The sequence below is a fragment of the Rhea pennata genome, chromosome 11 (assembly GCF_028389875.1).
Source record: "Rhea pennata isolate bPtePen1 chromosome 11, bPtePen1.pri, whole genome shotgun sequence".
Taxonomy (NCBI): domain Eukaryota; kingdom Metazoa; phylum Chordata; class Aves; order Rheiformes; family Rheidae; genus Rhea; species Rhea pennata.
Genome location: NC_084673.1, coordinates 22836380 through 22905781, shown reverse-complemented (window position 1 = coordinate 22905781; position 69402 = coordinate 22836380). Strand labels below are relative to the sequence as shown.

At 46.1% G+C, this 69402-nt stretch overlaps 4 protein-coding genes across 8 annotated transcripts; 1 reads left to right on the top strand and 3 right to left on the bottom strand.

Annotated features, from left to right (window-relative positions):
• Window positions 1–855: 855 nt before the first annotated feature.
• Window positions 856–2969, bottom strand: LOC134145380 (uncharacterized). 2 transcript variants are annotated; one of them, XM_062584814.1, is made up of 3 exons: window positions 1733–2969; window positions 1522–1629; window positions 856–1342 (listed from the first exon to the last, which is right to left on the bottom strand). In XM_062584814.1, exons 1-3 carry the CDS (start codon window positions 2360–2362, stop codon window positions 1043–1045), a joined length of 1038 nt encoding a protein of 345 aa, XP_062440798.1. In that variant the 5' UTR covers window positions 2363–2969; the 3' UTR covers window positions 856–1042. The 2 variants fall into 2 exon arrangements, with proteins under 2 accessions (XP_062440798.1, XP_062440799.1); XM_062584815.1 differs by lacking the exon at window positions 1522–1629.
• On the bottom strand, window positions 2744–4126 carry LOC134145508 (uncharacterized). The gene is made up of 3 exons (XM_062585059.1): window positions 3987–4126; window positions 3713–3881; window positions 2744–3340 (listed from the first exon to the last, which is right to left on the bottom strand). Exons 1-3 carry the CDS (start codon window positions 4124–4126, stop codon window positions 2744–2746), a joined length of 906 nt encoding a protein of 301 aa, XP_062441043.1.
• Window positions 4127–21182: 17056 nt separating this feature from the next.
• On the top strand, window positions 21183–32200 carry LOC134145279 (natural killer cell receptor 2B4-like). The gene is made up of 12 exons (XM_062584641.1): window positions 21183–21233; window positions 23458–23529; window positions 24065–24409; window positions 24939–25211; window positions 25540–25656; window positions 26406–26507; window positions 27194–27313; window positions 27631–27726; window positions 28183–28275; window positions 29779–29849; window positions 31329–31405; window positions 31518–32200. The coding sequence occupies exons 2-11, from the start codon at window positions 23511–23513 to the stop codon at window positions 31362–31364; spliced, it is 1272 nt and encodes a 423-aa protein (XP_062440625.1). The 5' UTR covers window positions 21183–21233; window positions 23458–23510; the 3' UTR covers window positions 31365–31405; window positions 31518–32200.
• Window positions 32201–42173: 9973 nt separating this feature from the next.
• Window positions 42174–61737, bottom strand: TMLHE (trimethyllysine hydroxylase, epsilon). Of its 4 annotated transcripts, XM_062584760.1 has the most exons (9): window positions 61663–61737; window positions 60704–60757; window positions 54046–54231; window positions 52312–52488; window positions 51219–51498; window positions 49971–50090; window positions 47791–48027; window positions 46178–46316; window positions 42174–45038 (listed from the first exon to the last, which is right to left on the bottom strand). In XM_062584760.1, the coding sequence occupies exons 3-9, from the start codon at window positions 54224–54226 to the stop codon at window positions 44907–44909; spliced, it is 1266 nt and encodes a 421-aa protein (XP_062440744.1). In that variant the 5' UTR covers window positions 54227–54231; window positions 60704–60757; window positions 61663–61737; the 3' UTR covers window positions 42174–44906. The 4 variants fall into 4 exon arrangements, with proteins under 4 accessions (XP_062440744.1, XP_062440743.1, XP_062440746.1 ...); XM_062584759.1 differs by lacking the exon at window positions 60704–60757 and having other exon boundaries at window positions 61663–61730; XM_062584762.1 differs by lacking the exon at window positions 60704–60757 and having other exon boundaries at window positions 54046–54227; window positions 61663–61713.
• Window positions 61738–69402: the final 7665 nt, after the last annotated feature.

Below are 69402 nucleotides of genomic sequence, written 5' to 3'. Positions count from 1 at the left end.
AGCGGGGTTGCTGGCTGCTCTGGGAGCTGCAGCTGCCTGGCAGGCTGGGACAGAGCGATTTCTTCTCTCCCTTAGCCTCCCTGTGCCCTGGCGATGGCCAGGGTGGGCTGGGGAGGGTGGCTGGTGCTCACCAGAGATTTGTCTTCAGTGGTCTGCATATGCACATGAAGTCTCCCCATGCTGAGAGCTGGGTAGTCTGGGGAGCTGCCCTGGGCTCCACCATGTCTGTCTTTGCTATTGCCAGTGACTCGTAGAGGAGCTGGTTGTTGCTGCCTGGGCTGGGCTGGCGCAGAGAGATGGCTCCATAGCTATTAGCTCCTGCGAGGCCGACTCAGGAGCAGCTGTGTAAGCAGGATGGAGTTGCAGCAGCTGATGCCTTAGTTCCTCCAGCCCCTTGTTAGCTCGGGGGGGGGGGGGGGGGGGGGAATGTGCCCATCGCTGAGTCTCCCTTAGTGCCCGCTGTGCATTGGTTTCCCCCAAGTTCTTGTCCTCGCTTGCTGATGAGGGGCTTTACTTTAGGCCAGGCAATGCTGTGTCACTACAATGAGGCCTTGTCATGCTGTTGTGTTGCTACCTGTGTGTGCAGGCAAGAAGGGCAGTAAAGCAGTGCAAGACAGGAGCAGGGGCCTGGAGTCACGGGGGAATCCATCCTTACGGGCAGTCGCACCTCAATGGTGCCAGGCCCAGGGAAAGCTGACCTGGCAGCAGGAGCATGGAGCAGAAATGTTCAGAAGCCCCCTCCCGCCTCAGCTGCTCAGTGCTTCTATCACTCAGCAGGGGTACCTCTCCCAGTGTGCCTGGCTTCAGGGGCATTGGCTGCGCCAGTCTGTGTCTTGAGAGGTTGCTGACACCAAGTAACAGGGGAAACAGCTCCCCCAGCTTTTATTGCAAGCACAAATTGGCCATAGCCTAAAGAGTGTTTGCGCGCACGTCCCGGTGTGTGGCATGTTTGTCCTTGAAGGCCCCTGTGTCTGGCAGCATTGTTGGGTCTCTCAAATGGCTGGAGGCAGTATTTGTGTCACCCCCGGGACAGAGCATGGCTCTAGCTGCACGACTTGGCTGGCAGGTCCTCCTCCTTCCTGCGTGCAGGAAGTAGCATGTGCTGTGGTGCGAGCCGAATGCCTCCGGTGTGGTGGCGTGCATCCACGTTGTTCTCCCTCCTTGTACTCTGCGTCCACAGGACCAGCCGCAATGTCAGCGGAGCCGCCAGCACTCGCCTCCCGGCCCCATCGCTCTCGCTGCCCCGTGAGACAGCTGCAGGTGAAGGCTCTGCGCAGAGCCCGAAGTGGCGTCTCGAGGAGCGAGGGCCTGGGAGCCAGTGGGTGTGGGAGGGCGGCGGTGGCTGTGGGGGGAAGGAGAGCTGTGGGTGAGGGGCTGCGCGAGCACAGGGCGAGCACCTGCTGCCCCCCCCACCAAGGGCTTTCCCGAGAGGTCATGGCTTAGTGCTGCCGACCTCAGTGCCCCTTGCTGGGCCGGGCTGGGTCTTCTGCCCCCAGAACAGCTCTCGACTCACGTACGTACCTGGGTCACCCTCTGGGGAGTCTCTGGAGGAGGAGGAATTTGCCTCGTCTTTGTGCTCAGAGGGAACATGCAGGGGGAGAGCAAAATCCCACAGGTGAGTGCCATCCCCTAATGAGGTGTCAACAGGGGAAAATAGTACACAGTGTGGGGATGCTGCAAATGGCCCTGAGTCCCTTTGATGGTCAGTGCCAGCCACCTGCTCCTTGCTCACCTGGTGTGGACAGCCTCCATGCGAGGGCGAAGCTGCTGGTCCTCCTTCTGAGGAGCCTGACGTGTGGAGGAGCATGCTGGTCCCCTCTTGCTGAGAGCCTCCGGCCAAGGGTGGATCTTCTGCCTCGGCTCCTGCGGCCACTGCCTGGGGGAGAGGCGCGCTCTGCGGGTTGCCATCTGCTTCTCCGTCAGCGTCTGTGGCCTCGCTGTCGCGCAGGTGTCTCCACGGCACGAGCCTCTGGCAGCTTGGCCGGACCCAGATCGTGTGGACAGAGGCAGATTCCTCCAGCTGCTGCTGTTCTGGCAGGTCTCTGTCCACCTCCTGCTGCCCTGCTTCCTCCTGTGCTTCCCCCGGTGCTGCTGTGGCTCTGGTTCCTGCTGCTTCCTCCCACTCATTTAAAAACTGTTGCTGTGGGGACCGTCCTAGCCCTGGCCTTCTGTGCCTGCCCAGGAAAGCTGGCACGCTCGCCGCCATGAGCAGGGGGAGCAGGTCCTTGCTGAGGTGCCACGGCTGCACCTTTGGCACGTGGCGCCGTTTGCTGCTGGTCTCTGCTTGGCAGGGGCGTTGAACTGAGCACGTGTGGCAACGGCCCCTGCGGCGCAGCCACGCTGAGCTCCTCTGCAGCACCATCCGCCTGGGGCAGTGTCAGAGGGCTCTCCTGCTCATATCCCCGGCCGGCTGCAAGGCTGCCGAGACAAGCAAGTCGACCGCATGCTCCAGGGAGGCGGCGGATGGTGAGGGGCTGTGTCATGCAAGGCCTGGGCTGTCAGCCCTCTCTGCGATGTCCATGTCGTGAAGGAGAGGCTGGGCTGGGGCTCTCGCTGCTGGTGAGTCCAGCTGCCCCTGCTACATCTCTGCCGCTGGTCTCCAAGCACAGGCGATCATCCGTGGTAGGAGACGCTCCTTCCACCTGCGATGTCCCAACAAGCGGCCCTTGCAGTCCAGGAGGCTGCAGGTCTGTGCTCTCGGATGCTGAGGACTCACTGATGACCGAGTTGCATCTGTGCACCCTCACGTCTGGAGCCTGTGGCAGACTTGGCAGCACAGGGTAGCTTGGCCAGGGCTTGTTGCACTCCGTGGAGGCTGGGCCACCTGGGCTTGCTCCTTCAGCAGCGCTCTGGGCTTCCAGGAGAAAGAGGTGTCCTGAAGGCTGCTGGCTGAGCGGGGGAAGAGTGATCCTACTGCCGTGGCCTTGTGATGGCCTTGGTGTTGCCAGTGCTGCTCTGGAAGAGCTAGGCCTGGCCTCAGGTACGGCGGGGAAACCCTCTTGCCTTGACGCAGTGACAGCAGAAGCATCCTGCCTGGGTAACTGCAAGGAAGTGCCGCTTCCAGGAGGGAGGTTTTGCTGGTGTTGTCATCAGCAAAGTCCTCTGCAGACCGCTGGAGCTCCTGGAGCCTGCCTCTGGCAGAGCATCCTGATGATGCTGGCAGAGGGGGCAGCTTGACTTGGCTTGTAGACGCTGCCGTTTGACCTCTGTCCATGCGCAGGGACGCGTCTGCCTGGGTTGCCGCCTTGGCGGGGAGAGGCGGCAAGGATGGCAGAGGCAGCAGCTCTGCTCCTGAGGAACTGCTGCGGGGCAGAGCCTCCCCGTGCTCCACACTGCCCGTCTGCAACAGAAGCCCAGGAGAAAGGCCCAGTTACCATGGGTGGGGAGTCCTCCCGCACCCTCCCTGCTTCCCGGCTGGCAAACCTCCCTGCTGGGAGCCCCAGTGGCAGCGCTCAGCCCCGCGGGCGGGCGGCCGCCGCCCTGCTCCCAGCCGGCACCTGGGGAGGGGGCTGGTCGCTGCTGGGCAAGGGAGAGGCGAAGGCAGTGCCCCCGGAGAGCCCAGTGCCGAGCCCTGGCAGCGCCGCGCCGAGGCGGCGGTCGGCCTGCCGGGGGACAGGGACCCGCTGTCGCCTCCCGGCACCTGCCGCCGGCTTCTCGGCAGCTCCGGGCAGTCGGGAAGCGGCTCTGCCCGCGGGTCTGGGCAGCTCCGTACCTTTGCGCTGCCGTCCTCGGGGTGCCGTGAGCTCTCTGGGCAGGGGAGCGGAGGCAGGCTGTCCCTCCGGGGGGACAAAGCCGAGCTCTGGCTCCGCTGTGTCACTGCGGTCCACCTGCGGGGAGAAGGAGGTGTGTGATGGAAGCGGTTGGGGTGCCACAAGCGGCCCCTGAAGCGCAGGAGACACCAGCCCCGCTTCGAAGGGCCCCGAGGAAAGGCCCCGTTGCCGCAGGAGCTCCGGGCTGGCCGTCTCGCAGCACCTCCCCTTCCCCACCGTCCTCGCGCTCGGCTCGCGCGCCCCACGCCTGCTGCCTCCCTGCGTCCAGCTCCACGGTTCACCTCGCCGCATTCCCGCGTGCTGGGGCGCCCGTCTGCGGCCTGGGAACAGGGGTTCACCTTCTGCTCCACTGGCATCTCCGAATTCGCTGCCGGACACCACTCACGCCGGCACCGTGAGGAGCTGCTCCCTCCTGACGGAGTCGCTCTTCTCAGACTGGGAGACCCCCATCACAAAGCCCTGCCAGTCGCTGTGGGGACCGGATGGCCTTGTGTGCGCGGTCATCCATGGGGACACCCCATCCCTGTGTCCTTGTCTCCAGCCCTCTGGGCCCACTTCCTGAGTCTAGAGAAAAACAGCCTTCTGGGCTTGGCCAGGCCAGTCTGTGCCTGCTGCCCGCGAATTGCTCTGGACTTACATGTCTACCTAGGTCAACCTGTGCTGTGTCTCTGAATTGAAAAAGAAACATTATGTGTTTAAAGCACTGGAAACTGCCCTCACAGGAAGAGGAGGGCCTTGCAGAGTAATGCAGCACAGGCAGGACAGATCTAATAAGTGAATAATTAGAAATCTAAAGATTCCTCCTTTCACCTTAGAACTTGAGAAGGCATGCTGTAAAAATGATCAGTAAGGCACCAAAAATGACTTAAAAGAAACTAAAACAGGGATTAAAAATGCACAAATGCCATAATATGACCACAAACCCCACTGCATTTAGCAATGAGACCCATCCTAGCCAGGGATCTATCTCTTCTTCCAAGGTGACCTACCGTGTCCTCTGTTGCCATACTAGGAGTATTTATGTTACCTGCTGCATTCTGCTAGAGCTGACTTGTATATGTACCCTCTCCAAATACATGCTTCTTCACCTGGTTTCAGCCTTGTCAACACTCCTTTTTCCTCTTCCAGTCATTATAGAATATTTATATACAGGAACCAGTTTTTCATCTGCTTCTCAGATCCACATTAACTACCAATAATACAAGTCTCCTGCAGACTAGTAAGATGTGACACATTGTCTCTGATAGTCAAATTCTTACCTGTCAGCAGGAAGCTCTTGCACCAGTGCTTCAATCTCACAGAAGGCAGAATAATTAATAGCTGCCTGTGTGACCCACTCCAGACTGCTTGACTTCCATCACCTACAGGTGAGCGAGAGTTATCTGAGTCCTGACTACCTCCCTCCTGCCTGAATGTGTGGCTGGGGTCATCAGGGTATCATTCCTGATCACAGCATCACCCCCACTACACTGCTTGCATCAACAGGGGAGAAACAGCATCTGTACGTGATGAGGCTTCGTGCCCGCTGTGGATCTGCTACGTGAAAACAGCACTGCACACCCTACTGTTGCTGAGTGCAGGTTCTGGGGCAGCAGGGATATGTTCTCAGGGAAAAGCACAACGCAGCCAAATTCAGTAAGTTAGTTCTCTAATTTAGGGAAACCACTCACTTCTCCAATAGCTAGTGTGCCTTCTAAGTCCTTTCTTTCAAGAAAAGGCAGTAGAAGAGGATTCTTCCTACCACAGCCTCATTGCAGATGTCAACTTTCATGATCCCCAGTGTTTCTCAGGAATGGAACGCTGGAAGTGGAACAGGTTGCCCAGAGAGGTTGTGGAGTCTCCTTCTGTGGAGATATTCAAAGCCTGCCTGGATGCAACCCTGTCTAACATGCTCTAGGTGACCCTGCTTGAGCAAGGAGGTTGGACTAGATGATCTCCAGAGGTACTTTCCAAGCTTACCGATTCTATGAATAAACCCCTAGTCACAGTTACAATGGAGTAACAGTGCTGCAGTGGGTCACATCTGGATTGAACCATGCTGAGATCACCATCCACATCCACCTTCTATTGGTCCTAGTCAGGCACCATTTGGTCCTGGTTGGTACAATCCTCCACCTCAGGCCCTCCCAGACTTACTGTGGAAGAACAGGATGAAGCTGAGCATCCAGCAGTGTGGGAAAGAGCCTGTATCTCCTTACCTTGGAAGATGGTCACATCAGTGATAATTAAGAGGGAAGCTGCTGATTATAGATGTCCATAGGACATAGAAAGGAGCTGAAAGCCTATGCAGGGTATTTTCCTCTCTCAAGAGGAAGACTCACAGCTCAGAGGACAGCAATGATGAGACGGAACAACACTTTGACATCTCCATTGACCTACTGGACTTTTTCTGGATGGGTGGGGGGAAACTGAAGTTCTCCAAAACAGCACTGCAGCTCATTGAGTTATTATTATAAACCTGAGGGCCCCCCCCCCAATACCTGGAGAGAAACAGTCCATAAACATGCAGGAATCGGTATCTTCTCCCTTTCTTTAGGGATCAGAATTTGAGCAGATAAGCATATGAAATACAATTTCCTCATTTTACAGTTGCAGATATGTAATACATTCAGTTTATCTTCCTCAGTACACGAGAGGATGCATGGGAGTTGTTTCCTGTCTCAGAAATGTCCTGAAATTGCTCTTATTGAGGATATTTAAAAAAAAGATTGATTAAAAAAAAAACAAAACACATTGATAAGGCTTTATGGAGCCCAGATGTCATCACCAGCCCATTTCTGCAGGACATGGCACATGTCTCAGTCAAGAGAGATGGGGAAAAAACAATAGCAGTATTTTCAGTTCAGACAGTGTGTAGTATAGTCTCTTTTCATAGTGAAAGTACTGTGCATTTGGTATCCTGTATTCTAGTTAGTTTTTCTCACTGAGAAATCCTATAGATATGTCTTTCCCAAATTATTTGTGATTGCCATAAGACTCCCTTCTCTGGTCAGGAAGAGTTCCCAGAACTGCATGCACACTGGCCAGCATCTGCAGACTCTCAGATGTTTTAGGGGAAAAAGGGAACTTTGTATTTATGGTAGCACAAGTTATTCATTCCAGCTTATTCCAGTTTCCACTCTCCCTGCCCATGACATGGGCAGAGTCACCAGGCCAGAGTGGGACACATGCAGCGTCTGCAGGAGCGGAGCCAGCATCAGAGGTGAAGGTGTGCTGTTCACCTCAATGAGTTGTCTGGTTGATGTTATAGTGTCTCAGGTAGGTCATAGGGCCTAATGCTAGACACTCCCTCAGTCTCTGTCCGAGATGATCATAGCCCAGACAGTCCATTGTGTTAGTCAGTGTTTCTGCCAACTGACATTTACAGACAGGCGTTCAACTTCTGGCATTACTACGGGCTGTGTCTGGTCACTGCCAATCACCGCATAAACTGTGGATATATCTCTTCTCAGCTTGTTCTCCATGTGGGATTCATCGTGACTAGGGGACTAGATAAATACAGATAAATGGAAAAAAAAGATGAAAGTTTTCTCCAGAAGGGTCAGTACAGATTAGAAAAGGATAGGGAGAATTTGTCCCTTGCTGGAAATGACAGCAGTGGAAAAAGTACAGATGTGCATCATCCCGTGCCTTGGACACAGCAGGGCCCCAACAACTGTTTTCTAACACCACCATGGAATAAGTGTTAAATAAATAGTAAAAACAAGAGCATGAATTTAGAATTCACCTACAGTTCTGAGCAACTCAGGACTCCTGCTTGCTTTTCTGGTTCTGGTTCCTTGCTCCAGCAGGCATTGAAATTTGCCATATAAGACCTGTATCTCAGCAGCAAGGCTGACTTGAGCTTTCAAGCTCTTTTTCTCCCTGAGCATCCCTTGGGATGGGAGGCCTGCAGCCGTTGCTCTGAGACCAAAGCCAGAAAAAGTCAGTTTCAGCAAAGCATTTCAAATGCTAGCCAAAAATCCAATCTTTCCCCATTTTCCTGTCAGGTTCCTCTGCTCACGTATTTTGATGCCGAAAACTGTTCATAGCCATGGATGCATTCTCCTGAATAGACCACTTTGCATAGATGACACTTGCCCCTGTGCATTCACATACATAAGCTGTGGCAAGAGCTGCCTAGATCATTCTCTGACCTGACTTAGTCTCTTACTGCCTGGTCCTATCCCACTGCTTTACTCATGTTAATGGTTTCCACCAGCAAAACTTTTATGGAAAAACTTCTAAGGTTAGCCCTCAAAAAGGGCAAAGCTGGACTTGCCTTCCCTCAACAGACAGCTGCTCCCAGGCAGCACGTGAGGCTCTGTACCTGGATTTGTGTTGCAACAGTTTCCTCCTGGAGGCAATAAAAAGAATCTAACCCCAAATTTTTGAAGAGAAATAATATAAAGAAATATAAGCCTAATATAAGTATAGCTGATAAATCATGATTCTAATAAATCATCAGCCTAAAATAAAGAATATTCCTGATGGCTGGCAGTTTTCCGGTAGCACAATGTCACTTTATACTTCAATATTCAGAAATCAATTTACAATTATTGATTCTAATAGCAACAGTCATCTACGTAACCCATATCATTTTCTTATTTCTTACTATACCTCTTGCTGCCTTATAACTCTAGATGTCTTCGGAAGAATTGCACCTGTAAGAGATTTATCAGTATTTGTTAACCATGTAAGATAGTTTGCATGACAAATGCAATTTCCTGTTTCTGCTTAACAATGCTTACATGATCTCTTTAAGACATCAGTGGGAGTGTTAGGTAACTTCAATGTGCAATGTTGTTTCAAACAACTTCAATGTTGTTTAAATTCAACATTTCTGTAAGGCTTCTTTAGAGTACAAACAGAAAATATTGTTTCAAAATCATTGCATCAGTATGATTGATCTGTCCCAGGAAGCCTTTAAGCAATAAAGCTTCCGGGAAACATGCATCTCCCTACATTCCCCCCCCCCCCAACCGCCTTGCTAAGCCTTTTTGTTTGGGAAGAGATAGACTGTCTTAATGCTAAGAAAAGAAAAGTCACACTCTGCATCTTATTAAGCTAGATTAAAAAAAAAAATCCCTTAAACACTCTGTGAGTTCGCCTCTATCTGAGATCTTGCCCAGTGGCTCGGAGAACCATATTTTAGAAGAGGCTGTCATGGGAAGAATCATTCTGAAAATAAGCAAAATATGAGCTGTGGTTATATTCCTTCTAAGGCTACAGTCACAGAACACAAAACAGATCCACTCACCAAAACGCCACTTGCAGTAGAGACTGAAAAACAGAAGGAACAAGATGAGACAGCCTCCAACAGTGTAGGTCGTTATTGCTTTTAGGTCTTGTACCACTGTGAAGAGACTCTATATGAGTGTGGTATAAAGCAGTAACTGTCATGGCTGAAATACCAAGAAGCCCCTTTAGTGAGGAAGGTGACAGTATGTCCTTGCCATCAGGGACAAGTTTAGCAGGTGACTGTTCAGTCAAGAGCACACAGTGTTTATGGGAAGCTTTCGACATGAAAAGCTGGATAGTCAGCACAAGTAGCAGACTGTTTCCATTTGCAGATCGGCCACGGAGTCTCGGCTTCCTGTTGCCTGCACCCTGAGGACATGCACCCTTTGGGGTCAACCCAAACCTTGCCAAGAGCTACGGGCACTCAGTACAGCAGAGCAGTGCCCAGGTCTCTTTAAGATGCACTGTGAAGCCCTGCTTGAGCTCCAGGGCACAGCACAGGCCAGGCAAGAGTCCAGACTTTTGCACCCCTACATGTACAGGCATGGTCACAGCCCACGCAGTCAGGAGGGCTTGGCATCCCACTGAGGCTCTCTTTGCAAAGAACTCTGTCAAATCAAACCTTATTCTCACTTGCATTGCACTAAACAAATACCTCCACTCCTGAGAACACACGTCCTAAGGATTTTCTTGCCAGGTTTGGAAAGTTTTCCTTCTCAAAAGTCAGCTTTAAGATATTTTGATTCCAGGGGGATGTTTGTCCTGTATGCAATATTTGCTTTCATCAAAAATGCTAATCTACCTTTTCATAGGAAAAAAAGTTTTGGGTGCCAGTGGGAGCTAAAGATTGATGCAGTTAATAGCAATTAACAACTGAAATCAGGGTGGGAAAGATGTACGTTAGCCCTGCTCACAACTCATTGAAAAGGAAAATGTCTATTGTCTACATTTGTGTGGTTGCATTAGGCCCACATTAGGCCCACACACAGTCAGAGAAGAGAAGCAATACACAGCAATAGTTATGTAAAGAATAATGCCAAACTAAGGGCAATATAGATAAATATTATGGGAACACAAGGCTGATCAGGACAACAAAATGGCTTTCGTGGCATAGACAGCTTCCATATCCAGGGTTTAATCTACAGTAGAGGGTTAGGATTCACCTGCTACAAAGAAGTCTTGTAGGAGGGTCACCTCTGAATCATCTGACTGTACAGAATAAATAAATATTCACTCTTCCCATTCTTGTTCCCACTTATATTTGGCCATGGTGCAGCTCAACCAGTGCTAACCAAGAATTGACAATATCTTCAGCTTACCACTTACAGGTATTGTCATCTTTAGAGGTAAAATGATGCCCGTAGACAGTTAAGGTGATCTGCCTGGTTTGGATCTGCTGTTTGAAGGTGATACTGTACACCCCGCTGTCACTGAGCTGCAGGTCCTGGAGCAGCAGGGATGCATTCTCAGGGAAAAGCGCAACGCGACCTCGGTATGCAGCATGTGAGAACTTCTTTGCAGAGCAGTGCTTGGGAGCTCCCTCAGCACTCAGGGAACAGTTCTGAACTGTGCAGGTGATGAGCGAGTCTGAGCAGTTACTGAACGTCCAGTGAAACGATAGTGGGAAGCAAGAGGAGTTCATAAATTTGTAGGAGACGGGCAGGAGTACCGACCTGCCAACAGTGCCATTGACTGAATCCTGAAGAATTTCAATGAGGATACCCAAGTTTCCTCCTGCAATGAATGGGAAGGGGCAAATCAGCAGTGTACCCTTCTGCAGATGCCTACCAACATTTCATGACTGTTCTCATCTGTCCCACAAAGGAAACAGTCTGTATAGTGTTATATTGAACAGCGCTCACTTCTCTAAAATAAGCATTTTTGCTCTGAGTATGAGATACTGGTGCTCCCCAAAACACATCTCAGACTAACAGTCCTCTCACTTTTTTAGTTTATACCAGTAACCATCCCAAAGGACATTCTGTCCCAGGACTCACTAAGATGGGAAACATTCAATGCCTTAGTGTACTGAGAATAGTAGCAGTCCCGATGAAGGCTGAGAAAGAAGACGGTTATTCAGAGATATGTTCTTGGAGTTATTAAAAAAAAACCCAGCAACAACAAACCCAGCACTCTTAAGATGAGTTATTCCCTTCCTAATCCATTCATTCACATTGTCTCCTGGGCACTGCTGGCTGACTACAGCATTTTGCAAATATCTTTTGCATTGTTGAATTTAACATCTCCTATAGTCTGTTTCCCTGGGAATGTGAGGAAGAGACATGCTTTTTAACCGCTGTGTATATACACTTGTGGATTCACTCAAGTCTTCAAGATGGTGAGGTCCTGACACTAAGTAAGGAGAAAGGAACAGCCAAAAATGTCGTCTTAGGTAGCAGAGCTCATTCTGCTGCCCCTTCTACCCCCAAAATCTTATGACGGGTGGAGAACATAGTCCTTATTAGATGGTGCCGAGAGACAGCCTGGAAAAGACACTGCCCCAGATCAGTTCTCTTTCTTCCTCCTTTGCCAAAGATGTCAGAACAAGGCAGCCAAGGCTGAACCCTGGGCATCCCATGGGTCCAAGCCAGCTGCTGCAACCTCAGCCCAAACTGATCTGCTGTCTCCAAACCTAGTCTCCCAGCATATCCTTTCAGAGAAGAAAGTTCATCTAAGATTAAGAGCAGCAGTGATACAGAGAAGAGATCTTTTTCCTCTGCACCACCCACAGTGAAGATGTTTCCCCAGAGAAAATTAAAATAACATTGACAGCAAAATCACTGTTTTACAGGCTGCAGTTACAGCCCAAAAAGCCCTATCTGCGCACCATCCCTATTCTTTTTCCTCTTGTGAAGGGAAAAAAGAGGACTTGAAACAACACAGTTGAGTGAAGAGATGTTTGGTGGCAGCTGGTTATACTCCCAAGGAGATTTCAGTTTTGTTCCCCTCACCCAAACTCACCAAGCAGCAGCAGGATGGAGCAGAAGGTCCAGCAGCTCCCAGCAGAGCCCATGTCTCCTCAGGGCCCGGGATGCAGCCACAGCAGAGATGGCTCAGTAGAAAAGCCTGTACAGTTTCTGAGCTCATCATCCAATTAAATAGCTCTGAAATGACGCCCCCAGCCCAGGAAGGAAGTAGCTGATGCTTTCAAGGGCTCAAGGTCTTCAAAGGTCTTTACTTACAAACTGAAAGAACTCAGGGTTTGTTTTTCGTCTGAAGTGGCTCCTTTAGCTGCTGAGCCCCTGAGTACACACTGGGGCATCCGCTCCTCAGTCAAGCATTTCAGCAGGAAGGCTGGGCATCTCTGTCAGGCAGCTGTGACACGTATTTTGAGTTACCTAAAGAGCTCAGTTTCGGGGTGGGATAAGCTGGAAGGAATAAGCTTCCTTCTCTTTCTTTTAGCTTGGAAACAGCAAACATGTTAAAGATATGATGGCATGTTTTCCCTTGCGAGGATCATCTAGTTATGGAGAAAGCAGTCTCCCTCTGGCCAGCATTCCTTGAAGCACTCTGGGTCACTAGGTTACTTGCCATGCAATATTTCACTTTTAAATTCCTTAAAGACGTACAAGCAAATAAAATCTTATGTGATTAATTAGGATGTTATCATCTTCTCTTTCCCTACTGACATTTCAAACTTAGAACAGTCTTTCAGCTCTGAGGTCAAGCAGTTTGTTTTGGAAGTAACATCATGAACTAATATCATTAAGAACTCAGTTCAAGCAGTCCTTCCCATCCTCAGGCCAAAACCTCATGAAATCCTGTAGAAACAGCACTGTGAAAGCCTCGTAGCCTAATCCTTGTGTGGTGAAAAGCAATGCGAAGAATGTGTGCAGGCTTTCCCTTTTGTCTTTGTCTTCCCTGGTGGCTTTTCTCAGGGTGATTGCCCTCATCAGATGGCTGCCTTCTGATGCAATTTGAAGTGTTATTAGCCCAACTTGTTATGGCTTTATATGTAATTTAAAAAAATTCATATTGTTTTTTCTTTACTTGATTGCATGCATCATCTACTTACCAAAGACATTCTTTTGCTTCCAGTAGCCGTCTTTATTCTATTGAACATGCCACATAGTTTGTAAGAAGAGCAGATGTTTGATGGTTGCTGGTATATGTTTTTATCTTAGTCTTTAAATTGTCTCAGTGTTAATATATGCATATTTAATCCTTTCAGCTATTCTTTCAAAGTAAGTTTATCTTTCAGGAATATATATAAAAATATGTATTTTAAAGAATTAATTATTAGAGATGATTTCTGTTACAGGTTCCCCCTACCTGTACATAGCACATCTATATTCAGGATAACCTCAGTGTATAGTTGGGTTTTGGATTAAGAACTTTGAGGTTTTCCTCTTGAGGATACACCTCAGGAAACTGTCCAAGTTAATACTTAGACTGACATCAGCAACATAAACATACTTGGGCAGATTCTTTTATTTTTTTCTGTGAAGAATTGGAGAGTGAAAATTTAGATACATATACTCCTTATTAGAAACCAGTACATATGTTTTTCTTTTTTAAATGAGAAATCTCACTACATTGCAGCTGTTCTGAAATCAAGCATCAGTTAGTTAAAGGATGCCTCTGTCACATCACTGAAAACGTACCAGTCCTTGCAAGTGGTATCACTCTGTCTTTGCTTCTGCGCTGCTCCCAGGAATAGTAGTGGACATCGGCAATCAAATATTTTTCACTGCACGGCTAAAATCAGATAGATGTTGCTCTCTTCACAAGTCCTTATGCTTTGTCAGATCACTGCCAAAGCCACCTTACTTGCTGTTGCGTGGTCAAACGGATGCTCAAGCACAGTGTGCTCTCTAATAATAGATTTCACCAGGGTTCACAAGAATCATGTCTCCTCTGACCTTTACTATTTCCTTCTGCAATTTTGTTGACACAAGGAGTCTTTTAGACCTCAAAAAATACAGCCTAAAAAAGGCTGAAGCTTTTCTTTTTTAGAAAGACTAAATGAAAATCAAAGAGATCAAATGACTTTTGGTCACGGACTGTGTGTAGAAGGCTTTTATTTTTCCAAAACCATTTCTTTCAAAGCAAGAAATAGGAACTAAGAATAGAAGATAAACTTGCAGCATCAAGTGTTGGCATCCTCCATGAACACTACGCAGCAGTAGGACAAAAATAGTGAAGCCATGTTTCTTAGTGCTACTCTATTGGCAGAGGAGTTTATTGTTGGCTACCACAGAGCCAAGTCATACATCATGTCCTTGTATAGCACTGAGTCAAGTTCTGCTACTGACTTATTTTGGTTCAGATGCTGCAGCCATTAAACACTAAAAGAGCTACACCTCCTGTCTAGCTGTGCTTATTTCTTAACTCAATGCAAACACAGTATCCTTACACCTCTCAGGTGTGAGCACTCCTTGAGTATCAGGATAAGCTCATGTCTCACACCCACCGCCAAACTGCATCCAAACCAGTATTTAACGGTTTTAATTGAAGAGGACAGCCTTTTGTTAAAGCTTCACTGCCATGATCTTTTGGGGTTACATTCGTAGAGTACACTGGAGAAGTTCATTTCATTCAGCACTAGTGCAACAAAGCATTTACTGTTTTAGCTACAGGAGAGTGAGAGCTCTAGGTCTGCAGAAGATTAGGCTATTCTCCTCTTCGCTTCCTATTAATTAGCTGTCACCACTGCCCCAAGGAATGCAGTTATAGGGTTTAAAAAAAAAAAAAGAAAAAAGGATTACACAGAAGCAGAGAGACCACATAAAAGGCAACAGCACACAGACCATAGTTTTTCTCTAGAAAAAAAGACCAAGGGAGTAATGATAACCACAAGAGCATTAAACTAATGCCATCTCTGAAGTTTTCCTCCCTAGCACATTAAGCCTTTAGTACTTAGTTACTCAAGGTGGAGCACAGCTCAGGTATATACTTGGTTAAATTTAACGATGCACTTGGGAAAGATGGTTCTCAGATTTTTAGTATCCAGAGAGAAGGAGCAATGTGTATTTTCCCTTCCTTACCAGTATGCCAAGCTCGACACTTGCACTCAGGATTCAGCACTATTCTTCACCACCTGCTTTGTAACAGAGAGCCTGGCTGGTTGTCACTGCTCACAGAAACACACATGCTTTTTCTTCTGTATTGTTTACTCTCCCCTCCGGTCGGTATACAGGAAGACCTCCAACTATCTTTAGCTTCTCTACGTGCTCCAATTTATCACAAACTCAGGGGGAGAAGATTGCCTGTTACTACCTAACTGCATTGAAATCATCTTCACCTTGAGCCAGGTTAAAGTAAAAGTAAGTATTTGCTTACAATATCCAAAATAATAGACACCACGGTTACAAAAACCAGTAAAAGATGTAAGTGAAGAAATAAAATGAAAATCTGGTGCAAAATCTTTAGTATCAAGATTAAATTTGAAAGCCAGGAGAAGGGGCATGTGTGCATTCTTTTACCCAGCTGCTTTGCTGCAAACTTGCTAATGCAGAGCCTTAGGAGCGATTGAGCTTGTTCCCTGACAGGTCTCAGGTTGGTTTTTTTTAGAGAGTTCTTCCTGGTGGAGCACCTTTGCTTTTCCAGATGGGCTAAATTTGAAGTTGTCAAGAGTTTGAACACATGTAATCCTTCTTTCAAAATATACTCACCTATTCCTTCCCTAAGCTTATTCAGGATATGGTTTGCCACTTCTTGAATGTCTTTAAGCACAAAATGTCGCTACCTGTGAACCTGTATTTTGCGTTAATATGCACATCAGTAAAATATTTAATAGAAACCTCTAAGTGGAATAAAAGCATGATGCAGAGGGAGAGCAAACAGTAAACAACCAGTTGTGTGAACCCCCTCAGTATCTGCTTTTCAGAGATCAGAATTTTTCGGATCAAGCAAAGACTAGTTTTTTTGAGCTGAGTAAAATAATGTTACATCTGCCCATGCGAAGGTTTCATTTGCCATAATAGCAGAAATGAGAACATGATAATATAGAAATTATTCAACATAAGTGCACCCCATATTATAAACAGGAGCTATTTCCTGTGATGAGATGCAACAGAAGAGATGCAACAGCCCTCGGTAAATATAGTCACGTAGCCTCCTTCTTCAGAGTGACATTAGCCACAGCCCTTCAACAGTGCAAGCGAAGCCACAGCAAAGATTCGGCTTTAGCTAGTGCAGCCTGAGCTTCCTGCCCTGGTTGCCATCACACTGAGAAAAGATGGGCTCGCTTTTGTATTTGCACCAACACATTGCTTCCATAGATATTCCATACAGAGCAGAAAACCTGCTGTCCTCTGTCTCAGTCTCTCTCATTTTTATATCTCCACCAAATTCATGCAGAGCACCTGCTCATCTACGACATTCTCATGCAGGGCACTGAGACAGGCAAAGATGCTTTCTATGAACGATGGTATTAATCTATGTTCTCACTGCAGCACACAATTCAGATCCAAGTCCTGCTGCTACATACCCAAGGGAGCAATCTCTCATAGACTTTTAGGGTTCCCAGGAGCTGCAGAGGAAAAAAAAAGTTAGCCTTGAGCTTCCAGATATCTAGAGCAGGTAAACGATGCGTAACCAACACTACTGCGATTTGAAATAGCCCCTCTGTGAGCTGTGTCTGCATTTAACTTAATTTTTCACTATAAACTGCAGGAGACATATGTTTTTCCAAAGACGATGGTAACAATGCGTATGTGGCATTGACGCTCTCTCTTTTATTTTTAATTCTACTTGGAAGTTGCTGGTGCTTGAATGCAGCTGCAAATCCAGGGGGCATAGTGAAGAGTGGGACGCCAGAGACCTTGCATCAGGGTGCAAGATGCTGACATTTGTTTCAGGCAGAAGCGCTCTTCTGAAATGAACTGCACAGTCCGCCCGCTCACCAGGCTTGGTTTTGCAGATTGGGCTTGCAGCTTGCAAACTGGATTACTCCTAGATGAAAGCAAGCTAGAAAGTGGTCACATAATAGGTGTCAGCTGCTGATGCGTATGCAGTCCAAGGAACCAGACTGGAGCTGATGCAAAACTACACCCTCCCAAACAAATGTAGCGTGGATATCCCATGCTCTACACTGTTTCCATTTACGCATCTGCAGTGGGCCGCAATGTCGATGGGGTTGTCCTGTTGGTTGCAGTGCCTGGCTTTGCATCTTTGCAAAGATGCAGAGATAGCCTCCGTGATCTTGTGTGCGCTTCCTGCCCCATGTTCTTGAGGAAGAGGATTTCCATTTCTGCTTCATCTGCTTTTTCTGATCTGGTCAGTTTGAGCCAAATGGGAATCGGCCCCACGCTCTTGAAAAGTGCACCTTATCCCTTTAGATTTTTTTCTAAAACGCCTTTTTTTCTTACAGGTCAGTAAGTTCAGCTGCACATCCAGAGCTGCTAGGACAGAGATGATGAGCAGCTATCAGCAGGCATCGTGGTGAACTTTGCAAGCACAAGACAACCTCAGCTCACACATGTACAAAACCCAGAATAGCCTGTGCGGTGAAACAGGGACTCTGCTGAACAGAGGCATTGTACATTTGCAAGACATGAGCTCAAGCAGCGAGTTTCCATTTTCTCTTTTCAAATAGAACTTACTCAGCCTCTCCATTTTAAGAAATACACTTGATAGTTAATTTTAATATTTTTGAAACAATCATCTACTGAATACTTGTCAAATTGAAGAACTAATCAAATATTTAAAAACCAAAAAAACCCCACATCAATTATCAATGGGATTTCTTTCCTATTTCAATTTAATATTTGGGATTATATTAGTAATTTCTCCAAATCTTTGCTTAGTTACCTGCAAGTATTTTAGGAATTACCCTGCACAATATATACAACACAAATATATGTCTTCCAAAAGTTCTGAAAACACAGCTGCTGCCAGTTTTCTTTGAGACGAAAAAAGGTTACTGAAGCAACATCTTAAAGCAAATTTTTAGCTAGGAGACCTTCTAACTCAAATACTTTTGGTAAATCTCCAAAGTAGAGGATGAAACAAACTGCTTTGAAGTCAGTAACGTCTTTGTTAGTTCAAAAGTATAGCAAGTAACTAAGATGGCATTAGCTAAATGTTTTGTAAATCCGTTTTGATAAACATTTTTTTTTAATTTCATTTGAGTGCAAATAGGTGATGCCTGCAGGTGGAAGGTCAAACCTGCTTGCATGACCGATCTTCCTGAGTGGAAATGGCACTGCCATGAAAAGACTCAAATCAGGTCAACAGCAACATCTTTCCCTCCTACCACTGCATCACTGTGCAGGTCCGTGAAATTGATGCCTGGACTTTTTAAGAAAAAAATGCCAGTACCAACCCCAGATAGAGTAATACCTCCAAGGCAAGGAGGGCTCTTGTACACAGAGGATAAGCTACAGTTTCATTTAAACCAATAAAACATGTTGTTCATCCCAGAACATGTTCTGACTTTTTAGGAAAACGCACCACCTTCCTGTCCCTTCCACATCCCTTTAGTCTGGGTTCTTTTTTGCATTGCTAGAGAGGCAGCTCTGTTTACATGCAAATAAATGGGAAATATCTCCTCTTTAATGATACATGTCACTTAGCTGAAGATCAACGGGCTGTCCAAGGGGGTGGGAAGACACAAAACACGAAGCTGCAGAGACCCGTCCCTCAGGCTGAGCTGAAATGCTTTGAGCCTGAGCTGTTGCTTTAGGCCCTGCAGAAGACTCTGCAGTCTTGTAGCCAGTGTGAAAGCAGTCTCAGTGTTGCAACCTCTCCCCTGGTATCTTTGGGCACTTCTTAAAACTCCTGCAGTCATGTAGATGCTCAGAAATCTGTGACGGGGGAAGATGTTTACTTTACCTTTTAAAAAATCAGATTCGATAGCTCATATGTGTGAAAGGCTCAAGAAAAGAAAAAAAAAAAGACAATCTCAATTAAAAAATGAAATCATGCAGTTTTGGAGACTTAACTAATAACTTCTGAGTGCTTGAAGCTGACAATATTGTTTTTGTTCCTCAGTTCACACAGACAGCTATCTGAGAAAGAGCAGAAGTGAGAAAAGCATACAAGAACACCACTACAAATTCAAATAACTTTACAAAGGCTGAAGAGATGCTGACATGCCAATTTATTTTTAACTCCAAGTTTTACTGATGCCTCCCTGTCACATTATAAGCAACGGTAGTACACAGGGAGATTAAATCACAGGTTGCCACTGCTTTTAAGGAAACAAAGACAGAGCAGGTAAACCGGAGAAATAAGGATGCAGAGATTGCATCCAGCAACACTGAGGCATAAGAGTAATTTGGAAGAAATACTAACTTGCTATGTAGAGCAGGTCTTCTATATCAGCAGGATGATTTACTGCTCACTGATGTTTTCTGGTGTTCGAAGAGACCTTGAACAGGCACAGGCGGTGTGTGCTGCAGGGGGTATGTGGGGTCTGAGGGGTCCTAGTGGGGCCCAGAGCATCTCTTGCACTAGCAAAGGTTTATTTTGGCCTATTCTAGCTGCACCACGGGGTGTGCAAAACTGCAGAATGGCTAGAACAGCATGCCTGGCTTCCAGAAAATGACATTTGCCAAATAAAAAGGACATTCAGAACATCTGAAAGCCACTCCTTCAGCTTTATCCTGGCAGTTATAAGGGAAAACATCTCTCCCCAAGGGAACAGAGTATGATCTTTAACTTGTGAGTGAGATACAGGATTCAGACAATAACTCCAAGGTGCCCTCTCCTGGGAAGCGTTGCTACAGCAAGCACGAGAAAAACTGCTTTGTCTGTTCCAAGGGAGCAAGGAGGGAAAAAAAACTCTAAAATGATTCGAAATGAAGGTGAAATGCTGTTGTCTTACTGTTTTTACTTTTTTAAAGGACATGGTTGAACCCATGCCTTGGATTTGAGAACAAAAAAAATCCAGGAATAGAAGCTGGGCCCTTTAAAGCCTTTCCTTCCCTAGCTTGTGCCAAAGCTACGCTAAAGGGCAAGAATAGATAAAGCCACATTTTGACTGTTTTGGTGGCCTGACATGGACTGGGTACTTGGAGAAGACAAGGCAGTGGTATTTACATACTGGAACAGGAAGATAAGCCTAATTATAGTGCAAGAAAGGGATCAGAATAAAAAGCTTTCACTGACCAAAGGAGCTGGAGCATCCTAGGCATGACAGAGTTGTCTTCCTGGGCATGACAGAGCTGTGTCCTGTTGGCACTATCTAATCTGCTCCTTCACATGGTATATTTTCCGTGCCACTATGTTTTTAGAGTTTCCCTGTTATTAACAGAGCTGCTTGAGTTTCCCACTGCTGTACATCCGTTGGCTACTCAGAAAAATGAGTCAGAGCAGCAGCTCCTTGTGGAGCCTCCTTCCCACATCATACTCTTCTAGTTTAACAAACCACAGAAAACCTAAAAGCTGGACAAACTTATGCTGGCTTTTTCCATGCAGAACATGCAATGTGAGTTTTCAGATCCCACAGGAAGTTGATACGCAGTCTTTTAAAGTCAGTCAAGGGTTTTTCTTAGACTCTTGGCTTCAAGTTCTGCCATTTACTCTTGCCTCCCTTATTTTCCACCTTGCCTTGCTGTCATAGTCCCATAACTGCTGGTGCAAAGCAACTGTCTCTTCTACCTGTGCCTTTAGATCTCTCTGTTTAAACTGTTGTTGATATACCGATCTATTTACATGCATTTCTCCTTGCTATTCAATCATGCCATGCTGGCGTGCATGGGTGTTTGCTGTGCTTGGCTCCAGCAGGGCTTGAGCTCAGCCTGCAGCACTCCCAAGGTGCTGTGTCTTCCTCCCTGCAAGCGTGGGTGACTGTACCTGGGGACCCTTCCCCAGGAGAGAGAGAGAGCCTTGAGAAGGCTACAGCCTCCTCCTGTCTTGGGGAAGGGCTGGTGTCCTCCCCTCTTCTGTGCCTCAAGAAGAGTGGAGAGCATGCAAGAAGGAGATGGTGACCCCCCACCCACCCAATCCAGATGGGATTTGAATGCAGCTCCATGCACCCTCGCAAAAAGCCGATCAGGCCGCTGCAGGGAACAGATGCCCTATCTCTGCTCTAGGTGCAGAGCTGCTGGCAGGGGGACAAAGTCCCCGAGAGCAGAGAAGCAAACAAAGCTCTTTTGTGCAGGCTGGAAGTGGATGCACAGGCTGGTATTTGGCCAACACGTGGCCCCAGTGAGTACTGGAAGGCCGAAAGAAAATGACGTAGGCGTGTAAAGAGGAGGAGAAACGCTGTCCTGAAAAAACTCCCTGCCAGTTTACCCTCACAATAGTAAAAGAATGAACTCTTTGCTCCAGCAGTGACTGATGTACTGCAGAAATGTAAGTCTCTTGCCAGTCTTCTAAATTTCTTTTACTTCAGAGAAATTTAACTATTTTAAAGCTGCTTTGATACCTATCATAAAGGTCTTTTCAAGACACTTAAGCCACTCTCCTGGCAGTGGATAGGCACACTTATTTTGAACTGGCACATTTTATTAGTCCTGAAGAATTAAGAAAGAGTCTGAGTTGTCGTAGCAATGCAAGAGGATGGGCTGTGCTTGTCCCAGGAAAACAGAACCAGCCACTCTGCTGCTTATGGCTCCACTTTGCTGTTTCTCTGCTGCATTTAGAGCAGGGCTTGCTATAGGAAGCATTTTTTTCAGCCTTTAGGTAGGGATTTTGACTTTAACCACACTCAATGGAGAGCAGAGATAGTGGAAAGAATGTGGTTATTTTCATCAAATGTTCTCAAAGCAAACAAAGATTTTATCCTTCATGCCAAAGCCTCGGTCTCAGCAGTATGATCTTTGTGTTTCCTGGACCTTAGGTCGTGTGAACCTCTGGAAACTCCCATTCCTTCTTCTGTTACTTTGTAGGAGCAGCAAGCTGGCAAGGAATGCCTCAGGCAATATAGGCAGCATAAACATGGGAAAATAGCATTGCAAATCACAAATCTATGATTGTTAAAAAAAAAAAAAGAGAGAGAGAGAGAGAGAGAGAACCCAGAGAAGGGCTAACTTACTAAACAACTGAGAGGCAGAGGGCTCAAAAAAAAACTATAGGGAAACAAAACCCGGCTCAGTTGTTGGCAAATGAGAGACTAGCCACCTATCTCTCTTTGCAAATACAATAAAATGCAGGAACAAAATAAATGGGCTTTGATAAAGATTTCAGTTCCTGTATATGGGTATGATAGCTGAGCTGCAGATGTGCTCATCCTAAAGTTCTCCTTAGGCAATGAGAGACCCCTTTATCTGCCTGCAGAAGCCCTGTGGTGGTAGAAAAGGAGGTTGGGCATTGCTTTTGCAGATCATTGTATTAGATATTTGAATTCAAGCTTGCAGGATGGAGTTTTAGAAGAAAGGAGCTATGGGGATGTAGCAAAAGGATGTTTGAGCAATTTTGGCTAATATGTATTCAGGCTGAAGACTCATCCGAGAAGAAACTCCTCTCCCAGAGAATACCCAGAGCAAGGAGAAGGACTGCAGAAGGACTGAGGGTCTGTTAGCATCTGGTGGGGGCAAGGGAACATAAATAGAAAAGGGTAATGGGCAGGCCTAGCATGTAGTTGATTTGCCTGTATTGTTACAGCTGTGAGGCATTTCTGTTAGGAAGGGGAATCACACCATGAGGTTTTAATTGTTAGAATGTACAGCAGGACCATCCTGCACTGTTTAAATATGTCTCTGGGATTGCTTGTCCTCGCTGAAGACAACAGCTCAGAGCTACACAGAGTCTCTTGAAAAGCAGATAAGAAGGGAGAAGCTGCTCCAGTCTCCTAGGAGCAGAGAAACAGCCTATACACTGACTGTTCAAAGATCTAAAACAACAACAAAAAAAGCTGTTAGCAAAGCAGCTGGGGTTGGTGGAATGACTCCAAGGTCAGAGTGGCCCAGGCCACACTAGCACTAGGCATGGCATGCTTTGTGGGACAGGAGCAGTGTGGCATACAGCTAGCCCAGGTAGCCCAAGCAGCAGGCACTTGCCCTCCCAAAGAGGAAGATCACACCTCTGGAGTCGGGGGATTCTCTTTAGGATCTAGTGATTGCTCTCCTGGTTGCTTTATTTCACTCTTAGGTTTTCTTTCTCGATGTTGTTTCCTCAACCTTTTGATTCAAGCCTGCAGTGGAGGACAATGAATCTTTTCCCATTTTTCATGTGGGGGTATGAGCTGATGCTTTGGACACAATCCCCTTGGATTTGTCCTCGCTGCTGCCATTCAAGTCCTGCCAGAAGAATTAAATAAGCACACACGGGATTGCTGGTGGTGTGCTAAGAGCCGTTTCAGTGAGGCTGTAGCTTCTTTTCTTTTATCCCTTAGGCTGTTGTGAAAATCGTGTATTATCAACTGAAAAAAAAAGGGCCTGGCGAACCTGCTCGGGAATTTAAAAGGTTAAGTGTAGATACAAATCTTACACTTGAAAAGAAAAAAGACATACTCATTCACTTAAGTGGGAAACCATAATCCTCCAGGCACACCTACCATGTGGGAGCACAGTTTGGGAAGGACTAGTGAGTGGGACAGACACTTACCAAATGTCTGTACTTATTTGCTTCTTTGCAGTTTTAAATGGTTCCAGATGATCCTGATGTGCCAGACAGAGACAGCTCTACAGAATGCAGCATCCTTGCTTGAGTATGTAGAGCTTGCCTGGTCCCCCATGAAGTGTATTTCAAACTCTTCCTGGCTGAACGTTGACACAGACCTGCAAATAATTTCATCTGAAGATGAGCTCAGCCCTGGACTTCACAAGCAAATGCTCCGCTTTGAAAGATTAAGCTGGGTTTGGGCAACAGGAGCAGTGGAAGTCCCTCATACTCACGCGCATGCTCACCAATATATGCTTTGTGAAGCATCATCACTGGTCAAACGTGGTGGGGGGATTGGAGGAGCTGGGCATGGTGCCAGATTTCAGAAATCCAGAGCCAGGATGAAATCTCAAGCCCTCCCCAAACTCAGCCTTGTAGTACTGAGATGCTGGGCTCTGCAGTGCTGGCGCCAGTCCCAGCCTAGCGCTGCTCTCTGCACAGATGGCAAGAGCTGCTCGGTCAGCCCTGCTAGACTAACACCCACATCCCAGCACAGCAAGCTCTCACTCCCTGAGCCCAGGTCCCCAAATGAAGTGCTGTGTAAGACTAACTACCTACCTACCTCTCTTTGCTCTTTTCAGTGCTGTTACTTATTTTACATCAGGCTCCAAAAGTCACAGGATCCTCAGAACAGCTGTTTGCAGCTACAGGATCTTCAGTGCTGCTCACCTTCAATAATATCTCAGAGATCATAGGGTTCCTGCAGTGGGAGTATAAAAAAGGCCCGACACAGGAAGGAATTGTAGATTACTTCAAGTTAGATTCAAAAATAGTGATCTATGATCACTATGAGGGCAGAGTACAATTCCATACATCCAATGGCTCCCTTGAGCTGAGAAACGCACAAGTGAATGACAGCGGTACTTACGTGGTCACGGTCAACTTAAAGAAGAACTTAGTAAGAGAAATATTACTCCTAGTTATAGGTAAGTGAGAAAGAGATTTTAATAAAGCAGACACTTAGAATAGCTGTTAAAAGTAAAACAAACGTAAACCAGATCTCATTTCTGCTCTGGGGAAACTGTTGGGTTTATCACAAGCTGGCTTATCATGAGCATTTATGGCTTTGTATGCTAGAAGAGCAGCTAACATTCTACTTCAGAAATATTTACATTGAATTTACCTTATATAGACCTACATAGAAATGAAGACTGATTCTAATGATTATAATGAAGAAAGCACTGAGCATATAGTTAACAAAATATATACTAATATATTATCTATAATGTATTTGAATGCATAAATATAGACTCTAAATGTTTATAGCAGACTATAGTTCAAGATGTCTTTAGCCAATATGTATTTCTGCCAATATACATCAGCAGATTTCGGTCAGTTTAGGTGACAGGGGTTGGTGTTAAATGCCTAGTCTTGGAATCTGGACTTTTAAAATATTAGTATTTTAAAATATTATATAAAAAAGGTAAATGTATCCGACTATCTTGTTTCTCCTAGACCCCGTGTCCAAACCTGGCTTACAGACAGATTCAACACTGGCTGATACACCTATCCAATTATCTTGTGTGGTGGAGCATCTTGGCACAGTAAAAGATATTGTTTGGAAGAAAAATGGGCAGCTGCTTCACCCAGATTGTCATTATGTGTTTTCTGAAGACTTCAGAGTTTTGCAAATACAGAACGGGCAGAAATCAGATTGTGGCTCCTACTCCTGCAATGTCAGCAACGAAGTAAGCTGGGATGAAGCCTCCCTGGATTTGGTCATTGATGGTAAGGGATATAGCAGAAGCTTGAACCACAGAGTATCAACAACCTTTTCCTTATGTTTATTACAGTGGAGTCTTCAGACAGATGAGAAAACTGTTTCGTCTCTGCGCTTTCCTGGCACATTGAGTTAATTCCTGCTAATTTCCCTTTTTTTTTCCTCTCTCTCTCTCTCCCCCCAGAAATTAAACAATTTATAGCGACACATAATGTGGAATTTCAGTTTTTCTCCTTGACTGAACACCATTGTCCTCCTTCTCTCACTATCTCCTTTTAGCTTCTGGTTGCCATTCCAATTCCCCATTTGTGAGCTTGAATTCTGTCTTCGTTGTAGGTTTGAAACCTTTTCTGAAGCAAGCACAGAAAATCTCTGCCGCTGCTAGCTTCTTGGCATGGGCTGCCACACTGGATCTCCTTGTTCTGTACTACCTATCAGGAAAAAAAAGAGTTGGTATGTTCTCTCATTCCTTTCTCTCCAGTTTTGGAAAACAGGTTTTTAGCAAGGATTTCCTAATTTGCTTAGTTGCTGCTGGTAAAAAACGGAAGTAGACAAAGCAATTTGCAAGTAAGAACAGCTGAAGTCAATAAGGTGTATTACTCATCTTCTGTGAATAGCTCAGCTTGCTCACTTTCATATTATCACATTTCTCTCAGACATATAAAACAGTCCCATCTCCCGTCTGATGGGTCTGTTTTGATAGAGACACACCCTGGCCAGCCTTAGCTGCACGAACTCTCTTCAAACTCGGGTTAATGTTCCATCTCCTTCAGTTCCTGTAGACTCCACAGTGGGTCTATTTTGCTGTTGTCCTTTCTTTTTGCCATTTTCAAATGAAGTGAGATTTCTGTAACAAACATCAGCTGTTGCTATTGTTTGCCTGGCTTGCCACCAGTTGAACACTACTGGGTCAAAATATAAGTCCCTGTTACCTTTGCCAGGCATGCAGTGCTGAGGGGAGCGCTGGAACTGGAGTGTGGGCCCAGCATTCCCACAGAAGTCAAGGTCTGAAAAAGCTGCACACCCTTGTGGATTTATAATGGTTGTTTAAATTCCCTGCTTTTGGTTCAAGGGTGCATTAAACTGGCCACAGAGACAGAGGCTACATTCAGCCCTTTGATAAATGCAATGGTCTCGTATCATGCCAAACATTTTGCTTTACTAGATAGGTAATAGTAGTCTAATGTGTGTTGCTTCCCTAGGAGTAATGTCTTGGAGGTGGCCTTGTGTAGGCTTTCTTCTGCTGCTATTTGGATCTTGTCTTCTTCTGGCCGTTGCCAGTGGTCTCTGGATACAAGAGGAAGGTAAAAAATCACAATCATGCTGATTTGGAAAGGCACCAGTATCCAACTATGAGGTAGGAAATGAAATAAAGTGATTATTTCACCTCAGGAAAGTGATATGTATCAGTTCCAAGGGAGCACCTTTGGCACAGGGAGGAAGAGCACAGACCTGTAGATCTGCAAGGTGAAGGGAGAAGCCGTTGCCTTTCCTTGGCTGTTGCCAACATTGTGATGAAACGCTGATGTGGAGAGTTACCAAAGACACAAGGTTAGAAAGATGGCATTACAAACATCCAGGATAAGGATCACCAAAGGAAGGGTATACAGAAAACAGGTATAGGTTTATGCATCGGCATACACCTGAATCCTTTTCTAAAGTGTTAGTTTTCACATCACGCTAACCCCACAACATCTCTCCTCCATGTGACAGCCAGGTATGCTAACACAGGGAATTCTACTCACAGTTAGATAGGAGGGTTTTCAAATTTGTTCTTCTGTGGCATCAAAAAGCTGTTCAAATTTGATTATTAAGAGTGACATAGAAGAATGAAACAACATGCCACTGGTACCTTTTGTGCAGTACCTGTTTCACTTCCCTCCATGAGGTTTTCTGATGTGTTAGCAGCTACTCTGGTACATGGAGATCCCTGCAGAGCAGAGCCTGTAGTCTCTGGTTGGCAATTCCTGTTTTTTCTTTTTTCTTGCAGGCATCTCTCTGGTCTTTCTTCTAATGCTTTTCCTTGTCATGGGAATCATTGTAATGTTATTAGTAGCTGTGATCTTGGCACTTTCCCCAGTCATGCTGCAGGCATTTAAAGCAAAACCATGTAAGTATGCATGAATGTTGCACATTTGTTTATCTGTGATCTCGTAGCAAGAAAATAGAGGGTAGTTACCCATGTATCACTCATGTTGGAGGGCATGAACACTTCTCCAGCAAGCTGGAGGTTGTTTGAACAATCTTTGTACAATCTCAACACCACTGCTCTGGTTTGGGGATAATATTCTGAGGAGCCAAAAAATCTAGAGGGAACAAGATCTATACAGGTGTTTTCCCTCTCATGAGAAGAATTACCTCTTATCAGCATTTAATGGAACTAATAAAATATAACAGGACTTGTCATGCTTCTTTTCTTGTTTCTAGGGACCCATACTGTCTTGGACACCACTCTTCTGGGAGGAATGGTGCTAAACGTGCTGTTCAACAGCCTGCTGCTGCGGGACATTCAGCATCAGCAAAGTCAGGCTGCCTCTTTCCTGTGTCCAGACTTACATTGCCCGGCTTCCTAAACAGAAAGATCCATTATAAACTGCTTGAATTATATAAGGATGGTAGTACCTTACAGGAAGCTGCAGTTTCTACCCAGTAGAAAACAGGGATTTCCAACTCCTTGCAAAGTTGAAACTTGGGGCTCCCCGTCACAGGGAGATCAGGTCATCTCCTAACACCAGACCTGGCCCTGACTCACCTTTTCCTGCAGGGCTTGCATGCTGCTGCTGTGGGTTGTTCTGGAACCACCACACTTAGGCTTTGTAGAAGAGAATTCAGACTTTGTAGCTGTTAGCTGCAGGGTTTTAACAACCCGTTGTAACTATCGAAGTGGGACCCCAGATTCCTATTTGCTGCAGAAAAGACCCTGCAGACCCTTGCACTTGGTCAGGGTGGAATTAATTCCTTCTTTCTTCTTGACTCCAGGAAAAGGATGCTCACCTGATTTTGACTGGACAGCAGCAACAGTTATCGTATCTGTTGTTTCTCTCTCTGTGTTTCTAGTCGTCTTTGTGTGGTGTAAGTAAGAACCAACAGCCATGATTCTGTTACCACCACTGGGACAGACTTAAAATGATAACAGCTGTCCCAAGTTGTACCTCTGAAAGCAAAACTTGCCTGTCCTCACAGACAGCACATGGGAAAAGGATAAATGGACAAAACACGTAGGTATCATCTGGATTAAAGGTGCAGAGCAGTCAGCAGCAATCAGATAGTGCAGGGAGTGAGGCATGTATGTAAGGGGAAGGTTGTGAGGACCAGGAGAAGTAGAGTGGAGGAGAGTTAGTGTAGGGTACCGAGTGGGCTCTCACACGCACCTTTACTGCATGCTGAGTTTATCACACTAGCTACCCTAGAAACTCTCTTTGGGCTTAACCGAGAAATATATATCCCTCTTCATTCATCAGGAAATCCCGCTGTCTGCAGGGAGCCCCACCACAGACTCCTCTGGGCTCTGAAAACTTCAGCTCCTCCCAGAATTAGAGCCTGTTCTCAGACTTGTTACATCGTCCAAAAAGGCTCCTTCTTCCCAGTCCTACCTCTGCTTTGTCCTGCCCACCTGCCCTGACTCCAGTGCTGGGGCAGGGGGGAGGAATACTCGAGAGATGCAAGGAGACGTCAGCAAACATAGCAGCAGCCACAGTAGATGAGACTAAGGGCTTATCTATCCCAATACTCTGTCTCTGCAGCTTAAAGCAGCTACCTAGGGAAGACCATTAGAATGGGACAAGCATAAGTTATATTTCCACTCTCTCCAAGAATAACATGGCTTTATGTATTTGTTTACCCTCAGTAGGTTACTTTACCATGAAATAGTTCCATTTCACCTGGAATACATGTAAACTTTTAGCATCCTCTATGTCCTGTAACAAGGAATTGCACAAATACCTAATTCTTTTGACTTCCATATCTGCTCCTACTAGCTTCTTTTAAGCTTTTTTTCTGGAAAACACATTGAACTCTCAGTTGATAGTCAGTCTCTCTAGACTCTTTGGGATTTTATAAACCTCTTTCATATCTCTACCTCATCTGATCTTTTCTGGACTGATCAAGGCTATTTTTAGTTTTTCCTCATACAGGAGCCATTCATTTTTGAGCAGCTTTGTTCATCCTTGGAACTTTTTCCATAGTTACTATCACCTTTTTGAGATGGGTATTTAAGATGCAGGAGAGCAATGGATTTTTATGGTAGTGAATGACATTCCTTGTTCTGTTCCTTACTTCTTTCTTCTAAATTTGTAATGACTGACTGTCTTTTTCTCTGACTACTGTTGAGCACTGAGCTGCTCAGTGTAACAGTCTCTCATAACCCCAAGATCTTTTTCTTGAGTGCAACAGTCAGCTCAGAACCTGTCACTTTGTATGTGAAGGTAGGATCATCTTGGAGTTGCTAGTAGTTCCTGTATCCCCCTAACTCCAGAAACACCTTGTTGTTCCCTCCATGTAATAGATATTTTCCACCCAACAGACCCCATGCTAAGACAAAGCAATCATGGGCAACAATTTATCCACATTTTTCAGATCAACGGGAAATAAAATACCAAGAAGCACCAGAAAAAAAGCTGCAAGCTGAAGGGCATCAGAAATTAACGGTACAGTTTCTCCCCCCCCTTTTTTTAAAAAAACAGAATTTGAAAGTGTCCTCACCAGTGTTCTGTAATCCCAGCCGTCAGTCAGTATTTGTTTCAGCTTTCAGCACTTCAAAATACATTATAAAGAATGTAAAATATTTTTGTTATAAACTTATATTTGTCAATCAAGCCACATACTAGGCTATCACCCAAGGTTTTTGTCTGGTTCTGCCAAGTCATTTACTTGGGAACACCATTCACAAAGACGGTTGTACATCTTCAGCTAAATTCAATCTGAAAATATCCATAAATTATCTCTTTGCTCTCCAGACTTAGAGGTAAGATGTTGGGAGGGGGTATCAACAGTCAACAGTGCAAGAGAAAACAACTGAGCAGATAAAATCAAAGTGCATGACTGAAAAAAGACTGACTTGTTTTACCTTGCAACTTCACTTGTTCTGACAGTCACAAAAAATTCATGCCATAAAGAATTCAAAGGCATGGCTGCAGGGATAACCGTTGTTCTTTTAGAAATAGGTAATCTTAATTAAAATGAAAGATACATTCACTTCTAAAACACTATACAAACTGAAAACAGTGGAAGAGAAAATTATCAAATTGAATGATTCGGCTCCTGGTGTAAGCAATGGTAATAAGCTGTGAAGGCATCAGTTTGTCCATATGGTGGACATTTAGTCTAGAAGGTTGTGAAGAACATCCATTCACACATACACGCAGACACTGCCATCCTACCAAGATTACTGTTAGTGCAATATAGCAGGAGTCTGATCCCAATCTTATGTGGTCAAGACCTGGAAGATTTTTAAGATTATTTCTACATGCCAGAAAACAAGCACTTAAACTGTATTTCTTAAAAAAGCTCACCTCCACCCCCCAAATCTCCAACCATCCCACTGGATGTTCTGCCTTCACTGAACTGCTCTAGGCAATGCCAACAAGTAAAATGCCCAGTGAGTCAGACCAATAGGTTCCAATTTGAGAATCTCTTCCCAGTTCTTGAACACAACTAGCAGAAGCTCTGGAGCATGGGATTTTAGAGTTATATGGAAGTGGGACAAACAAGGGTTTCTTCTCATACTAAACTTTAAAAACACAAGAGTATTGAATATCCAACTCTCTCTGTTATTCTGAAGTAGTATCCTAGTGATTTTCTGAAAGCACAGTAAACTGGTATCCTGTTTTAAGAAATACAGGACATTGGGCTATAGGGAATAGACAGGAAAAAGCCTTCCCACCTCAGAGCCGTCTCTCATCACTGCATGGGGAGGATCCTCAGCCTGTGATCCCCAAGCAGCAGAAAGGAGTCAAATGGGGAAGGAGCCTGATATGTTTATTAACACATGCGCATGTTTATGGGAAAGCCACAGTAACGTTGCAATACCTGCATGTTATTTATTAAGAGCAGAAAAGAGGTGCAGTAGCAGTTCATTCACAAGGTACGTTTCAAACGCTTTCTGTTTTTCTCCTTTTTGAATTCAGAATTGCAAAAATGAAGAACACGAGGCACAGCTTTGATAGATGCAGCCTGCACAGCGCCTGCTTGCACCATAAATGTTGTAAGTTGTCATACCATGCTCTCTCCCGTCCGTTCACATTGCTGCCTGCAGCTAAGGTCCTCCCTCTTCTCTTCTAACTCCCTGCTGTTGGCACTCACCATCACTGGCTCAGCTCCAGGAGAAGCGATTCCTCCTTGCTGCAACTGGCTCCTGCCCCCTCGCAGCCATCAGCACCAGAATTCATGCACCAGAGACCTGAAAAGATCCAACTGAGACTCATCCTGGCCAAAAAAAAAAAAATATACAACCAAGAATCAGCGACTTAAAATGCTTTTGTTCATCGGCCATTAGCATAAATGCTGCAACCCCCACAAAAGAAGAGGCAGGAATGAGTGACGTGGGAAAGAAGGGGCTGCTCAGTGCACCTTATGCTGAACTGAAGCAATGAAGATGCTGAGGGGAAGTGAGGAATGTCGGTCTGTAACACCTCCTGCCCCTTTCATCACACTGACTCTGGTATTCACGAAACTCTAATTTCGGTTTACTCGGCTCATTAATCTAGGAGAAAACTAGCCATTTCTTTTTTTTACTGGCTCAGTTTTCTGATCGGTTAGTGAGATGAATCTGCTCAAGGACCAGTTTAGACAGATCCAGAACAAGATACAGTGCAGGAACATACATCTCCCCCTCCACTCAGCCTACTCATCGCCACTTTGTCCTCTAGCTTCAAGGGACCAATTTATGTGTATATATTCACAAAAGTACTTTTTCTGTCCCAAAATTGGGTTCTGTCACAACACTTTGATAACTTGCATCCTACTGATTTTTTGTAATCTTTTTTTTATGTCTTTTTTAATGTGGTTTACCTTCTGTCTTTCTTACGTAGCTACTTTTTTGGTACTTTTTTTTTTTTTTTTTTTTAATAGGACTTTGTCTCTGCCTTTGTTGTCTGACCTTGTTCATAAGCAAGCATTTCAGGAAGGGCTCAAAGCCTGTTACAGCAGAGGAGTTTTGACCATAAACAAGGAGGCTATTAAAGACTGATGTTGGGCAAAACAGCATAAAAGCTATCCCTGCTTCCTGATCCATCCTTGCAACAGCAGGTCCATTCCTCCAGCCTTGCTCTTTCTCTAGCAGCTTTAGCTTTCTGGGTTTCAGCAAACTCCATAGAGCTCCCTTTAGATCTTAGGTGATGGCCAGCTCTTTCCACCATTTCTGAGACCCTTGATCCTGCTGCTTGTGCCTCAGGCTCTCTGCTTGAAGATCCTACTTTCTCTCTGCAGGAAGCTCTCCTAGCTGAGTGTGCTAAATTGTTCTCAGGTTAGTCACAATCTGTCTGTCCTGAGGGGTTTGTTTGCCTAAAAGTGCAGTGCCCATCCTACTCTCTCCTTCAAGGAACTGATGCTTTTATCTGGGTTATATTTTTCCTTAATCTAATTTGTTGCTCAGCCACCCAGATGCTAGTTCCTTGGTCTGGGATCAGCTGCTGAAGGGGTAGGATCTCCCATTTCAGCAGCTTTTCTCCCACTTCAGCTGAGTTAAACTAGAAAAGCTCTTGCTGCAGTGCAGCAAGCAATGGAACCAGTGCTGCTTGCTCCAAGAAGTCCTTACCTGGCCAAAGGGCAGGCTGCTCCGTATGGAAAGGCAAACTGAAGGTGACAGAAAAGCAGGAAGGGCAGAGCCCTCACCACCAAGGACCTTGTCCTGCAGTACCCAAGCAACGCAAACAGAGCAGGTGATGTGACAACAACCAGAGTTTGCTGAAATTCCAGTTTACCAGGTAAGACCATACTTACAAGGCAGGTCAGGACCAGCAAGGCCAGGCACAGGTATACATGCAACACAGCTCCAGCGTGCCTGAACTTGACAGCTCCCAGGCTAAAGAGAAAGACACCCTCACCAATAGACTCCCTCTCACACTGAGCTGTTTATACATCAAGGTGATCCCAGGTTACAACTGCACCACATCAGAGCTGGCCTTGGGCACAGGCAGCCAAGCCTCCAGGATGGGGAAAAAGTCACAGTGCTGCTGGTGCTCCTAGTCCCCCAAGACCTGCTTGACTGGCTAGATTAAAGGAATCACAGTATAAAACATTCTTATTTATGAATAGGAATTTGTCTTTCAGCTTTATAACTTGCTGAGTCTTGCACTCCACTGAATTCATTTGGATTTTTGGCTTATTATACAGTGAGTGACTTTTGATAATTTGAAGGGTTTTTTTCTTATTTCTTTTTAACTTTCTCTCTTGGGCATTTCTCTGATTGCTGGAGAGGGTCAGAAAAGAATTTCCCAGAGTTTTTTTCTCTCCTTAAAGGAAAAGTATTTTTTTCCTGGGTTTTTACTTTTCTCAGAAGATTGAAAGTCAAGGACCTTCAAGATTCTGTAACTAGTTCAGCAAATTTAATTACTAATTAATAAAGACTTGAAATTTCAAATACTAAATTCTCCTTTTGTTCCTTTTCATTCACTTGTATGAGCAACTTTCTTCCTAGATTATAGCTGTTTTCAAGTATTAGATTTGATGATACAACCACAAAATGAGGAATAAAAGCTAGCTCTGGCCACAACAGAGGAAGCTACGGTTTCTCCAGGTATACTATAAAAAAGTTAAACCCCTTTTCTTCAAGTCACAATTTCCTGCTCTGCAGTGCCCAGATTCAGCGTGTATAGCAAGGTCCTGTTCTTGCATGACTTCTGATGGAGATAAACTCCACATTCGTGTCGTAACAAATGAAATTTGTTAGGCAAGATCCAAATTTCCCCCTTGAGCTCATTTTTGGGTGCTTTCCCCACTCTTCCCACAACTGTTGTATAGTAAAAGGAACCCCTGCCTACAGCCTTAGTTTACCAGGGCCTCTATAAAGGGCACGGAGGTACTAGAGTTAGGGCACAAGAAGGTATCAAAACCATAAAATGATCTGGGTTGGGTACAGCTTGAAGAGAGCCTGTTTGCTGCTCCCTGTGAATTTGCAGTCAGGAAAGTTTCTTGTTGGTCAGCTAGGTTGTCTGTCCGTCTTACCGCCAGTGCTGTGGGTGAAAGCAAGGACAGGAAAAGTGTTGTTCACACTAACCATTAGAGCAAGCTCATTCCTGCCAGAGATGTGCACGTGAACTCAAGCAGGAACAAGCTGTGCAAACTCAGTAAACCTCTTCCTCGGAAACGCATTCAGTTGAAGACATGATGTACGAGCTGAGCAGCTCTACTCAGGAGTTCAGGAGCCAAGTAACAACAAAGCAGGCAACAATTTTTGCTTATTTTTTATACCTGAATAGAGTTGTACTTTAGATTATTTCAAGATGCAGAAGTCATCCCTGGACATGAGTGGAAGCGCAGTAGAGGCTGCTATTTTACAGGGTAACACTGGTGCAGTGGCTCTTTGGGAAGGATCAACTCTGGCTGTGTTACACTGGAAATCTCACATGGAAAAAAGCCTTGTCAAATTTTAACCAAATCCTTCTGGATGTAACCTGATCAGGACACAGGTGATGTGAAAGGCCTTTCAGAATAACAAGGTGAAGCTGCAAGGAGTTAAAAAGTTGGAGGAAGCTCACAGTTCATGTGTATATAGAGCGTGTTTACAGTCAAAGTAACAAAGCAGATGTTATACACCAGTTTCACTGATGTGGATTAGGCACAGCCCAACCTCTATGAATACTTCACTTTGCCAGAGCAAAAGAAACAGAGTAGCTTCTCCAACACTACAAAAACAGAACTCTAGCAGAAATTTCACACGCCTACACTGCAGTAGTCTGACTATAGCTTGTCTGAACACACCTAAACTGAGCTGATTCCGAGGATTAAGTTGTACGTGCAGCGCAGATTGAGGAATGAAATTGCTCAGGTACCTACACAGTGGACCCCATGTCGCTGCAGCCTGCACTTTAGCCTTGGTAAATGGGGCATGATGAACCTGTGGATGAGGAAGAGCCATTGATGATCATGACCTGTTACTGTTTTTTTTCAAGTCTGAAGATAGAGATTTCTAAGTGTATAGTAAATAAGAGAAAAAAAAAAAGGAACAGTGCACATGGTTCATGCCTATAAGCAATCACACAATTCACCAGACTGATCTTAAGTGGCAAATAAAACCTGCAGCAGGTCTCCTCCAGAGAGGAAACTCATGGGAATTAAACCACTGTGAACAAAGAACCTGTAAGTTCTCATCTCTTCAGAGCAATTTCGCTGAGCAGCTATATTTTACAATAATCACTAGCCCCTGAGCCTCATTTTTCAGATTATGTTGGGTCTGCTGAAATATAGTGACATCTCACTGTCTTCACATGATCTGAGCTGGGATTAAGACCAGAGGAAAAACTCAGCAATCCAAAGGATTTTCTTTCCTTTCTTCTTTGGGTAAACAAGCAGCAACTGAGATGGCCAGAATGGCAGAAATAAAACCTAGTTTTGCTTTCATCAGGTTGTCTTGTAAACACATCTGTCTTTGCTCTTAGAAAGTCAGACTTGCTCACATGCCTGCTAGCTGTGCCATGGGAGTCTGCCGTATGTTGAACGGACGTGTATTTGTTGAGTGAGATCTGAAGGGACCGTAGTACCCATGCAAGCCCTTTCTCTGTGCTTGAGGATTGTAAATTCAGACTGCGTTGCTGCAGACCATCATAATTCATGACTACATCTCTTCCCGCCCACCTTGGAAATTATTCACCAACCCTTTTGCATTAGGAAACTGCGTGTTAGATACTGGCCTTCAGCAGTAGTTGAGCTACTCTGTAGGTCCCTCATTGGTCCCAAGCAGGGGAAAAAATGATTTTTCTCACTCTCATCAGCATGGTAGAGAAGAAATCACTACTTGCTTACCCACAAATACATGTATACAAGTTGGTTTGAACACAATACCTGGTAGAAGGTGATGAGGCCCCAGGGGCTCTTTCCCCACTGCTTTTGTTGCTGTCCAGTCACTTTCTGGAGGTCTTCAGATCCTTGTAAAGTATGTTGCACATCTGTGGCTTTGAGCAGAATCACTTGAAAGTCTACAGAAGGCGACACTGGGTTGCTCCACACGCGTTCCAGCATGTCGAGTTTAAAGAGGGAGACACCTCCTCACTCCCATCTCCTGGCTGTTAGGGCTGTAAGATACTCACAGTTAAAACCTTGGCACTTACAAAGCCTGCCCAGGGTCCCACAGCCCATGCTTCCAGGGCAGCGCTCTTCTCAGAGCTATTTCAGCCCAACTCCAGCCACCCTCACAGTAATTATCTGATATTCCCACCCCTCATAACCCAGGATAGTTTTTCAGTGCTAAAGCTTTGCTGTGCCAAAACAGCCAAGCAAGAGGATTTTTTCACAGCAGCTTATCAAAACAAGCTGAAGCCACAAGCAGCTTTCTCTGTCCTACAACCCTGCTAGCAGCACCTCTTGCAATGCCATGTCAAGCTCTGTGCTGTCAGCTGATGTGATGGTTCCTCACCCATCACCTTCGCCAGCCCTCCTGGCTGCTGGAGAGGTTCATCCTGGCCAACAGGAGATCCTGCACAGTGCTGGCGTTGAAATGGTCAGGTGGACACAGGTTACAGAGAAGCAGGAGAACAACTGTAATGGAAATAAGAAATGCTTTCACTTAATGCTGTTTGGTAAGTCTTTAGAAATGAGGAGTGATGAATGACTGTAAATTAACAACAGATGCAATAATCTGCAGAAAGAATAAGACATTGAAGCTCTGTAAATTAGTTTTCAGTTTACCTGCACCCACTGCTGAATCAGCGCAGCATGTTGGCTGTGAAATCCAGGCTTATACCCTATTATTCACCTGCTTTTATCATATCTTTATCAGAGGGTTTAATTTATTGAACTTAAGTTCTATTAACAGAGTTACACTTGCAACTGTTTTTTTTTTTCTTTTTTTTTCTTTTGGTCACTTGTAGTTTTTCATTATATTTAAAAGCTGAAAAGAAAAACAAACTTCATGGTGGAACAGGCATCTTACGAAGATGCTGTGTGCCGTCAAAGTTGAGGGAAAGCTTAATATCTGTCTTCATGCAGAATTTTCCCTTCTTTCACAAATCTTTCACAGCTTCTATACTGTAAACCATTACACCACAGTATGCCTTGTGAATAAAACTGTCGTATCGTAAACGTGTTGTTAAAGGAACGTTGCAATGCTCTTCAGATCAAAACTATTTTTCTGGTTTAAAAATGCGGTATTACATTTAGGCTTTCTTTAGTTTTAGAATTAGAAAACAAAGTTATACGGATTATTTATAAACGAATTCTATGTTCTAATTACTTGTGCTTTGTTTCTTTCATAATTGCCCCCTTTTTTATACCAGTTCTCAGCAAACATTGATAACAGATGCTTTGCTTACATTTCTCTGCGATGTGTGTGTGTACATTTGAAAGTGTCCTTAACCGACTCTGGATGGGGATTGTTTCCTGAATTTGGGCCTAGAAACCGCAAATATTTGCATTTTTTGGAACTTTTCTCTTTATTTCCTATCTTATCTTCTGCCTAGTTGCAGCTTTTCACTTGCTGCCTCCTTAAGCTTGTGCTTTCTTCCTTTCCAGTACTTTCTACAGGGTGTCTTCTGCAAGGGTAAGACCCTAGTGAGTTCATTGAAGTTTTTTTTTTTTTTAAAAAAATATTAAATCTACTAAAATTATTAGAGGGCAGCAAGCTGATAATTTGTTCAAGTCCCTTATCTAATATATTTATGCCGTTCCACACCTGAGGCTCTAAGTATCCCCAAACAGTTAATGAATAACAACGAACTGGAAGCGGGTATTTTCCATTAGCGACAAAGCGATGTTTGTCAACGACAAGTAATTTCTACGGTTAATGACTGATGAGGTCACTGAAGCTCTAGAAGAACCAGGTGAACAGAAAATAATAAATAGGCCCGATAAAGCCTAACAGATAAAAAGGGCCATGGGAGAGAGGTTACTCCCAGGTAGTAAGCTGGGATCTTTCTCCGACGCATTTGTGCCCTAGGCTGGATGGCTACCAGAAACGTCGCAGAACAGCCGCCCCGAGCAATACGCAGTGAATTTGACTGCAGGAGCTAGATGTGTTCGAGGCCATTTCGTCTTGCCTGCCACTCGGTATTGGCAGGATGCTGCTACATCCACTTTTGGGGAAACAAGAGCAGGACTGAACTTTGCTATTAGGGAAGAAAACTCTAAGAATGAGTAAAAACAGCTTTTTCTTTCCTCCCCCACCCCTTGTTCGTTATGTTTTTCACTGTGAGCCGTACTGGGAAAAGATAGCATTAGTGAATCGTGTAGGCAACAATTAATCACCTTTTTCTGTGTGTGAATTCAACAGGATCAGCGTGGCTACAATAATCTCAGTCGAGATGTAAAGTTAACATTTAACTGATATGAAGCAGTGCAATATATAATGCTTTAATTATAAAGGATAGTTTTAAATGCAGTTCTCAGGCAGTTTTTCTTTTTTTCAAGCACACAAAAAAGCATTCTTACTTCCAAATATTTTTGCAAATAAAACTTCCTCTTTTTTAGGAAAGTGTGATGCTTGCCAAATATTAACTTGCTTCAGTCTTGTTCTTCTGTAAATTCGTATTGCTCCATTTCCATAGTGATTATATTCCTGCCTATTTGATCCTCCCAGTTTTTGTTTGAACTCAGGTTTTTAGTTTAACTAAATTTTAGTTAATAAATTTTCAATGTATTTACCTGAGAAGCGAAAACAAGGAACCCATTAAAGTGGCTCCTATATTCTCATGTAACCATAATGAAAGAAATGAGGAATAAAGCTAAAAATGTAAATATTTTTCCACTTAGCTAAAATGAATTTCAGTATGGCAAATGCAGAATTATTTTTTAAAGAAGCGTTTAGACATTTTATCTAGATTATAATTGAGATACATATTGTTTGAAGGGTTGTGAGGACTATGTATATTTTCCCCCTTCTTTTTCACAGCCTTTTCCCCAGATTATTTTTGAAGGGTTTGAAGACAGCTTATTTTTTATGAAAGTTCTGTGAGGAGTGCAATTAATATTTTAACACTGTTGCATATCCCTAAATTAACGCGTAGCCTGAACACCACCTATTCCCTCAGCCTCACGTTGTATGACAGATGCTCCAACTCCTTAATATCTTCCTGGTCCTTCTTCCAGGATGTCCACATCCCCCTTGCCCTGGCTGCAGCACTCCAGGTGTGGTCTCACTAGTGCCCCAAGAGGGACAGGATCACCTCCCTCGACCCACTGGTGACTGCTGTGCCTGGCTGACCTTTCCACTTCCATCACACCCACCAGGTGTCCCCTCACCTTGCTATTCCCTGCCAGCAGAAAACACCCAAGTGTCATGCCACAACCTTGCTGCTGGTGGCTCTGCAGAGGGTGCAGATGAAGTGCAGAAATCTGAGCTTCTAGCTGCCTTTCTTGACTGTTGTGAGAGCAAGAGACAGCATGAGACATCGGTGAGCAGGACCAGGCCGCTGAGGGGATGTGGTGATGCGCGGGATGGCTGGAGGGCAGCAGCTCTGCACTGTCAGTGGCCCTCCAAGAGCCTGGCAGCAGGTCCTGGGACAGCATGAATGATGACATCCATGGTTACCCTTCCTCTGCTTGTGGGAAAGGTCTGGATGCACTTCAGCATTTCCTCCGTATCTCTCTACAACTCCAAGCTGAAGGCAGAAGAACCTGTAGCTGATAAAGAGGAGGCGCAAGGATTGCTGACAGGGGGCAGGGAGGATTGAAGAGCTGTGCCCTCAGTCCAGCCACGCATGGACATAGTGAGCCCTTGGTTGGGGCCATGAGACAAGGCACTAGTATACAGCGTGTGTCCCCCCACCTCCCCCAACACTTTTCAGGATTAGAGGGTGCCCAATAGATGGGACATGATGTTGGAGTACAGCAAGGCATGTGAAAGCCCCAAGTGTTATGGCGTTGTGAACTTGCTCACAGATGGGCAGGGAAGGTCCCCATGCAGCAGCAACGCTGCCTCCTGCCAGCTGCGCTACCTCGGGCTGCATTTCACAGAGCAGGAGCTGGGTCTCCTCTGCTTCTCTCGCTCCTCAGGTGACTGTGCCAGGCCTGACTGTCTGGGGCAACACGTTTGCCCTCCAGGGTGTCTCAAGGCCCTCTATTTGCTCTCTTATCCCCTTCTGTCCCCCGAGACCCCTTCTTTTGCCCTCTGGGGTATCCCAGAGCCCTGTGTCTACCCTCCAGCGTGCCCCAAGGACCTTCACTTGCTTTATTTTTCAACTCAGGATCCCTGCTTGCCTGTTTGCCCTTCAATGAGCCCCAGAGCTCTCCATTTGCTGTCTGGTGTGACTCCAAAATCTACGCTTTCCCCTAGTGCATTACCTCCAGTTTTTCCTCTGACACCATCCAGAACTCTTGGTTCCCTTTTGGTACATCACAGACTCCTCTCTCTGCCCTTTCGTACAGCAAGATCCCTCATTTTTTCTTTTTCATGCACTCTTAGGCTGCCTGTTTGCCCTCTAAATCCTTTCAGGGTGCTCCAAAGTCCTCTGTTTTCCCTCTGGTGCATTTCAAAGGGCTCTGAAGAACTCCTGGATAAACCAGAGGGCTAATGGAGGGGGTCTTGAAGGGACCAAAGGGCAAACTGAGGGCCCCCAAGATGCACCAAAAGACTCTAAGTTTGCACCAGCAGGTAAAACAAGAGCAATCGTGAGGTCAGTGGGTGGGCAGAGGGCTCTAAAGCGCAGAAGAAAAAACAGAAAGTTCTAAGGCATATCAGAGAGCAAACAGAAGGATCTTCAGATAACATCCCAAACGGACGGCTCTGAGACTCACCGGAAGGCACCATGGCACACCAGAGGGAAAAGGGAGGGGGATCCTGATGGGACCAGCACGTAAATGAACGGACTTTGGTGACACTGAAACCCAGAGGACTCTAGGGGGCACCAAAGGACAAATTTGAGGGCTCCACCGCTCACCACAGAACGAGCAGAGTCGTCCTGACCAGACCTGAGGGCAAACGGAGTGATCCTGAGGAGACAAAGCACCAAATCAAGGGCTCTGTGGGCACCAGCGGGCAAATTGAAGGAATAAACACAGAATCAAAGATCCATGGGTGCACACGTCAGGAAAAAAAAATGAGTAGTTCAGGCACAGGAGGACAGGAAGAGAGGGCCCAGAGCAGCAAAAAGAACCAAACTGCAGTCCCTGGGACACACATGCAGACCCACCCCCAGATACACACAGACGGGAACCAAGGACCGCAGGTCACATACCATCCTCCAAGAGCCTTCAGATGAGCTTTCTACTTTGCGTGCCATCAGACAAGCTCCATTCCCCTCCACGAGCACTCAGATCAGCCTCTTAACTTCACGTCCCTTCAAGTCAGCTCCACTCACGTCTGTGCACCCTCAGATCCCCTCTGTATGTCCTCACAGGATCCCATTTCCCTACCTACTCCCTATTTTTCATGATTCATACCATGTCCTGTGATTCTTTAGAAATGTTCAGTGATGTACCGTGCTTTTGAATAGCACTCCTTGATCTCCTTTTGCATCTTCTTCGCGTTGTTCTTTGCATCTTCTGCCATCGTGTGGCCAATGAAAGGATGAACGAGAACCTTCTCTTCAGAGCAAAAATTGACTTGTAACATGTAAAAACACTATTTCACAAATCTGCTAAAATCTAGTGGTATAGGAAGTCAGGGGAGACATGAATCAACTGTTCCTCTGATCTGCTGCACCTTTTGAAGGGTAAACAAAGTTCATGATGACTTTAAATAGGTCTTGTTAATCTATTTAGATTTTTTTTTAATTAAAAGCTCATTTATTTAAAGGTACTACCACCTACTTGATTTCCTACCTTACTTTTGGAAATAAGTGTCTTAAACAAAAAAACCCAAAACATACTGGATCTCCACGCTATAGGGAGAAGGAAGCAGTTCATTTATTGGCTGAAAGAACTGACAAAAGCTTGATTACAAAAATGGATTTGAGATCATTGCAGCAAACAAAACGTGCTCCATAATATGGCACAGTGATTCCTGTATCAGACAGATGGCAACTGCCAAGAGTCTTGTTTCTACAGATAAGTTTTTGACACTCACAAGTTATTTAGTATTCAGTCCACCCGAGAAGTGGGGAAAGGTGGAGCACAGGATTAAACAAAGCCCTCTCCACTCTACGTATTACTGTTGGGGTGGTTAAGGTAAACTGAATAGTATCTATGAGGAAATATGCTTCTTATACATTCATGGTGAAGAACTTCCCCAAAATGCAATAACTTTGAGGAATATATTGACTTGGAGTTGGCTCAGAAGAGGATTTGCGGAGTCTTAAGATCACAGTCCCTGGCAGCTGCACACCTACTTTGCTCATTGGTATATAGTGCTAGAAAAGACATGCAGTTTGTCAGAAAGGCACCTATGTCACTTCAGTCTCTTGCCGATGGTTGGATCTCCCTCGTGCTAGCCATAGTCCTGCACACTCCATCTCCGTGTAGTGACAGAATTCTGGCTTGTGGCTGATAGGAGTGGAGATCCCTTGAGCAGAAGGCAGCAAAGCTGGTATCGGCAACATTAGCCAAGTGCTTTCTCTTGTTCCCTAGTATCCTGGGGGCATGAGGAGGTGAAAACACAGGAACCCTTGATATGCTCAGATCTTTTGAAAGTTTTATGGCTCCACTCCTTGGCTTTTTAAGAGGCTGATCAGGGTCCTGATCAATTATCACAGAGGTTGTTTTTTGTCATCCTCCTTTCCCTGTTCTTGAGGCCTTATTGTGAGCTCAAGACAGTGGGGCAAAAGAGCACAGGGTGAAGCAACTCAAGTGTGTCTGAGCTGAGCTGCATGAGGAACTGCATGAGGAACTGCAGAGTTTTGCTACTTTAACATGATTGAGAGAGAGCCATAAAACTTTTCACATACATGTCAGGTTGGCACAACTGGCATATGAAGAGAATCTATAACCAAATGTTTTCTTTGATAAAGAATGTAACAGAAATACTATATTCTGCAGACTACTGAAAGAATCCATTGACTCAGCCTAGAGAGAAACTCAAGTTCCTGCCCATGTCTGAGGCTGCCAGTACTGCAGCTGCTCCTTGTTCATGAGCCTTGGGAAACACACCTGAGAAGAAGTCAGCTCCATCCCGCTTACATTACCTGCTCTCATTGCCAGTGTTTCACTTCCTTACGTATCCACTGACAAACAGCTTCACATCAAGCCTTGCCTCAAAAACTCCTTGCAACTCCAGATGATTGCTGTGGTCTCACTGCAGACAAGAAATACTGCAGAAGACTGTTAGGGAGCTTAGTCCACATGAACAGAAGTTTTTAAGAATGTCTCCTATCACTAGGATCTATACATTCAATATTTAGATTAAACAAAGGCAGCAAGGTTAGCACATTTGCATCCATACTGCACTTACACCTTAGACACAGGCTCTTGCTTGAACAGCAAAGCCAAGAGTGATAAGGACCAGCCCAGTTTTACGGCCCAGTCACAGCAGAGTGAACACCCACAAAGATTAAAAGAGTGAAAATAATCAAGACCTAAAATCTCCTCTTAGTTTTAAAATTCAAACGTTTCTAGCAATGATAAAGGATTTCCTTTTGTCCCTTGCTCTGTGGCCCTTTAACGTGACAGACAATCCAAGTTATCTTTTCTGCTTCCTAGAGTCGAAAGGCACCTTTGTGTTCACAACTTCTGCATAAGAAAATCTGGTAAAAATTCACCTCGTTCAGCAGTCAGTGTACAAATACTTTAAAACAAATTCTTTTTTCAGAAAAGGTAAGAGGAGGCACATTGGGAAACCTGTAGGCAAACACTGCAGCAGCTGAGCCTTCACCTTTGATGTGAGTATAGTGTAACAGGCAGAAGGATACAGGACATAAACATGGTAATACTTGAAGTCAAGGAAATACAGTCCTCATTTAACGCAGCCATCTCTCCTTCCTGCCATTAAGATTTCACCACTTCCCCTTTTCCTTCCAGCCTAAATATTTTCAGAGATATCCCAACCATACCAGCTTTTTACCCTCAAGTACCAGAGCTTGTATGAATGTTATAGGGGTATGCGGTATGTTTAAGAGGAAAGAAGTTATTGAAATACACCAATACTCCTCAGTTAGAATAGCTGCATTTTCATCTTTTCAAATTGTGCTAGAAGGGGATTTTTGTCTAGAAGGGATAAAGTCCAACCTAGGGTAAGGCAAGACCGCCAAAATGTCCGTTCTGTTTTACTATGCTCAACTGGGAAATGCCAGTTAACAGAAAGACTGAACAGCAGGGAAAAATCCAAAGATTTAAAACTCTGAAGGCACTTGATTAGAGGAGCACTTTACATCAGCAGGTGCTGGGAAGATGTCCCCAGTGTGATTAACTCTGATTTAGCAGAGATGAGTCAGATGGAACCAGGTGGAAAGACCAGGCATGGCGTATGGACAGCAAAAGCAGTTCATGCTTGGTCAAAGGCAGAATACAGTCACATAAACTTCCCATAACCTTTGGCTTCCACCTGCTCCCTCTCCTGACTAGGCACAGAGAACTGCTTGGAGAGGGTGAAGGTGTTTGAGGTATGTACAACATTTGTGCTGTGGTAATGCACCAGCACAACGGCACTAGCAGTTTTACTGCCTCTCTGCAGCAGGTAGTTTGGGCTAAGCTTGTAGTCCCAGTAAGCGTGCGGTGTTCAGCACATCATCTCTTGTCAGGTAGCAGCCACAGAGCTGGCGATATCCTGTGAAAGCTTCTCGTCCATGCAGCACACGCCAATTATCTACGAACAGAGCCTGCACAGGAAGAGAAAAGACTGTCAAAACAGGGACAATCATCGTATTCAGAGTGATCTGCCAAGTTTGAGGGGGTGGGTGACAGCAAACAGACTCAGATATTCCCTCTGACAAGACAGAACAGCTGGAGAACAGCAGCTGGAGAACCCTGGAGACTGAAAGAGCAAGTAGGGGGCACCTCACTGTGGGTATGGCCCTCCTTCCTCAACACTTTCAAAGAACACTATGCTTTTCTGCTGGAGAGGCCGAGCGATAGTTTACCAGCAATAGAAACTGCCCATCATCAGTCTTTAACTGGTCACTGTTCCTTCTTCTGGGCTGTGCTATTTCTCCCCCAGCCATCCTTGAGAACAGAGAGGCTATAGAAGTTCTTGGATTGATCATCTTTCCTGCTAGACCGTCCTCATTTTGGGGGCTCTGGGTTCAGACTGAATGAAGACCCTATAAGAATAAAATCCCTTGCAAGCAAGCATAGCTGAAGGAAGAAGCCATGACTGCAGCTTCTCCAAACCTGCACTCAGCACCAGCCTTTCAAATCCAGGGCAGAGCTTTTTTCCCTTTTAATCATGAAGATGTAGCTAAAGCATCTGTAACATTTCCGGGACAGAAAAGGAAGTCTAGGTCTGTTGTGATTCACTGGCAATGTAAGGGTTCAAACACAGCCTCAGAATAGAAATAAATCCAGCTGTTCTCACATGCTGCCCTCCTCCCGCCCTTTTTTAAAAAAACTAGAAACATAAAGGCAGTTTTTCTACTTCCCGAAAAAGTTAGAGGCTGAACATTAAGTTCTCCCATTCTCTTTGCTTCTGAGGGTCTTCATTTCCCCATCCTGGAAGATCTTGCTTCTCTCTCCCAGCCTTGGCTAACTATCCTCTGAGACTGATTTTGAATTATTTCTACCTTGCCTGGAAGCTAATATCCTTTCATGGCAGTGAGAATACACACAACAGATGCCAGAACTGTAATATGAAGCACCTTAAAACAGCTGTAAAAAAGAGTTACTGCAGCACAAGGAACTTGCCTGACATACTAGCCTTAGCCCAAACCCCGTTCAGCAGCCAACAGCCCTGCACACCCAACGAAGCACCTTGCCTCCCTTCCTGCGCCAAACACACAGGCCTCCCAACCCCAAGCCCTACCTTGCCTGGCTTTAGCTTGACCCACAGCTCATTTTCCGGCCTTCTGAGTTCTGCGGTGAGTGTGCGATGAGCAGCATACCAGCGACGTACAACATCATAAGGCACTGTGTTGATGACTGCACGGTCATAGTTATTGTATCTAGAGGCAAAGACGAGAGAAGAGACTGTCTCTGTGGCTCCATGAGCACAGCACAGCTAAGTATTCCTAGAGGGAACACTGGGAGTCTGTAGCATCAGCCAGTATTTAAGGGAGGCCACAGAGACAATTAGGGAGGTTCTGCTGTGAGTACAGGACTGGAAGGAGACTACATAGCATTTCAGCAAGGAGGAGTTTACTGTCATGTACAAAACAATTCCTTATTTTATTATTTTTTTTAATGGAAAAATGCCTTCATTGTCTGTCTCAACGGTGGAGAAAAACATCAAAAAACAAACAAACAAAAAAAATCATAGGATGTGATACTGTCTGTAACCTGTAGGCTGAGTAGAGGTATAAATTCTTGGTTTGGGAAACCTCTGCTATTAACTTTTATTATGTTGATGTACCAAAAAACTTCTCTTGCCAGAAGCAATGGAGTCCACGCGATCCAGCAGCTCGTACTCTGGTCAACCAGAAACCCACTGAGGAAGGGCTAAGCTTTAAACTAAGTAACATAGGCCTTTGACAGCAGGCCTGCTCATTGAAAACTCACCCTAGCTGCTACTACAGATTCAACAATGAACACGACTGACCATTTTTTCTGAATAAGAGCAGTGTGATGGACAGCCTCCTGCTCTAAGCCAAGACGGAATTTCAGAAAACAGATCAAGCTTCATCTGGAGAGGGGCCAGTTTTCGCTCTCCCAGTTCCTTGTATGCCAAGCTAGTTTCCAGAAAGACATTTTAAGAAGAGGGATGAATCTTACTGCCTCTTAAATAAAGTGACATGAACCTTGAAGACTTCAAATGGGGCAGGATCAGGCCTGTGTCAGACAATGCTTGCATAAGGAGGGCAAAATAGCTAACAGCCAGATGGGTATTTGCTCATACCCAGATCTAAGGGTATCACTATTACACAAAATGCATGCTGAGTTTTAATGCAACAGTCTCCTAGCTTGGACAGATTCAAGCTGTTTTGACCAACTGAGCAGAGACAGGCTCCAAGAGTCTCTGGAGCTGCCTCTCTAAGTGGAGGCACTCCCAGCTGCCAGCACAGAGGGCTCATATGCAAGAGTGTCCAAGATATGGTATACAGCAGAAGGAAATAGAAGTGGTTGAGACCATCACAGAGGATAGTAGCATGACACAGCACCCTTCTTCTAGTCAGTTGTACTTTTTAGATAAAAACTTTGGCCACAGCTTGTGGTAGATGTAAGATCGTGCGTGGCAGAGAGCAGAAGGGAGGACAACAGCAGCAAAAATCAAAATTCAGCAGTGACACCCATTTCTGTGCTGGTGGTTGTCTCTTCCTCCAAAAGAGCAACATACAGTCCAGGAGGAACTGCAGGGTGTTTTTGTGGTTTCTGCCCCTCTCCCTCAGTACATTGGTTTTTTAGTTTAAAATATCTTCTAGAAAACCACTACTGTCACAAGTCTCTCTTCCCCATAAGCAAAAAGCCTCACATTAACATTACCTGATCAGATAAAGCTCGTTGTTCCACGGATAGACATTGAGGACTGGCCCGACTCCAATCATGTGGTTGTGACAGCCTCCCACGTTCTCAACGTACTCATGCTTCAATGGCACCTTGCTGAGCAGCTCAAATTGATCGGGGGCTTGCTGGAGAACTTGCTCCGCTGCGTAGAAACCATCCACCAGCAGCGTCCGCCCACCTGTCCCTTCATGTTTGAGGCAATGAAACACTTGGATGCTGTGTGGGTGAAATCACAAGAGAAAATCTGTTGGCTGTCTGTCCCATGGAGAGAATGCAGTATCCACAGGCTGCAATAGAGGTAGGTAGATGGATGGCTCACTCTGCTCTGCTGGCTGTGACAGACTTTGTAGTACCTTTCGTTTCACCAAGATTTGCCACGGGAACAGAGACAGCCCAGCAGCAAATGGTTGGATCTGTTGTTTCTTCAGGCCCAGTCACAGGCATTTTGCTTAGGGCAGGTATACACAAACAGATCAGATTCAGATCCTCAGAACATCCTAATAGCTAGCCAAAGTTGAACTGGCTGCTCATCTAGAAGCCAGACAGCATCATCAGCTTGGGTATCACACTGTATTCGTATATGCTGCCCTGTGGCAGGGCTGCCTAACTCCTGGGTTAGGGGGTATGCAGCTTCTCTCACCAAGAATTGGCCTGGACACAGAACAAGCTAAATCGATTTACACGCTTAGATTACAAGTGGCTGTTAGAATTAATGCCTAGTGCAAAAAACTACTCAATTTTCTTCAGAACGATAGCTTTCCACAATTCCAAGATTAATTTTACTTGCTCTTAGACAGGAACAAGGGGCAGTCAGTCAGGGCTGTGACCAGCACCAAGATGCTACAATACTGAGTTACTACAGAAATTTCTGTCAGGATAAGGATCAGGATGTCTCCTAGTCCTAAAGGCTGGTCTGAAATCCACATGCAGCCAAAAGATCTCATCCTCTTAATCCTTCATCTGCTTTCACATTTCTGTACCACAGATCCTTCCCATTAAGGCTTTTAGCAATTTAACAGTCTCACTTGGGAAGAGCTTATCCTGCCCTAAGGCAGAAGGCACGCACTAAATGACTTCTCTGGTCCTTTGCAGGCCTAATTCCATACAAAATCACTGTACTTCATTAATTTTTCCCCAGTGCCATTTCCAGATGTCTCCCCTCTTGAGATCAGAACACACACACAAACAAAACCCTAGGAATTAAGCCTCGGCCTCCTGCACTTCAGTGTGAACTACCATCAGGTCTGCTGCCTTTTTTCCTCCAACTGGGGAGGAAACTTGCAGCCTAGACTATACTGGATAAGCAATTTGCAAACTAGCATTAGGGAAACAATGTCACAGACACAACTTTAAAAACACAGACAAGCGGGGACTTCGGAGGGCTGGAGTAGGCTGGTTTCTAACTAACTATAGGGCGGCACCACTGCCAAAAAGCAAATCCCAACCAGTTGGACTGAAGTGGTGTGATTACACAGAGTATATGTGAAAACAGCACACAAAAGTCAATACCATTCATAAAGCTTGGGAGGGCAGAAAGAGTGACTGCAGGGCTGTGCCAACATGAGCTATTTTCCCTCCCTCCCTTCAGTCAGTAAAATAGATGGTGCTGAGGCAGGTGAGAAGGGTTTTCCACAATTCAGCAGGATTAAATTTAAGCAAACTTCTGCAGCAATTTTATGTAACAGCTTACAAGGGGCACCTGCTACAGAAGAGCTCTGCCAATTAGAGCTGTGATTGCCATTGGTACGCAAAAACAAATCAACTGCTTATTTCTGTAAAGACCAGTGCTATGGGTCACCTAGGATATTGAGGAGGGTGATTTTGGAAGAGACTGTCAAATAAACTTTAAAAAGATGGCATAAAAATGACTACATAGCTGAGCCTTAACTGTGGCTATAAAGGCTACCTAAACCACAGCAGTACAAAGAAGTCAGCTGTCTAACAGCCAACTCCTTTTCAGCCTGCATTCTGGAAGAACTGGAAGTTAAAAGCATAGGAAAAAGTGATCTACAGAATTCACTGTTTGACAGGAATCAAACAGGATGCAGAATTACTGTGTGTCTGGTATATCTTATCAGTCATGCTACAGACAATTAAGCTACTGCTGCTAGAAACTGCAGCACTGTGAATCACTCTTGCAAAGCAGTAAAAGCACATACCCGCAGGGCTCCTGGAAGTAGGTAGTGTCAGTGTGACGATCCAGAGCCAACTTAGTGTAGGCAGTGTCTCCCCGAGAGAAGTCAGAGGTAAAATACCACATTCTACCGTAAATGGTCTCCCTATAAAAGAGGTGGGCAGTTATCAAATTGCTGTAGGGATTATTGTGGTGGTAAAACAGATTCTCTCTTGCATCCAAGGTTATTCTCTTCCATCCTATGTAGGATATAGAGATAGTTAATTAAAACAGCGTAACATGTCAACTTAACAAAATTCACAATGTAATGGCAAGAGATGGTGCTTCTAATGCCTCCTCTAGCATTCAATTCTTCTTCCTCCGTGTTAAGATTGATGGTAACAAGTCTCCAATCTCCTCAGAAGACACATACCATCTTTTCACACTAAATATTAGCCCAGTTAAATCAAGGAAACCACTGAGTGACATTAAGAGATACCAGAATACAAGTTCCCCTTCCTTATGCCCACCAGCAAGATGCCTAACATTCACTGTTCTTGCTTTTAGGATCCTCAGCTTTCACTCATGCCCTCCTGCAAGATGCAGAGAAGGAAGCAGATAGAAGACAAGGAACTGTGAGAAATAAACAGCACTTGGAGGCTACAGGATGAGGGTCAGTATCTGGAGAAAAGTGCTGGCTGGACACTCCCTGGAGTCTCTTACTAATGAATAACCCCTCCAAGTAGAAATAAAAATCCCTCCTCTTCTAAAGGCCTAAGGCAAGCTAAGCTGTTTCTGTGGCTTGGAGGAAATGTGAAACTCAAAACCAGGATTGCCATGCTATTGGTACGCTTTAAACAACCACAGAGGAAACCAATATTTTTCTTTAGTGAGAACTACAAATTGTTTCTGATCTCCTGGCTCCCAGGGCCAGGCTGCCCTCTTAACCTTTCAAATCATAACAGGAAATGTTCATCCTTGCAAAGCTCAAGTCTTCCCAGACAGGCTATTTCCTTTAGTCATTTTTCTATGCATAGCCCTGTTACCACAGATGTCATCCTATGAGGTCCTCCTCCCAAGAAGTCAGATCCCACAGTACAATACTCCATCTTAGTCCAAATGGACTGGCTAGAGACAGTATAAGGTCCAGACCCTTTGTTTACAAACCAAGTCACACTGCATGGTGTATAAGATCTGAGGACAGCATCTTTCCAAAAAAGAGCAAAATGAAAATCCACTCTTGAGGGCTCTCCTAGAGAGCTGCCAGTGGCCTTCTTGAGGCACCCCTGTTTACCTGATCAAGCTGATTCTCTCTGCTAAGATTTCTGTGTCCGCTTTGGTAGGAGTGACATTTTCTACAAAAGCAATCCCATATAATAGGAAGTTCTGCAGGAACTCCTTCAGCCCCTCATCCGTCTCCAGGAAACTCTGACAGTCGACGGATGGGATCTGGGCTTGGCGGTAGATTTCTGCATTCCAGAGAATCCGTGGGTGCATGACCTGCTGCTTCTGCCCCTCATAGCTGTTCTTCACCAGCCACTCCAGTCCGTACCGTGTCACATGTCCATCTGGCCCTTTGACAAAGGGAGGAGAATTTCAGTCACTGTGACCATACCGAACAGCTTGAGATCATGGCCACTGCAACCATCAGTCTAGGAAAGTTCTCACCCTTTTAATTTTGCCTAGCGACAGTCTTCCTGCATCCTGCCACACAACGCATTGATTTTATCCGGTTAAGGCTCCAAGCCCTAAAAATACTGTCACTGTTACAATTCCAAATCCAGAGCTAAGTGTTTCAGCTTCAGGGGTAGTGGTTTTGTTTTCTAGCAACTAGACTCCATAAAGAGGTAAAGCACTCAAAGAGAAGCTCATAAATAAAGGCAACTTATAAATAAACTATTGAACTTCAAAACGAGGAAGCATACAATCATTCCTCACAGCAGAAGGAAGAAAACAGCTGGTAACAAAGGAGAAAGGACAGATGATATGAATTCTGATCAGGGACACCAGTTCAAGGAGGACAGGGTTAAAAAAACTCCAATCGTTTCTTGACTGATCTGTTTACTATCTGCATTGCTGCCTTTTTCAAACAAACCAATAAATTACCCAGACATTGAAGATACACATATCTCTACCCAAAATGGGACACAGAGGGGGAGAAAACAGGCACAAATATAAGACCGAGGCATGTTTACAGTAAATGCACTGTGCAGAACAGCACTGTTTAAGATCTGCTTATAGCTAGGTCTCTTCCCAAAACAGCTACTGATCTAGAGATAAGGCTGTTTTCCCTGGTAGACTTAAGGGTGGGATCCATTAACAAGACTCCTTCCAACCAGGGCTGATGCTCCACAAACCTATCTAGGTACAGGCATTTTGCTACTTACATGTGAGGAAGAGTGTGGTCTCGTCTACTCGGACAGCCTTGGGTTTGATGCCCAGGTCCACACTAGCTGTATCCAAGCTGCGCTGGTTAGTCTTGGCATTGTAGCAGGAAGCCGAACGGCAGTGGTCTCGCAGCCAAACAAAATCAAAGCGCATCAGTGTGTTCGCATACCTGACCTCTGGCAAAGAATGACAGATTTAAAAGACTCATTGGTCTCAACACTGAGAAATAACAAGGGAAAGAACTGAAGCTGAGAGCCCACAAATTACAATCCCACTTACAAGTGATGCAGAGTTTGTTACATTTAACTCCTCTTTGCACAAATTAAGTTAGTTCATCCCGTTACGAAGACCATGCCAAATATCTGAAGAAGTGCCAGGGATTCTGTAGAATGCCTGGCTGTCAGTGGTCTCACCATGGTCTCCCCTTCCACCAAGTTTACAGGCAATCTCATCCCACAGCAGGAAGGCAGGCAGCTGAAAACATGCTGGTCACATACCCATGTCTACCTTCTCTCTTCAGTAAGTAACAAATTTAGAGTTGTCCAGCAACTGCTCTGCATAACAAGGTTCCTCCCCTCCACACAGTTTTAGACTCCAGCAAAGGAAGACTCAACCACATAATCATACCAACATCTGAACTATACAAACATTACAGACATCATTTAGACCTTGACACAAAACTCTAACAGCCATTTAGCTGAGCCTGTAGTACAGCACAGTCTCTCCTCTTTCTTCCACCCTGGGACAACTTAGGAATACCCAAGCCCTTCAGAAGTGTGTCAGAACCAGCACAGGCAACAGGAGAGCCCTTCCTGCTCCAGTGATTTTCAGTCAGGCCTGTGTTGGATACAACATGGAACAATTCCCTTCAAATACAGGTTTATAAAGGATTTCCTTAGGCTATCCATATCTGCCAAGTATCCTCAGTAGATATTGCACATATCCAGTATCTTCCTGGGTAAGTATCAACAGGCCATGGTAAAATATAAGCCTCAGTTGTTAGCTTTCCTCCAAAAAAACCAGAGAAGACTGAAATTATTGTTAGACAACATTTACAGCTGACTGGCTGGTTTGCTTCACACTTAAACTCTTAACTCCCTTGCTTATTCCTTAAGCAATCTCACAGAGGGGTATGATTTGCACTGAAAAGGCTTCCATACCCTCTTCCCTCCCTCTGCTCATGCCAGCCAACTGGACTGCTTGCAAATCTGCTCTCTATTTCACAGATCAGTGTTCTAAGGAAAGCTTGTATTGACTTTGATTTGCCCGGGACACTTCTGTATTTCTGAAGCCACTTAACAACCAGAGCAAGGCAGAGAGCTGGAGACACATCAAGTTACTCATCTCACCTGTCGCTGCCTGAGCACTGCACAGAAAACCACTGACTGACAAGGTAAGGTACAGATGCAGTTAGAGTTCAGGAATCCCTTGGTTTGATTCTGATTTAGCATTGCCTCATTTATCATGAAACATTTACTGCTGGAGGACTAACCTGCTCTTCTGCCTATGGGAATTCCAAAAGCAAACATAAAACACTGACTCTAACACGCATTCTTCTTTTGCACTGGTGGCAAACACAGGTCATTTCACAAGGAAACAAAGTTGGGGGCGACAAAAAAAAAAAAAAAAAAAAAAAAAAAAAAAAAAAAGACTCAAAACCACGTATGTACACACTCCCCCTCCTTCTCCTTCTCTCCCCAGACTCAAAAGCAGACACACACATAGACACCTACCTAGGTGATCACCATGTAACTGCCAGGCACAATTCAGAGACTCTGGAGCCGTGTGATGCCAGCGAGCTGCAGCAGCAGAGAAGATCTTTCCGGAACCAGGCAGCCACGCGGAGTGATGGCTAGTGCTTCTACTCAGCTGGCACGGCACGCTGAACAGACCCGCCAGTCTCCAGCACCACATCCTGACTGTCCAAGAGAGAGGGGAAAGAGCAAGGTGACTCAGTTGTATTACTGCATCATATCCAGGTCTTGATCCTAGCACTCTTACATGAGACACTAAAAACACTTATGGAAAAGCTGGTACTGTCCTGCACAATTTGTAATTTACTGACAAAAAAGGCAAGTGAAAACAAGTCTGCTGAAGAGAAAGAAGTGAGCATGATGACAGGCCAGAGTAGCAAGTCACTTATCTCTCAAGCACCATTTGGACATGAAAATTACTGAAGGCAATGCAGCTTTGGAGAATCTCATGTAAGACACCTTTAACGCCACATCTGAGCAACAGAATCACTCTGACCTCCTCCCAGTGCAAACGCAATGAGACACGTTGCCAAGATTTTTCCAGCGCCTGGAACTCATGCTGACTATGCAGCCACAGCCACAAAACTGGGTGCTTTACTCTCATTTAGATCAGCTGCAGTAGACACTTTTGCAGACATCGATAACCAGGAGGACCACAGTTGCAAGTAAAAATTGTTTGCCCTTAAGAACTGCCTATAATGGAAATAACGAGGAATTAACCATCAGAGGATCAGTGAGTTTTTTTTTTTTCAACAAAAAAGCTAAACCAATCCAAGCACGTTAGTTGAGAAAAGGAGAAGAGACAAGGGTGTGTTGCTTATTTTGTGACTGATACAAACCACAGTCAGAAAATGGTCCCGAGAAGAAACAAATGAGATCCGAGGATTTATCGCGCAAAGCATTTCCAGAACAGACAGCTGTGTATTCAGTGTTATTGTGCAAAATGCTGACAAGACCTTATCTGGCTGCAAGTCTTGTCCTCCCTTTGCCCATCCCAATCTGAATTCACCATTCCTGGACAGTGCTAAAGTGATCAGGGAAAGCAGAGAACAGTGACCTTGGTTAGAGAAATAAACACTTGAGGAATCCAGTAAATTAGGTCAGGTCTAGGAAAAGGACTCAAAACAATGAGGAGGAGGAAGATCTCTTCTTACGTTGAGGGGCATGACGGGCATGGAAGAGAAATCAGTCACGGGTTAATCTTAAATTAGGGATTAGAAGATGATTTTTCTGAGTGAGATTTGTAACGATTCTTCAGTACAAAGAGCAAGGGCAAAACCCCTACAAGTTTTAAGATATGAAGCCACACTTTAGAAGTTCTCTCATATGGCGATCAAGTTCTGGAGGTAGGGCTAAACTCAGCAGGATTTTAACAGTGCTTTGTTCTGACAGGCACAGAAAATCAGCATCACTGAATGAGACGCACGTATAGAAAGAATTTCTCATTCGAGTTCCGTGAACTTCATTTTCTTATCTGAAAGTTATGGACACTAGTGTTTGTCTGTCCCACCTGCCTCTCTACTTCAGAGTCTACTTAGTGCAGAGATCCCGAATGCTGTTAAGAAAAATAAAATCAGTGCAGAGGTATCAGTCTAAGTAGAAAGAAAAATACAGACTGACAACTGCCAGTTCTAAGAAAAAACATGGAAGAACTTTTACAAAGAGAATGTGGTTCTAGATTAAGATGCAGGTATAGGTGCTAAGCCACATACCGCATACGAGTACTTTACACGTTTAGAGGTATTGAAGAATTTCAAGTGAGAAGACTCCAGCTTCTGCGGTTGCTAAAAATGCAGTGTTTCCTCCACAGCAGGCTGCAGGGCATCAGGCTGTTCTGCAAATCTGTTGGTTTCAGATCAGAAGCTAACATTTAACTCCTCATAGCAGGAGCAGGGACACCGGGAGCTCCTTGCTCACTGCCTAGCACCTGCAGTAACTGAGATCTCTACTGACATGACTGACTTCACACCACAAACGCTGCAGTGAAGCCTGTAAAAATCTTTATAGCTGCTGACTGAGCTGCTGACATCCTGAAAGACTACAGCATTCTCACTACAGGCAGAGAAACTGGGTCACTGAAGAACTTATGTAGCTTTAGCTAGAATTACAGTGAACCTGAAGGCAGACAGAATGAGAATTTTTCAATGAGAAAAGCAGCACCTGCTTTCCTCATTGATGGTCTCCAGCCAGCAGGAATATAATTTTTTGTAGAAACAATTTAGGATTTAGTTGTGCCAATGCAAAGTTCTGGGAGAATGCTTTCCAAACTCCCAGAGCACTGAAAACTTGTAAGCATAGTATAGGAAAAAAAAAAAGAATTAGCCAAATTTGATACGGAAATTTAATAAAAGCTCTGTGAAGCAAATCGGCAAGAACTACCTGCAGAAAACCATGAGTTGGCTATTTGGGTTTACGAAGCCAGCCTATGAAATATGGTTGTGTTACTGATTATTAGTTATATAGTTATATTAGTAACATAGTTACAACACTCATTCAATGAGTTAAATCATTCATATATATCTAGTTGCTAAAAATGCCATACATGAATGATTTAACTCATTGAATGAGTTATCACTCACACAGCTTCAGGCCATCTAGAAGCATTTAGAAACAGTGCTCTTTAGCTTTGTTTTTGTACAAGACTAGATTACCAGACAGATGCAGAATTCACTCACTTTGGATAACATGATTATGTCAACAAGATGAACTTCCATATTAAATATCAGTTCTTATGTATTACACAAGAGTAAAACCATCACTCAGAGATGCAGCCAAAACACCCACAGATTTGCTAAGTAAATATATAGATATGTATGCATACATATATACACATATATATATATATATATACACACATATCCCTGCTCTGCTTAACATGGTTTCTAGGGAAGAAAGATGGCTTCATTTCATTTTGCTCTTAAATGTACGTTGCCTGACAAAAGGCTGAGCTCTGGTTAACGTCCTTCCTGAAGTCAAGCCACAGATGGTCAGAAAAGCCTACATATGGGATCCGGTCTATCACTAGGCTTTTTGCATATTCATGAAAACCCTTTTGTTCATTAAAAAAAAATTTTTTTTGATTTGCAAAATGCAAGACGGATGAATGAAGAGTCAGTCCATTTTGGCTTTTGGACCTCTTAAGGATACCACAAACTCAACAGAGAGAGAGATTGGGGTGAGGGGAGAGAGAGGGAGGGAGGGAGGGAGTGAAGCGAGCTTGTTTGCATACACGTCTGATATCTACACACACACAACTGTACGTGACACAAAACTGATAGGAAAAGCTCATCTACAAACCCATTTAGAGAGTGGCCACTGCCTTGGGCAGCTCTAGCAGTAGTTATCTTTTTCTGCACATGTTCCTTTTATCTCTCCCCTCTTTGAATATCAAAATTTGCCAGAGAATGAACACAGGTAATGCAAGTGACCTGGATATTTAATCTAATCAATGAAAACTCTTGCTTTTCTGCTGTTCTTGCTGGAAACAGGCATCATAATAAACAGCGCACATCTTAAACTACATCTTTCCAAGAGATACCAAAACTAAAAGGAGCTGAAAACAAAAATTCATATACTTAGAGAGGATTTATATTTCGCCCTTGTTCTTGAATAATCAAAACTAATGGCTCTCTCCTGGCTAGAATTATTTATTTGAGGTTACCTTTTCCTCCCTGTACTCATATTTACCTCACCTTTACACTTTCACACTGCTTATCTAGACAGCAATGAAATGTAGCTACAAATGTTCCAAGACAAAATTTCCCTTGAAATTCAAAATGAGGAGGCAAGAAGATGACAACACTGAGCTGCCAGGTAAACTCAAGTAGACTTAGGAGAGAGCTTCAATCATCAGTCCTGCCCCTCTGTTGAGGCAAGACCAAATCCCATGCAAATATAATACAAGAATGTATCTTATGCATGGTTCATCTTACCCAGTCGTCCACAAAACAAGGAAAACAAGGAAGCACCTACAGAACCTATGACAGAGGTGACAGGGTGAACAGGAAAAAACACAGTGGCAGGCACAGGAGGGAAACAGAGAAAATTCAGATCTATTGTGATTTTAAGAATCATAGAATTCGTAAGGTTGGAAGGGACCTCTGGAGATCATCTAGTCCAACCCTCGAATGAGTGGCCTGTATGGGGATTGAATGCCAACCGTGGCGTTATTAGCACCACACTCTAAGCAGCTGAGCTAAACCTAACCCCCAAATACCGTAAGAATAAAGAAAAGCAACATGATGTGAAAGGAAGAGGAAGGAAGAGTGGGGCTCGTGAAGAAGGCCTGTCTGTCCAGAAGACTTTCCCCCTCATCTTTCAGCAGCTTATCTAACTGATGATACAAGACACATTTGCAGTAAACAATACTATTTAAGCTCTTTAATAAATAGCCACAATTCCCACTTTAAGCCAAAAAAATTAAAATACTGAGCTGAAAACATTAGCATCCAAACATTTAAATCTGTAAAAGTATATACAGAAAGAGAAACTACAAGAATCTGTGGTCTTCAATACAGCTCCAAGCAAAGACCTTTCATGAACGTGCAGATACTGGTCTGACAGTGTTAGGAAAGCTGCTCTGGTGCTGTAACTGTTAATGCTGTGGAGAGACATGTCTCACCAATCCGAGGGCATATCCAGCCTATTTTTCAGGCTTTTTTATTATTTGACAATTGAAAAATACAAGTATTCTTCATTAGGCATTTCAAAACATCATTTGGTTTATGCTCATTCATCCTTTTTCTTTGCTTAAGCATCCAGCTAAAGCAAAAGTTTCTGATCCATGACCTACAAAGATAAGAAACATGAAGGTTTCAATAGCACAGCAAGCCTTAAACATAAGCTATTCAAAAAAAGGAAAAAAAAAAAGAAAAAAGAAAATGAGAGAGAAAATAAACTATTCAAGGCAGCTTGGAAAGTACTCTGTCTCAGAGACGGACGCACTTCCTGCTGGTCTCCTGACTACAGCTTACTGTTAATCTCACACTGCTATCAGTTTTAGAAAATGTACCCAAATATCAAGCAGTGCCACTGTTTGAGTGAAGATAACCTTTATGAAGTGAATATTGATAAAAAGAGGATTGTTGCAAAGGCTGAGAAGGAGTTGCTGTGGCAGGCCAAGAGCTCCTCAGTCCCTTGGGATAACAGGCATCTCAAACACACAGATGCTTGTTTATCAGTGGAGCAAAGGGTTTAAAGACCCAAGTTCGCATGTCTTACCTATTAATTATCAAACAAAACAAAAAAAAAGGCAGATTGCTCATTCCCTGCTGAGAGAGACTTCAGCAGACAACTGTGTTAGATCTCAGCCATCAGATTTCCCTTCCAGCTCTTCCCAGCAGTAGAGATTTCAGTTAAATTAAGTAGCTAATGAAGACATCACAGACACTGCCAGCTTCACAGCTATTTCATTCTCCTAGAAAAGAAGATAATTATCTGCTCACCCAATGTTTAACACCAACCACCTCACTCCTGACTCTCTTCCCATAACCTTACTCACATTCTCCTCATCTTCCTCTTTACAGGCTGCAAGCTGTTTAGAACTAGGCACAGTCCATCCTCTAATTCCCTTTTCCAGCAAAGACAATGACTCCCTTGGTATGCCCCTGCATGGATACTTACTGCAGTGAACTCTTCTTACTGCGTCAGCCTTATTTCACTTCATGTGCTCTGCTTTCAAGTTCTGCCCAGGTCGAGGGGGGCTAGCTGGCTCTCCAGAGAAGGGAGGGAGAACAACTCTGCCCATGAACTACCCTTGAGACACGCATGGCTGCAAACTTTGATTCACAGATTAAAGACATCTGACATCTTAGTCCTTGTCTGAACTCTAAGTCAACCAATGTTACTTGAGAATGTGCTAGCACAGGTCTAAGGTGAGGGAAAGACATAGCTAAACTTCAAACAGGTCCAGGGCAGTCCAAAGTTACAAACCTCTGTGGCTTCACAGTTTTTGTCTGGTTCATCTTCCTATCACCTGCATCTACAAGACCAAAAACATTGCTTGAAAGCTTTTATAGTTTTAATGCTGCACATACTTCAGGAAGTTGATGCTACCCAAGGAAAATTTTACATCTCACACCCTATTCTCAACTTCTGGTACAGTTCCCTTATCAGAAACAACGCAAAAGTAGTTCAGTCAGGGCACCACATGTCAGCAGCCCTGGCTGGTGCTGGGAAACACATGCATGCTGAAACACTGCTTGTTTGAGATTGTAAGCTCCATTTCCCTAGACAATGTTGCTTCTCTCAGATGCTGGCCATGTTCAATCTCGGGGCATGCTCAGCATTACTTAACATGGCCCCACACAGGTGAAAGGCAGCACAAAAAGGGAGGAACAGCTCCTTTCCCACTGTGCCAACACAGACTACTTCCACTACAGCTTTGTAACAAGAAGTACAATCACTAGTGTCAGTCACATTGAGGAGGACACTAGCAGAGAGAGCATTTGTCCACCACCAACCTGGGTCCCCAAGGTGCTCCCATCCCTTTACCTCCACCCTCAGCAGTCACTGCTCAGCCACTACGTGCCCAACCCAGCATCCCTCCTTAGCAATGGTACAATTTGCTCCAGAGAGGGGAGGAAGAAACAGTTAAGTTATCCATTTCCCACATCTCTCTCCACCATATCTGTCTTACACAGACAACTGTCCACAAGTCCTGGTCAGTCTGCAGGGATGGTGTTCTCTGTGCCTGAAAAAATTAAAGCAGCGTTGGAGCAAACTAGAGAAACCTTGTCAGATCTTCACTACATCTCCACAGCAACCACTTGGCTGGAATTATATGGAGAAAAGTGCCCAGTTAATTAAAAGCCACATAAGCCAGATACACACTAACAACTAACTGCTTGTTCAGCCAACCCATTTTACATACCAGCTGTTATTTATTAGCTGAGATAGTAGTCTTGCCTGGATTTACCCAACTGTTCAGCAAGTTCTAAGTCCAAAGCCCATCCCCAAAACCAGGCTGGCAAACAAGGTCCAGAGCAACAGGCAAGCACGGCCATACTTAGTTTGACAGCAACATTGTGTTAATGCCGCCCTGGAGAGCTGAGGGAGCCAGGGAGCAATCTCTCCCACTCCGTCAGTCCTCCTGCAAACAGGCAGAGGACGGACAAGAACTCCGGCAGCTCCCACAGGTCTCCGCACCACGCCCAGCGCTCCTCCGGGTCCACCTCGGCAGAGCATCCGAAACGGGGCGCTGCTCAGGCCAGCCCCGCTGCTCACTGCTTCCACGCCAGCAGCTTCCCCGCGCTCCGCACCCACGGAGGCCGAGGCCAGGCTACCCACCAGGAGAGGCCCTACCGGGGGCGGCCGGGCTCAGCAGCGTGACGGCAAGGAAAGGGCCGCGCTGCAGGCCGAGCCGACTGCCTGGCCAGCGGGTTTAGCAGCCGCGCGGGGAAGGGGAGCGAGTAACAGCAGGGCCGGGCCGGGCCGCGCGGCGCCCGGCCGGCTCCCGGCCCCCTCCTGCCGCGAAGGCCCGGCCAGGCCCGGGGTCCAGGCTGGCTCCCGCCGCGGGCCAGCGCCTTTGTGCCGAGCCGGGGGAGGGCTGCGGCGGGCCGGCACCGAGGAAGGGAGCGGAGCGAGGGAGGGACCCACCTGGCAACCGCCGGCACCGGGACACCGCGGCGGGCGGCTCCGCGCCCCGACGGCGGCGCGGCCCGCCCCGAGGCGGGGCCCGACCATAGAGAGGGGGCGGCGCCGGGCAGAGCGCCGCCCACCATAGAGCGCTCTCTGCCTGCGAAATTGTGTCTCTCAGGCCTAGGTCGTCGGGCAGGGCGCCGCGCGCAGCGTGCGGAGGGGCAGCGCGCCCCCCAGCGTATGCGACTGGAGGAGGCGCTGCCCAACCTAGGCCGCCATAAAGAACCGGGAAGCTGTAGTACAGAGCGCCACGCACCATAGAGCTGGGGCTTAGCTGGGCCGGACGCCTGAAGGCATGGAGAAGGCAAGAGCGGCCAAAAGAAAAGCCCATAGAGAGGACGTAACGGTCTATAGAGACACGCTGTTACCATAGAGTAGACGGAACTTGCAAAGAGTGCCGCGGATGGGAGCGGAAAGAGGCGCTTCCGTTTTCACCATCGAGAAGCTCGCACACAGCGGGCCGGCCTCGTAACCATAGAGAGAGACGCTGCAGCATAGAGGGTCTCGGGGAGGAGGGGGGTGACGCCTGCGCAGTGCGGCGGGGCGGTGGGGGTGCCGCGGGCGGGCCGGGCCGGCGGGTGCCGGCGCTTCGCTCGCTCCGGGTGCGCTCTCCGCCGGGCCGGGCCTCGCCGCGTAGCGATGCCCGGGGGCGGACAGGCCCTCCTGCAGGCGGGCTGACTGATGGCCCCGCCGGCGCCGCCCGGCCGCGCCCGGCGCAGGGCAGCGCGGCGAGGGGAACGCGCCGCGGCCGGGGGCGCGCTGCGGTTGTGGCCGTTAGCTGTAGCGCTGCGCGGGGGGAGGCAGCAGCCCTGCCTCGTGTGCTGGAGGCGACGAGTGACGAGCTCGCGGTTGCGCCTCTCTCCTGGCTGCCCGTGCGGCCTGTGCAGGCAAACCGGGCGTTTGCTGGCTGTCGCAGCCACGCTTGCCTCCGTTTTCCCAGCACAGTACGTGCGTCGTGTGTGCCTGTGCTGTAATTACGCCGTGTGGTTTTCCCGAAATTCAGGCCGCTTTCCTGCCGTTGTGGAGCAGTCGAGCTGTTTGGAACGCCCCTCCGGCAGGATGCAGTGAGGAGAGGCAGCAGTCTGCCATGGTTGGCTTTGCAGAGGGGATTCGGCGGTGCGTCATTTTAGCTTTCTCTTTTTCAAGAATGTTTTTCAGGAAAGGGGTGGGGGGAGCTGCCTGGAACCGGCAGCGGAGCTGACGGAGATCTGCTGCTTCCCCAAAACTTGGTGCAGCTCCCAGAGGAGATAAACAAGTTAGTCACTCAGTGAGCTCGTGGCAAAGGCATCTCGGCTTCCATGAGAATTTGTTGCAGGCCTTTCCTGGGATGCCAGAGCACATGTGTGTTTGGATGCTGATTCCCTGGAGGAGGCAGTGATTGCACTGCCTGCGGACAGTGACCGACTCTGTGTTCCTTGTGCTTGGGCACTGCAAGCCATCTGTCCCAAACACCTGCTCCTTCTACACACCATGGTCCTGGCAGGAAGCCCCAGCCTCTCTCCCACCTTGTCTTGGTGCTCTCAGCAGCTCTGCACAGCCACTGAGCTGAGCAGGTACTTGCCCAGGTGCCTGCAGCATCCAAACGTGTTCCTGACATGAACGATGGATGCAAGTACAGGTAGATAATGAATCGGCTGTAGAGTTACCATGCAGGTGTCTTAGAGACATTGGGGGGCTCTAGGGAGGGAGGTACCCCTCTCATGGTGTCTGTTGGCTACATTTGGGATGGGCAGTGCAGCAGCATCAGGATGTCCCATGGTATGTGGCATGTAGGATTATTTCTCAGGCCAGTCACCTCTCAGGGAGTGGAGCATGGTCTCCCTTATATCCCTGTGCCCAGCAGAGCTTAAGTCTGTGCTGTGCGTTCACAGCATGGTGCACGAGCTTTTCCCTGCTCTGTGTCTGCACTGGAGGCACCTGGTATGTATCCGCTGCAGTCCCTCACGTATTTGTGTGCATTGTACGGGCTTGCGGGACGGGGACAGGCTGCGCTGCAGCTACAAAGGTAGCTCAAAGGGGTCCTGGCCCACGCTGGAGGTATGTTGGCTGGCTGCAGTCTCCCTTGAGTGCCTGGCGCTTCAGACACGTGCCTGCAGTGTGGCCTGGGGTGTAGGATCTTGTATTCTGGGAAAGCAGATGCCTGGGAGCTTTCTGGGGATTTCCCAGCAGGAGTCTGGACCTGGGAATTTTCTGCCACCCCTCCCCTCCTTCCTCCAGCAATGGCTCTCGTTCACATTCTGGTCCTTGGGTCACAAACAATTTTAAAAAAAGCAACAGCCCACACAATACCCTTTCCTTCTCTGCCGAGTGCTGGTAATGAGATATCACATCCGGCCTCGAGGATTCAGAATTAGCCCTCTGCCTGGGAAAGGCCCTGGCAGTCCTTGCCTTAAGCTCCAGCACAACTGATTTCTGAGGTCAGCAGCACATCTTCATGAGGGTAGGAAAGTGACTCCATATCCTACAGATTTATCCTGCTTTTGGCTCAACCCTCTTCTGATAACTTGGCATGCAAGAAATCAGTATTTCTTCCCTTGTTACTAGATTGCAGGTTGGAGGTTGCATTGCCGGTCCTGATGGCAAATGGTGCAGGACTTACTGTGATGTGCAGGGCCTGGGGCATCCTTGCTCCCTTCTCAGCACTGGCTTTCTTGGCAGCTATGGAGCTCTTTACCTCAGCCTGACATTACTAGCAGATTGGAGCTACTAGCTACTGGAGCTGTAATGGTTATAGCAGGACTGAGGCATGCCTGAAATCCTAGATTTCATGGAGGATGGTAGGTTTCTCTCTGCATGTGGCTTCTCTGCTAGCAAAATTTGGAGATATTGGGGATATTTCCACCAGTCAAAACAGGGAATTCATTGTATACAGGAAACGCTGCAGTTTCCGCTAAAGCAGCAAGAACAAAGAATGGCAAAGCAGATAGGAAATATTCCTGGAAGTGTTTTGCAGAACAGAAATTCTGAAGAAGTTCAGTATGTGTATAGGAGCTATTTTGGTGAACAGCCAGTCCAAATTGAATGTCATAATCCAGCCCAACTCAACCCAGCCTGCATGATGTACCCCAGCCCAATTCAACCCAACACAGTGTAAATGACAAAACCTGACATAACTCAACCTGAATGAGTGATGGAACCCAGCCCAAACCAATACAATGCAAAATGAATGACACAACTCAACCTGAATGATGCAGCCTAGTCCAACTCAACACAACCCATCATGAATGGCACAACACAGCACAGCAAAATGGGAGGAACATCAAGAAAACCCTTTAGAAAGGTCAAGGAGAGAAGGGTCCATGGACTGGAGCTGCTGTTGTTGGCTGGCCCTAACCTACTCTTGCTGCAAGGCTGTTGTAGCAAAGCAGCTGAAAAAGCAAAACAACCTCTACCCACTAAGGTTTCCCCTCTGAATTGGCTTCAAACAGTAGAACCAGTGAAATGTGGCTGTGTGTTTAGAAGTTGAGTTCATATGGGTTTTCTAGTATCTAATAGGGAGCTGAACCATCCTTGCTCTCCCTAATTCTCTTTTCAAGGGACTTATTAGGATTAAATTCTCCTTTAAATGTCTGTCTCATGCAAGTGATATTGGTCAGTGGATTTCAAAGTGATTGGGGGAACAGAGCCGACCAGGCAAACAGAGCGCACAGCCTTGTTAAGAAAGCAGGCTAAAAAATAAAGCAAAACTCCTGATGTACCAATGTTCCTCCTTGCAAGCAACGTGCAGCTGCCTGCACAGCATTTGATCCAAGGGCTATCGAAGTCAAGGGAAAGACACCCAGTCCCTCCAGGGGGTTGTGGACCAGGCTCAGAGGTGGTCTGCAGCGCTGACTGGAGGCTCTCAAGGCTTCTGTCGCAGAATGGGGCTTTGCTACTCCGAAGTTACTTCTCCCTGAGGGCAAACTCCCACTCCCAAGAATGCATCGCATCCCCATGGAAACACAAATGCTTATTTATTTTCCTTGTTTCATTTTTTTTTAAATTTAATTTAATTCCCCTCCCCCCTTTTTTGGGGTTATTCGAAGGAAGGAAGGAAGATCAAACTCGGATGTTTATTTGTTCTGTCCTGGCCGATGTTCCCTTGGTTTCACTCCAGTGGCCGATAAACTGGCAGGGAACTGGAGTGTGGAGCACGGCAGAGCCTGGGAAAGGCCAGGACCCTGCTTCCTCTGGCCTTACATCACTATTTCTGTGTGATAGACTTGGCCTGGGGGCTGCATGCTGCCAGCTGCCTACACTTCTCGGCTCCCCCCGCAGACAGTCAGCATCCGACTGCTGGAGTGTTTGTCGTCAGCGTCTCTCTCATACCTGGGAAGTGAGTGGAAGCATAGGAAGGAGGTGGAAATGTCATTCTGGCAGAAGAGGTATTATAATAGAGGCCTACAGGCCTTTCTCAGTGGCTAGGGAGCCCAGTGGTTAGTGCAAGGCTTCACTGGAAGGACTGTTCTTAGCTTGCAGGAGCCACCAGGTCTTGATCTGGGTTGGTGACTAGGCAGAAAGTGCAAGGATCCCCCAAACTATAAGCTGTGTCTGGCTCACTGGACCTTTCTCAGAGAAAGATAAACTGATGTCTGCAAGGAGCGCGTGTCCCCAGCCCCAGATCCCCTATCCTGCACTGGTGTCTTCTTGAAGCTATGAGACTTTTCATATCAGGGCATGTGACCTGAGGATGTGTTGGTGAGGCAGGCTGGGACACTCAGGGACATATTTAGTGTGTTTGGCTGTGTGGCACAGGGACACACTTGGCCTTGTGAGCAGTGAGTGGTTGAGAAGGTGAGGTTCTTTCACAAGGCTTTGCCAGTGTATTCCCTCTCTGGGACCTGTTATGCCAGAGTCCCTGACCCATAGATCAGGCTGGCCAAGTTACCCCTGGCTTATGGGACCAAGGAGGAGGAGGGCCCATGAAGCATCCTGGCTGAGGGTATACAGGAGTCCTATGCACCAGCAGTGTGGTGGTGAAGAGACCCTTTATCACCTTAGTGACAAGGTGGGATCTATTTTTTTGGTAGATCCAGATACAAGATTAAATCTTACCTGGAAGAGATTAGAGGAGCCAGCTGTGACTGTAACTCCCTTTCTAGCAATTTCGCTCTGGGGAAAATCTTCCTAGCAGGGATGCAAATTAATGCAAACGTTGAGGTGGACAGGATCTGAGATGTGCCCTTCTAATAGACTTCCCTCCTCTTCCTCCTCCTCCTCAGCCCTCCTGAGTAAGGCAGCGGGAGCGGGCAGCAGTGCAGGCTGTGGCTTGCACTAGTGGCCAGCTGCCCTTGCAGGGTCCTGCAGTACCAGATGAGCTGAAGGAGGTGCTCTGTGTCTGACTCAGCCTCCGTCCCGGCTGCAGTCCCACTCAGGTTGCTCGACCGGGTGGCCAGGTGATGTCCTCGATTTAAATGTGCCAGGGTCATTATAAACCCCAGAGAGAGGAGGCTGCTCACGGGTCTGAGCAATCTGTCAGAAACTCATCCCAGAGCTCTCGATACAAGCCATTAGGTTATGAAGTCTCCCTTTCCTCTGAGCTGGAATATCCATTTGACACAGCCTATAACAGGCAAGTATTTATGGGGTATTGAATATGTGCCACAGCTGAGTGATGGGTGGGGGTGGCTTGCTTGGCAGAGCTGGAAACCCTGGCTTTGTGTTCCCCTCGCTCCCTGCACCCTGTCAAGGGCAGAGACTCGATTCCAGGGAAGGGCGAAAAGTGCAGCACAGGCACATTCAGCTCATGAAGCGCCTGCCCTGAAGCTGCCTCAGGAAAAGCATCTGGCGAGGGACATTGGGTTGTCTCTGTGGGAGGTGAATCTCTGCCTCACATCCCAGTCTCTCTGGCATGGGAGACACGTTTGGCAGAGCTATGGAGTTAATTCTCTGTGAAGCTCCTTTGGGACTTCTGGAGGGAAAACACTGCAGTGACAGGCAAGGTGGAAAACACTGGGGCAAGAATGCAACCTGGGGATTTCTCTAGTAGGGATACAAAATTTGCTACCAATGGTCTTTTCTTTACGGCAGTAGGGAGGCCCTGATGACACCTGGTGTCCCGTCCTTAGTGGGGGGTAGTAGGAAATGTGTGGGTCCCCTGTCACCACCCAATCCTGCTGATGTCTTTCTGCAGGAGAGGGTGGACCTGCACTTCTCCTTGCCAGCAAAGGCAACTCAGGTATTTCCCAAAACTCCTGCACTGGGCCCTACATCCTGGCTGCTCTTTCAACTCTTACTCCTCTGCCACAGAGATTTTCCCTGGGCTCCCAACAAATTTCATTCATTTTCCTTATCTATTCTTAGGAGCTCTCAGTGCCCAGGAAACAGGGAGGGCATTGCCCAAACAGGAACACCACCATGAGAACCTGGGTTCAGCAAGGGGAATATGAGGAGCTGGAAAGGCAGGAACTCTCTGCTTGTCCTTCAGCATGATGTCACTTGCCCTTTCCATGATCCCAGTAGCCACTAGGCGGGGGTTTCCCCCTGCTCTGGCTCCTTCCTCAAGGTGCTGTGTGTTTGGCAAGATGGCCTACCCAAGCTACAGCAGCCTCTTGCTGTGGAGGAGGATGCAGGAGAGCGGAGGGCATGGGTGTCTTTCCTGGGAATTGAGTGGGGATGCGCTGAGGGTCCCTGGGCTCTTTGGCAGGCCGGGTCACCCCTGGTACCATGAGGAGCGGCTGCCGCTATGCTGGCTTGCTGCCTGCTGGCCCAGGCACTCATTCCAGAGGATAATATATAGCTTCGATGCTGCTAATTGGAGCTTTTTCCCCACACTTCCTCCTTTCAATCTTCCTCCGCCCTTGGCTCTGCAGGGTCAATAAGTGATTCGCATTAAAGCAGAGTCTGTCGGTTCCCGTGTGTCTAAGGCAGCCTGGTCTCTGCCAGGGAGCGTGAGGAGGAGAGAGCAGCATCAAGAGGGCGAATCCTCCAGCCCTCTGGGGAAGGGAAACAAATCCCGGCAGGTCTCCCCTGTCCAAGCCTTCTCCTGACGTGTGGCTGCTGCTTTCTCTCTCCCTGAGTGCAGTGAGTCCCTCTGCCCTGGGCTGTTGTGCTCCTGTTTTCACCCTCACCTCAGCCCCTGCTCCTCCTCCATCTCATCCCCGCTGTTCTGTCCATCAGCAGACAGCTGCTATTGATTTTCCTGGGTCAGCAAAACCCAGGCGCGAGGCAGGCTGTGAGGAGAGTGAGAGACAGGGCCAGGCAGTGGGACGCATGCAATGGCAGTACTACCAGTCTACAAGCTAAGCATGAGGATGATGTGGGAGCTGGGCAGGGGAGAGCTGTTGTGGCCCTGAGGTCTCCATCACTGCTGCATCCGATTTCCAGAGCCTGCTAGGACACCTGGACAGTTCTGAGAAAATCCTCCCTTCTCCATGCCCCGAGTGCCCTTGGTTAATGAGAGCCAGCAGAAGGGAAATGCAATTTGGCTGCACTCTCTCCATGGGACACTTCTGGAACCCCTTCAGAAGGGAAGCAGGAAACTTGCACCCCTTCCCTGGCTTAGGGGCAGACTAGATTTTTACACTTTCCAAATGGACCCAAATTGATCCAGAAATGTTTTCTCTGGGGAGCTTATAAGTTCCTCAAGCTCATTCCCAGCTGAAATCCTGTGTCTCTGTGAGTTGCCTGGGGAGACTGGGGGTGAGAGAGAAGCTACATCCAACATGAGATCCCCAGCAAGGAAAGAGCTGCAGCCAATCTCCTCCTACACTTGTGCCT

Excerpts from the sequence above, each read along its gene's own strand:
- LOC134145380 (XM_062584814.1), bottom strand. The coding sequence starts at position 2,362 with ATGGTGCTGCAGAGGAGCTCAGCGTGGCTGCGCCGCAGGGGCCGTTGC. Across the intron at positions 1,630-1,732 it reads ATGGAGGCTGTCCACACCAG|GGGATGGCACTCACCTGTGG; the intron begins GTGAGCAAGGAG and ends ACACCTCATTAG. Across the intron at positions 1,343-1,521 it reads CTCCCCAGAGGGTGACCCAG|CCACCGCCGCCCTCCCACAC; the intron begins GTACGTACGTGA and ends TTCCCCCCACAG.
- LOC134145508 (XM_062585059.1), bottom strand. The coding sequence starts at position 4,126 with ATGCCAGTGGAGCAGAAGGTGAACCCCTGTTCCCAGGCCGCAGACGGG. Across the intron at positions 3,882-3,986 it reads GCGAGCCGAGCGCGAGGACG|GGGCCGCTTGTGGCACCCCA; the intron begins GTGGGGAAGGGG and ends CCTGCGCTTCAG. Across the intron at positions 3,341-3,712 it reads CCGAGGACGGCAGCGCAAAG|ACGGGCAGTGTGGAGCACGG; the intron begins GTACGGAGCTGC and ends CTTCTGTTGCAG.
- LOC134145279 (XM_062584641.1), top strand. Across the intron at positions 27,314-27,630 it reads GGCATTTAAAGCAAAACCAT|GGACCCATACTGTCTTGGAC; the intron begins GTAAGTATGCAT and ends TCTTGTTTCTAG. Across the intron at positions 28,276-29,778 it reads TCTAGTCGTCTTTGTGTGGT|ATCAACGGGAAATAAAATAC; the intron begins GTAAGTAAGAAC and ends CACATTTTTCAG.
- TMLHE (XM_062584760.1), bottom strand. The coding sequence starts at position 54,226 with ATGTGGTGCTGGAGACTGGCGGGTCTGTTCAGCGTGCCGTGCCAGCTG. Across the intron at positions 48,028-49,970 it reads TACTTCCAGGAGCCCTGCGG|CATCCAAGTGTTTCATTGCC; the intron begins GTATGTGCTTTT and ends TCACCCACACAG. Across the intron at positions 46,317-47,790 it reads AACGAGCTTTATCTGATCAG|ATACAATAACTATGACCGTG; the intron begins GTAATGTTAATG and ends CTTTGCCTCTAG.